The following is a 66414-nucleotide window of genomic DNA, read 5'->3' on the forward strand; positions in this document are numbered from 1 at the left end:
TAGAACTAGCGTAGACATGCTAGTGACAGATTCTAACGCTTCTCTTACCAATCAAGGTATTGTGCCCTAAACAAACTTGTCAAAGGTTAACTGAAAGAAAAATCAAAGAAGGTAATGCATGCAGGATACCGACTGAAAGCGAACCTCTTTGGGCAGTAAATAAGGTGGATTGAGTCCTGTTTTCTATGGTAGGCTGTGGGGGATTTTCACATTAGCAGAAAAGATTGCATACAAACACGTGCGTATTGGATAACATCACAAGGCTTATTGCACCAATTTGACAACTTCAGCAGCTGATGCTTCAACACCCAGTACAGAAAGGAAACCTTTATGAAGAGTTTTATTTGTCAATGAAACTACCCATTCGACGAATTCAACGTTCGGATTAACATTGTGTGTGAGTAAATGTAGGTCTTTTTTATTAGAGCAATTTTCGCATTAGGTAGGACATAATGGCTTTAAGTGAAAAATATTTCTTCCATAATGTGATCAGACAATAATGCTCAAATTTTATTTGTAACAAATATAACTTAGGCTTTTGAATGTTATATATATATATAAAGGATTACATAGTAGCTTCGCTGGCAATCTACTTATTTAGGGGTCGAAAAAACTCACAGAGTCACTTCATCTTTACTCTAACTACCATCGTGTAATTTATTAGCGATAAAAATCAAACTGAGAATAAGTCGTATGAAATACAGATCTAGAATTCGTTCACATCCCAATGCTTTTGAATGGTACATAAATCATTTTCATACATATATTTTCTCATTTCGTACACCTTTATTTGTCCATGTAGCTTAATTTTCATTTGATTATTCAACCCCCCTTTAACTTAAATGCAAGGCGGGAGTACAGTGGAAACTGGAAAAGCAGAGTCTCTTCCGGCCGCAGTCAACCTTACCACCAATGAAAAGCTTATGAAGAATCAGACGACCTTTTTCTGTCCCAATACTCATTCATTTCATTTGACCGGTTCATACCTATTGCTTTCTGGGTCAGGTCTGGTCGCCCAATATTGTCCTTTTACTTTATCAATTTTCGTGACTCCAATCTACGGTCCGATCTCGGTTTTTTAGACGGTGTTATTCTCACTCATATTTTTTTTCTATACATTTTTTTTTAATCATCCGATGAAATGTATTGAAAAAAATTAAAATAATAAAAATATATATCATATAAAAAGAGTTGTGTGAATGCATCGTTTATTTATTGACCAAGGAGATGATCAGCAAATTTCACGGTTCAAAGTGCGCCTAAATGATCAAGATATTGCTTTTATTTAATTTACAGCACAAAAAAAAAAAAAGCCACTTCGTACCTAGTGATAGAATCTGGATTCTCTTTGTGAGGATTTCAGAATTTATAAATTATGTCTGTTTATTGTACATCGTACGGTCATAAATTATTTTATTTAAAATTAAATACAAATAGTACTTGATAAAATTTAACGCACGATGTACGATAAATAAACACAATTTACAGATCCTCATGATCCTCACAAAGAGGATCAAGAGAGGTTCCTGTTGGCTAGTGGCATTCCTCTCACTTTCAAATTCGATTCTCGTCAAAAACGAATTTAAAATTATAAGGCATAATTCACTCTTCAAACTTTAGGGTAATAATATTGTTTGTTAAAACAAAAAACACCAAGAAAATAGACTAAATAGTAGAAATATAAATAAATAAATTACATGCAACATGTCCAGTGTCGCAAACTTTGGAAAATTTCATCTGAACTACTCTACCATAGTCCCAAACAAAATCTCACAGCTCATGACTGGAAGAGATTTTTCAGTGTGAGCATCACACAGAATGATATAACACGTGTCGCTATATAAATTGTGAGATATATGTGTTAAAAAGTTAATAGCTTAAAAAATAAAAAATTTCACCACTTACATAAAAACACATGATGTATCACCCATGTTCCCGTCATAAATAAAAATTTCTCCAGGACCAGATGTTAGAATCTTAAAAGCTTAAGGCTTTTTGTTCTTATTTCTGCGCTTTTTTATTCTCTTTGCTTTTGTTAGCATAAAAAATATATCTTGCTTAAGAATTTAAACCCGAAATGTGCTGAATTGGAAAGTAATGTACAAACCATTAAAACAATTAACCACTTTGCATAAAATAATAAGTAAAAATTTCCTTCTAATAAATAAACGTTGTTAATTGCATTTAGCAGATAAACTCTTTTAACTACTTAAACTAGTAATCAAGATGTAGTGAATTGAAAAATAACGTCCAAACCACTAAAACAATCAAAAGTCCCGAACATTGAGTGGGAATTTCCTTCCAACAAATGAACTCGAATAAACGCTCTTAAGTGCTTGAGCTAGTAGCGTGATGGGCGAGCAAATGCTTATGTTTTTCTTCATCTTTCACAAACTTCATTACACAAACAACACGAAAATTACACCAATTCTCCCAATACAAAAAATCAACAACAAAAAACCAGCTGGGTTTTCTCTTTTACTTGCCTAGTAACTAGCTAGCTCTAATTATCTACGAATTTTGTATATATGCTTCAATTAAATCGGAATTTATTCAATTTATGTTCAACAAACAAATGGGTTAGTAGGAGATTACTAGCTAATCAGTAATACCATTATATAATCCAATCCCACCAAGATTTAACATCTCAAACACACTATAGTACTAGTTTCATGAATTGAATTGAATTGGACTGGATTGGATTGGACTGGACTGGACTGGATTGGACTTCACCTTTTCCAAGCATAAATCTGCAGAGAAAAACCAGCAGGACCGCCGTTCAGCTCGCTCTCCTCCGTACTCGCCCACTCCATCACCGACGAGCTTCCGCCGGAAGAACCCGCAGACGACATCGATACCGACGAAGATGAGAAGCTCTTCCCCATCTTTCGCCACTCAATCCCGCTCATCCCGAAATTCCACGAATTCATATGACCCGATTGGTAATTGTTCTCTTTAATCTCCTCATCTTCTTCGAATCTGAACATGAACACCGCGTGGCCGTCGTCGCCGTCGCTCTCGAAAAGCCAGTTGTAGACGTCCCACGAGATCTGCAGCGGAGTCCCGTCGACTTCGATTCGCTCGTTCCCTCTGAATTTCCACTTCAACCGCTTTATCTGCAGGACAATTTGGCCGTCGACGCTGAAGCAAAGCCGGGTCGGGTCGGCGCTCGACCCGCAATCGATTTGGATCTCCCGCAATTTTCCGCCGAACCGGGCCTTCGTGGTGTAGATTTTCTTGGCAACGACGTGCTCTCGTTTCAAGATTGGGATTTGAGAGGTCTCTGATTTGTTGGCCCGGGTCTTGGCGTAGGCTTCGCGGGTCAAATCGCCGACGAGGAGGGTCATCTCGTTGTCGACGACGACGGCGATGTAGAACCCGGATTGGGGTTCGGGTCCGGAGCCGAACCGGGCTTTGGAGAGGTCCCAGTAGAGGAGAATGTTGGGGGAGAGCTTCTTGGAGCCGTGCCTCTTCCAGAAGAGGAATGGCTTGATGTTGAGGTGGAAAGAAGGGGAAGATAGCGACGGAGGGAGGGGGGAATCGAAGGAGTGGCGGAGGAGGTTGAGGTGGAGGGAGCGGCCGAGGAAGGAGCGGGACCAGGTGAGGGAGAAGAGGGCGAGGTCGGTGTGGTAGAGACAGGTGGTGAGGTTGGGGTGCCCGGAGCTGGGCGGCGGAGGAGGCGGCGGAGACGGTGGTGGGAGGCGGCGGTTCGTAGAGGTGGAGGGGCGGAAGCAAGAAGGAAAACCGGAGGAGGAGTTGTGGCGGGACATTTGCGTGGTGAAGTTTTAGAGCCTACTTAGATTGTAGTGTTGGATTGTGTTTTAAGGGAATCTTTGAAGGGTTTTGGTGCTTTTTTGGAGAGAGAGAGAGAGAGAGAGAGAAAGATTGAGAGACGCGGTGGAAAGGGGAGGGGTTTTTATGGTGGAATATTGGGAGGAGAGAGAGCAGAGAGAGAGAGAGAGAGAAGGGTCTCTCAGAGATTTCACAGATGAAATTGGAAGGGACAAAGGTAGGGAAAACAGAGACCGTCCGGACTTCATAGAGAAGGGATGTGATATCACACATTTTATTTTATTGTTTACACATTTTTTTAATTTTCGAACATCGGAATATGAGAAGTAAAATAAGGTGTGTGGATAGCACAACCCTACAAGAAAAATATTGGACTTTCAATGAACACGTGTAAAAAGAGTCTTCTATTTGTACTTCCTCTTTAGCATGAACAAATAAAATCACAACGTTTTAATTGAATTAAAACAAGTAGTGGATGTGGATGTGGTAAGAATTTCTATACGATTCATCCTCTGTTTAGTGCGTATTATAACGGTATTGAAAAGATTTTATTTCTGCATGCCTTCATTAATGAAAAAAAGTTTCAGACGGAAAAAACTATTGTAAATATGAATATTATTTTACTGTAACGAGCCGTTTCAAAATAATCAAAATCATTATTTTAAATGTATGCAAAATTATCAACTGAAAGTACAAAATGAGAAAAATCTACGCACATGCAAAACTGTGATCGACTCGTAAAGAAAAACCACTTGTTCCACACGCATGTTGAAGACGTACACTGCGAACTGTATATTGGACGGTTCCCAATTGGTCGACATACTCGAGTCAAAAGTACAGTAATATTTTATTTTCTTTTTCTTTTAAATATTACGTATATTTATTTTTTAATTATGGACCTGTAAATAAATCTTCTCAATACTCCTTTTTCCCATCCCAAATTTGTCAGATTTTCGCATAAATTACTTACCCATTTACTATTAGATTGTTTGCAGATGGAGTACTTTTACATCACATCATTGAAAAATTTTAGTAAATAAATCGTAAGTTTATTTAATCTACATGTTAATATTTAATTAGACTTGTAAAATTCATTTAAGTGTCATATCAGCATACATCACATAATTTTTAATGAAATTATGACAGAATGATCATGTTTATTTGCGATACCCATTTTCAATGACGATATCCACCAATTTCCAATTTCAAAAATCATTTCAATTGACCGGTCAATTTCAAAAACCATTTATGATAGAAGTCCTTTAATTTACATAGTTGGGAGGGGAACTGGGGAAGTAAAAGAGAAGGAAGAAGCAAGGCAAGGAGGAAGAAAAGGCCAAGAAAAAACCTGAAGCAACGCCCACGCTACGTGATTTGTGGTAAACCTTGAAAGTTCTTCCTATCTATTATTAAATCTCAAACATTATGATCACACATAAAAGTCAAGGCAAAGGCATTTGGAATATTTGAAGTTAGCCATTATTTTGGCCCCTTTGAAATTTGAAATCAAAATTTGGAATGGCCAAAGTCTCTCCCTAAAGCGTGTCAAGAACCAAATTTATCAACTTAGAACCCTTTTTTGTACATTACCAACAAATTTAGTGATATTGGTCTTTACTTAATTGGAGAATGTCTCAAAGTTCATCTTAAGTTAACATGATGATTCTATGTATGTATAATGAGTTCGGTAGTGAGTCACATTTGTCGCTTGTTATGAATGAATTAACGACCAAAGTAAAATGATAATTGGTCGTTGCTTAACTGAAGTAGGTATCATGTTCGACACAAAATGATATGAGAACGTGAGTTTGATACTATATTGTAGCATATTAGGGCTTGTTGTGAGTTAATTAACGACTGGTTGTGAATATATCTTCGTAAGTATCATATCCCTTATAAAAAGAACAAAGACAATTGGACAAGTTGAATTATTCCTTAATTTTTATCTTGGACTAACAAGGTAAGTTCCTTTCACAGTATATGATTCTATTACTGTAATGCAAGTTCCTATCACTCTATATTCCTCGAGCTAACCGGACAATATCATAGCTTTTATGATTTTATCCTACTTTCTCAGCCTATTTCTCATATTTAATTCATTAGATAATTAGCGGTGTTTTGGTGAGTGTGATATTTATATGTAAGAATCATGCATTATAAGTTGAATTTGTATTAGTCACTTAGTACTACAATTTAGTGGTATTCATCTTCACTTATAAGTGAGAGATCTTAGGTTCGATTGTCGTCAAAGGCGAAGTTGAACCACATTATTATGGCAACCCCATTGTAAGGTTTAGCCCACTCCCTCACCTCTTTAGTTAAATAATATTGTAACATCCCACATCGCCTAGGGGAGTGGATCCTCTATGCCTTATATGTATACTCCTATCTCTACCTAGCACGAGGCCTTTTGGGAGCTCACTAACTTCGGATTCCATCGAAACTCCGAAGTTAAACGAGTTTGGGCGAGAGCATTCCCAGGATGGGTGGCCTACTGGGAAGTTCTCATGTGAGTTCCTATAAACAAAACCATGAGGGCGTGGTCGGGACCCAAAACGGACAATATCGTGCTACGGTGGAGTCAAGCACGAGATGTTTAATTTGTATTACACTATTATCATAATGGTGTGAGTTTGATACATGAGTTTTATATATTAAATGTTGGATCCATCCATTTTTTGTTCTCTTTTTTATAATTTGTTACCTATTTTCTCTCTTTTTATTTATTTATTAGGTATTACACTCATAAGTTCAATATATTGAAGTAAAAAATAAAAATCACTTTCAGAGCATTCAAATTTTCCATCCTATTGTAGAAGGTTTTTTTTTTTTTTTTTTTAATGAACAAACGATATTATCTACACTAAAGGGATAGGAGTGGGCTTAGCCTCACAATGAGCTAACAATAATATGGTTCAAACTCATATTTGACGAAAATCGAACCAAAGACCTCTCACTTATAATCGTAGAAGTTTAATTTCTATATTATTGGAATCATACTCAGTTTTCCAATCTACTATAGAATGGAAGGCCTTACTGTTTTTTCCTTCTCACAATTAATTACTATTTCATCATGGAATACTGTCACAAATTTATTGATCTAGAGAAATTTGAGAAGGGTGGTGCTATCTGCACTCATTTTTATCTTTTATACACATCTCTTACTTTTTTTATTGAATCGTATGAATGAAAGAAAAATCAATAACAAAAAAATAATAAGAATGCGTGAAAGGTAAAAACCGCAAACGATATTAGTCAAGTAGTGGGGACATACATAGGGAGGCTGACATCAGTTAGCCAAACCTTAGTGAGTTAGAAGCCTATTTTTAATTTTTTAGATTGAAACATGGCACGTGCTATTTAATAAAGAAAACCATGATCCAAGTTGCAAAGCAAATCAGAGCAGCCACAAAATCCTGACACTTCATACCACATGCCAGATGCACACTTTAACACGATACAAAACCATCTGGTTAACGGCGCCACAATTTGCACAATCCATAGTTTGATATTCCTTTTTCCTATTTATGGAGTCCTAGAAATTAAAATGCCACACGACAAAGTTCCTAGTAATTTAAACGGTAGAGTTAAATCAAAATTAGGATGCGTTTTATGTGACTTAACCGAATTTTTCTTTTTTCTAGTGTAAAAATATCAATGTACTTCAAAAAATTAAAATTCATGGTAATTTAATATCGAATTCGTCTTTTATATAAAAAAAATTAAAATTTAAAACATCTCATTTATAATAAAATGAAGGACGTTTTTAAGGGAAGAAATAATCTTTTTTTTTTATTATTTTTAAATGGGAATTAGTTGTGGGGCCACAACACATCTAACTTTTACGATCGGAAACGTTTATTTTTCAAGTTGCACCTTTTAGATCATTCTTACAACATATTAACCAAATCGGTAGTATTTGAGATATCTAGTTGAGTTCAAAGAAATTGACGAACACTTTGTTTAATAAGAAACAATGAAGTTTCATATGATAATTAAATAACCAAATGATTTCGGATTGAATTGAAATTTTACAAGGATGATCTACGAATCGAGACTTACAAAATTGATGGTTCGGATCGTTGAAGTTCAATGTAGAGTGAGTCCCACAACTAATCCTCATTAAAAAAAAAAAATAGGAATCCCTCCTTTTAAAGGGCCTAATGAAAGGAATAAACTTGGACTAACAGGTTAAGTGACAAAGAAAGCAAGATGTTTTTTTATTTTCAAATGAAGAAATATTAGGCTAGATGAGCTCTTTGATAATAGTTACGTGCAAGAAATTTATCCTCTTCCAAAAAAATTAAGACCATTACACCCAGAAACTCGCCGCCCGTCCTTCCTCCGCCACAATTAAACGAGATGCTTTTGAAAAACTTAACAGTATCAGACAGGCGTGATCCAATTCTTTTTCTTTTGTCATCAAACAACCATGGAAATCGAAGCATTTTGTGGTTGGCAGATGTCATCCTTTATTTTGTCTCCTTGCTTGTTCTTCTGCTTTAAAATGGCCAGCTGGTACTTTAGGTACTCGACCGTTCCTTTTAATTGTACTTTATCTTTACAAATTAGACCTCAAATTAATGTGATAGCGAGGTTTTTATTTTTTATTTTTTGTGTGTGGAATTTCCAGGAAATTGAGGCATATGAAAATGTAGGGTTGTTACTTTTTTCAAAACTGTCCTACACTGCCTAAGACAAGTATTTTAGTATAAATTAAAAAAAAAAAAGAAAAGAAAAAAGAAGGGAAGATGCTTGGATAGAGCCGGTTATAGTCTCTTAGTTAAGGGTAAGACTGAAAGAACAATAAACAATTGATGAAAAGATACAAAATCGTGATACATTACTATTTATTGGATGTTTAGCGTTGTTTTGTAATATTGTGCTACGTCACGGACTCACGAAGTTTTCTTCTAGCAATATTTTATTTGAGTTGCTTATCATGAAAAGTGTCAAACTTGAGAAAATGTAGGGAAATGGCCATAAGAAATATAGGGAAATGACAGTAAATGCAAATCAAGTTCAGTTGCATTGACCATATTGAATTTGATTTGAACGCGCACTAAAATGTCCTACTACAATGTATGTTTTTTTTCTGGGGAAAAAAAAAGTGTAGCATATTTTTTTTTATAAACGATAGCGTTAGTGGTTAAATTATTAGTTGCTAAAGAGAGAGAATCGATGAATATCAAACCTACACTAAAAGGTATAATGCATAAACATGATTGATTCCTGCCAATTTAAAGTTTTCATATTTTCTTAAGAAAACTAGTCAAAATAAATGCCACCAAAGACGAAGTAGACTTGAAGGGGAAGACTCAGTACAGGGTGACTAGGGTCCAAACGAAAGTCCTAACCACTCTTTTTCTTGCAATTTCCTACGCAAAAGGGTTCACAAGAAGTCTTTATTTATTTATTATCAATTTCTATAGAACCTCACTTTCACTTGTAGATGGTTAAGTTCATGATAATTACAACGTTAACGAACAATGTTATTACTTTAAAGTCTTAACATCTAATTAAGTTAGAGATAATATCAATATTGATTAGTAGTGAGCTGATAAACCGTCTCCAAAATTTTTAACATCTGCACTAGGCTACGAAAGATCACAGGGAGTGTAGAGGTTAACCTAAACAGAGTGGAAAAAAACAGAAGGACCTCCCCCCACCCCATCACCATGTGCAAATATGCCCTTTAACTTTAAGCATACCCTACAAAACAGTCCACGCCTAATTTTGTTGTCTTTATTCTTCGTGGGTATCTGAATCTGAATCTTGGATTCAGCACGCTTACCACCCTAACGAACCCTAAATCCTTAAATTAAGAAACCCTAATCTTAAATTAAGAGTAGCTAATCCAATCCAATACACTTCAACCTCTGCTCCAAAAAAACAGAGTTAAGTTGTGCTTTCCCTTTAGATTCTGCTCCTATTTTAATTTCCAAATTTATCCATATATACAAGCCCTTTATGCAAAGGGATTTCCATTTTTTTTTCAAAAAATGGGAATTAGGTGTGGGGTTCCCTCCACATCGAACTGCAACAATCCGAACAGTCTATTTTGTAAGTCTCATTTCATAGATCATCTTTACAAAATTCAATTCAATTTGAAATCATTTACCTATTTAATTATCAAGATAAAATTTCATTGTTTCTTATATACCAAAGTATTTGTTAATTTCTTCGAATTCAATAGATGTCTTAAACATTTCCAATTTGGTTAATACTTCGCAAGGATGATCTATAAGGTACAACTTGAAAAATAAACGGTTCGGATCGTTAAAATTTGATATGGTGTGGACTCCACAACTAATTCCCATTTTTATAAAAAAAATGGGGTCCCTTCCCTTAAAGGTTTCTTATATATATTTTTATATATTAGGTTTGGGTTTTATTTTTTATGAATTTAAATTGTCAACGTTAGGTGTTTAGGTTCCACAGTGGGTGGTCCTCAAGTTGAATGAATTCATATTTGCAACAACTGAGTAGACTACTTCAAACTAAAAATGACAAAACATTTGGCGTGTTGAGAACTACTTTTGAAATGACCAAAAACGGTTTAAGATACCTTAAAATTATTTAAATAACAACAACGCTTCTAACAAGCAACAATGATTGACAATAAAATATAAAAGTACTTGCAGACTATACAACCACTCGGAAATGATAAAAGTGCTTATGGATAATAAAACCGCTTGAAGATGGTTTGTTGTAGAAATATTAAAAAATTCAACGTGCCTTTAATAAAAGTGCTTCCCACACATAAGTTCTTATACATGAAGTACCTTATAAACAAGCGTTTCAAATAGGCCTTATTTACGAGTAGGCAGTGAGTTTATGATGAAATTTCTGTAATGCATGTTATTCAGGTTATACATATGAATAAAAGTCGTTAAATTATTTAATCTAAAAAGATATAACGATTTTTGTTTAAATTTATAACTTAAATGTGTACTTTTTCATGTGCACCAGAAAAAGCCTAGAGGTTATGAACTACAAACATGAGTTTGTTGGGCCTTTTAATATATGATAGGGCTAGTTAGAAGCCCAGTGTCCAATCAAGTTAGGCCTAACCCATTTCAACCCAACCTTATATAGGCGGAAAAGAGTATTACCAAACTAACGGCCCAACAGCCCGTGACGAAAATAACTTTCTTTTAGCTCTCACATCATGTGATCTTGTATCGAACAACGGAGAGATTTTTTAGTGTGTCAAGAATACATAATGGAATATCACATGTTATTATACTATTGGAGAGACACTTGAAAACAAAACAAAACTTTTATCCAATTGTATATTGACATGTAGTGTTCCATTCTGTGTTCTGGGCACAATGAAAAATCTTTTCAAACAATAACTTGCAAGAACTTCTATAAACTTATGGAATCGCCCAATAGGTTGCTGCCACGTGCTAAACTATTGATTTGTATCCATATTCCTTATGTACATGTTAATTGTAGCCCTAAGCTCCAACCCAAAAAAAGTTTTGTAAGAGTAAATAGAAATGAAATGTGTTTAATGCATGCAGACGTGGACATAGTCACATCAATCATAATGGATGTGCTTTCTATGTACACCTAAATCTTCCTCATTATAGTTTTGATTAGTTTAAAGTACATTCACCATGTCTAAATATTCTTTTCGCTAAGCGTATATAATAAAATAAGTGAAAGGGTCCACCCCAAAACCAAAAGGGTTCTAACTAACAGTTGAGTCCTCTCTAAACTGCAGGAGATAGTTGCGCATCATACAACTCACCGATGTCACTTGCCTCTATTGGAGGCTCACTCCGGGCGGGTTCAGATCACTTAGAGCAAGTCCATGGGGGCTTTATAGCCCGACACCCAGTTAAAACCTTCCAACCCAACCTAATAGGCTGGCACCCAGCCCAATCCAGGCCATAGGCCGGCCCAGAATCGACAGACCAAAGAGCTGGGCCATCTGACGTTAGGCTTACGTCAAAGCCCACTTAAATTTTTTTTGCGCCAGGTGCGTGGGAAGCATGCGCGATTGGGCGCGCTTCGCCGACAAGAAATCAAAGGTGAGGCCCGCATACGGAGGTGCACTCACTGATCTGATGGGGAGGCCACGTGGCCCGTCCTAGGCCATTGGATTTCCAGCGGTAAATTTTTTTTGAGATTTAAAATTAATGGCTACTGAAGTGGCATAATGAGGACCATTAGATTTTCAAATCAACGATTCAGATTTTTTAGCCAAAAAATATAAAAAAATAAATAAATTGTCAGAAATTATTAATATTTTTTTATAAAGTCAGAAATTAAAAATAAAATTATTATTATTTTATTGTTTTATAATAAAAAATAATAAAATTTTAATAAAATTGACTACACTATCTTTTTAGGGATGGAGATGCATTTGGCCTATCACTGTTCATTGAGGTCTATCACTGTTCACTGAGTGGATTAAATGAATTGGGTGCTGGCGCATTTTTTAAAGGGTGGACTTGCTCTTACAATGCATGGCTTTATTACGTCAGACTTCTATCCTTCGATATAAGATACTCAATCTCCATACTATGTCAATATTTTCATACGTTCAGTTTTGTTTTTCCAGATCCTTCTTCCAATAACAAAACTGGATGACATGTTCGATCAAGCACTGTAACACTTTGACAAATTAGGTAATATATAGTTGACGAACCTCCACATGTGAAGTATCCAGATTCAGCCCTTCTTCTTAAGCAGTCTCAAAGCTGCTAGATTATGTCCGAATTAATATGTTGAAACCTTTGCCTGCCCCATCGCCTACTCAACAGATAATTACGTGAATAAACGACAAAAATAATTAATTAACAGAGATGATTAGTAGTGCTTGAGGCTGAGATTATCAAGCCATATATTTGTCTCATTGGATTAGTTTAAAGAGTAAGTGCGGTTAGCACCATGTGGATATGTCAACAACTTATTTAAACATGCACAGGTACAGTCATGTGAACATTTAATTGGATGGGGAAACAAGAAGAAATGAAGAATGATGAGACATATACCTAATGTCATATAAATGATCAAATTCAGTATGTGACGATTAGGTGCTACAACGTTTACAAAAATTATTGCGATATCATAATTGTAATATGTTTAACTTACTCTTTATAATATGAGTGGACAAGGAGTTCATATACCTTGCTAATGTGATAGAAATAGTCAAATTCAATATGTGTCGATTAGGTGTTGCCACATTTACGAAAATTATTGGGATATTAGAACTGTTATATGTTTAACTCACGCTTTATACTATGAGATGAGTGGATAACGAGTTCATATGCTAATGTGATAGAAATAATCAAATTCAATATGTGCGGATTAGGTGCTGTGACATTTTTACGAAAATTATTATGATATCAGAACTATAATTTATTTAACTCACACTTTATAATATGAGGGAAGAGTTCACAATCACTTAAAGATAACGAGTTTACATTTTATGGTTAATAGTCAATTTATATATTGTAATAGAATATACCAATTATACTACGTGATGGTGTTCTAATACAATATGAGTTATGTGCTTGAAAACAGGTTCAAAGTATTTTGGTTTCGCAGGGAGAGTAGGCCACCCACCAAACCTCTCACTTCCAGACTTTCCTCACTCCCTACTCCCTTACAACAAAGCAATTTGCCTTTTGGATATTTTTGCATGCTTTGCACTTGATCCAAGAAGCACCTAAAAGGCTAAAATAAATGATAATTCCTATTAATTAGAAAGAAAACTGAAATAATTACTTGTAAATTTTCGTGTTGGGTCACGAAAAGATTGAGCACCAAATATGATTGTCTCTTCCAAAAACTATTCCTTCATGAGATTCTATACACCACCATGATTGGATACACCATCATTTGTTTGACTGCTTTTGCTTCTGATCAAGATCTTTCCTTTGACTCTTGTAGTCCTCTCTCTCTTTCTCTCTTTCTCTCTTTCTCTCTTTCTCTCGCTCTCTCTCTCTTCTGGTGTGAGATTCAAGTGAATGCCTCTGTTCTGTTCTCCAAATGCAACTTTGATCATTGCGGTCACACAAATTCCGTACGTTGCATGTTTTTACCAAAACCCTAATCAGTTGGTTTTCTGGAAGAAAGAACAGAAGAATTACTGCTTAATTAATCCATCGTTTTCTACTTTCTACCTGGACAAATGCTATGTAACGTGCAAAAACGATGAAAAAGTTCAGAGCCAAAACCCGTCCATTTCAATATCTAATCAGGTTATCAGATCAATCTTCAGTAAAAGAAGCGGTTGTCGTCTAAATGGGAATTTTCCCAGAAAACAAAATGATTTGTTCTCGTTCAACTGGTAATTTTGTAACATGGTCAATATGGGGAGAAACTCACAACAAGATAGTCACTGTGATGGTATTTTAAGTTAATTGCGCTCTTATGCGTTTTAACTTTCTCATATGTTAGTGCATGATTGATTTAAAATATTGTCATGGTTGTATTCGATGCACGGGGAATTTGAGGAAATGGGGAAAGCAGTTTTAGTTCAGGTAGAAAATTGATCATGGTCCCCAGGAGAGGTCTCAAGTTTCAAACAATTGATGATGGTGAACTCACTAACTTTGGTCATTATTTAAGCACTTTGATCAAAAGTTAAAAACAATATAATGAGAGCAAACAACTTTAGTTTTTGATGGTTGTGGGGAGCAAAATCAATTCCCAAACAGGTGAACAATCATGAAGTTTTTACTGATAGAGATGGGACACCAAAAACTCAAAACTAGCAACACACATGCATTTTGTTGCACAAATTAAACAAAAAAGTCGGGATTAAAAAAAAAAAAAAATAATGAAAAGAGTTTAAAAGTTTTGAGTTTTAATGATAAATACAAAATAAAGAGTAAAATGAATAGTACCATGATTGATTTTTTAGTATAAAAATGTGATTTTTCGTTAAAGTAAACAGTACCAAGAGTTTTTTTGTTAAAGTTCCATTTTTTTAATCCCAGTAAATAATATATATATATATATATTTTTTTTTAACAATTGATATTATACACGCTAATAAGGAGGGGGATGAGCTTAGCCTTATAATGGACTAGCAATAATGTGGTTTAAATTCGTCTTTGGCGAAAATTGAACATAAGATATCTCACTTACAAGTGAAGAGAAATACCACTAGACCATAATACTAAGTGACAATAAGTATAATTAAGATGAACGTATTTAGCTACAAACACTCAAATTAGGGTTGGACTAGGAATAGGAAAAAAAAATGCCATTAGGGCTGGGGTTCAAAATCCTTAGGGAGAGGTTGAATTGTTTTTTGTTTATCCAAAAAAGGGTTTATTTTTTATTTTTGTATCAATGATATTTTATATTAATTAATTTATTTAAATTAGAAAAAGAGAGATTCAAACTTGAATATAAAGGAGATATCACATTGTTGTATCCAACTTTGACTATTTAGAAGTTTGGGTTTATATAAGTAACTAAGGTTAGACATAGTACGAAATCGTATGAATTTAAATAAAAATAAAATAAAACCAAGGTTACTTGTCCCCCTGCCTATGCTTAAAGTATCTTCACAATACAAACATCATAATCCGAACAATTCATTCTCACTTTCATTGTCTAAAGATCATATAGGGGAAAAATTATTCAATTTGAAGATCGTTTAGTCATTCATATGCATCAAACAAATGAAAGGTTCATTATGAGGATACTCCTTGTTATAAAAACAGTCAATTAGTTTGACACGAATAATGGCTAAACGATCTCCAAATTGAATGATTCTTCTCATAAATGATCTTTTAATGACGACAAAGAGAATGAACAATTTAGATTATAATGTTCGTAAGGTGAAAATACGTTAATCATAGGTGAGAGACAAGTAAGTTCTCCTGTGGATGGAACGCGAGCATTATTATTCTCTCTGAAATTGAAATGAAAAGGCTTGAAAAACCGAATATTCTCTTCTTCATATCATGCCTATGTCTCAACTAACCTACCTAGATAGCATTCTACAAAAGGAATTTGAAAATAACAGCGGTAAAGAATCTAGAGATAGCTATAGCAAAAGTTACTGAATTATAGTTACTTGATCTCATAAGCGTGATAGCGATCATTCTCCAATGGTTGTAATCACCTAATTTGTAAGATATCTAACTATGTCTTTAATTATTATCACATAATTTCTTATGTTTTTATGGCAACACCAAGCGTTTATATGTGATTTATAATTAAACTTTCTGTTAATAGTAAGTCACTATGTTATTTCCAAATTCATGAAACAAATGTTGGAAAAACTTTACATATTGTGCTTCCAAATTAGTCACTTCCCGGTTTATTCTCTAATGTCTAAATGGGAACGACGTACCTACACTTTTTAAATGTTATTGTGTCGTTCCGGATAAATAGTATAATGTCATGCATTTTAACTTTGCCACATAACGTTATATCATTGGTTCAAAACTCACGGTGACATCCCAGTGTGCATGAGGGAAGTCTCACTTCTTGTGAAGGGCTCCTTATATATATATATATACACCAATTTTTTGGTGGATTCAAATAGCAAGCTATGACAAAAGTGTGTCCAAAATGGGTAAATCGCCAACAAAAATGCTGCTCATAAGTTGTTTTTGCAAGGGTTCATAAGTCAGAAGTTAAAAAATGATATAAACCCAGAAAGCCGTTTTAGTCCCATCAGTTATCAGAAGATTGAAAATTTTCATAAGGGTCGAAATTTTTATGGTTTTAAACACACTATTTTAATTCTTTTTGACTTGTAAATTTTAACATAAAGAAGCCACAAAACCATGTGTTGTCGGAAGTGCCTAATTTCAAGCATTACTTTTCACCTGCTCAATGTGATCCTTTTTGGATGAGATTACAGTCCCGTGAGCGCACTAGCACAGCATTGAGCAATTTTATTATTTATTTTCTTCGAAAGATATAATGTGCAGAAGCAGTGATGAAATTAGAATTTTAGGTTATGATTTTAACTAAAAAAAAACTTTATTAGACTATTTCGTTGAGCATTTGGTATTAATATGTCGACACTTGCCAATATTTACTGAAGACTTATGTCAATATATGTCAACAATTACTATGATATGTAGAGACTTGTCATTAATGGTTACAATAAACTGTAAAGTAATGTTGAAAACTGCCAAAACTTGTCAACTAAAGCATTTCATCGAGCATTTGAAAAGCAAAGTAGAGTTACACACAAGAAGAGAGGAAAGAAAGACAGAGATGATAAAATCTACATACAAATGTACATAGCATTTTTGAAGTTGTTGGGGCCATATGGACAACCAATTACCTCAACCGATGACCCCATACTGACTCTACAACTGTGTAGAAGAAATAATAGTCTAGTTAAATACAAACGCATGATTTTACTCATCCCGTGGCACGAGGTTTTTACTTTTTATGCGGACATTGAGAGTGATATTTGTATGTACAGGGAATTCTAATTAGTTGAATTTACTGCATACACTTTTTTATGATCTTCGAATTTTCCATGTACTTTCAAGTAAAAGGAGTGGCTGATTAAAAACATCAATTCTGTAACTTTCAGAAGAAACCCAAATCACTTGCGCTTATTGCGGAGAAGATGAACTGGAAACAATTAAAAACGATGAATAATTAAGCATAAAATTAATAATAATAATAATAATAATAATAATATCATACATAATAATAATGTACACATAGCATCATCAAAGTGTTACTTGGTAGTCCTAATGGGGTTCTAAGCTAATAATGCAGCTGAGGACTACAATTTCTAGCAAAGTTTGAGAAAATTGGGTTAAATCTGCTGAATGAGTTTGCATTGGCAGAGAAATAAATATAGGGCTCTAAATCAAGGCTCTCGATCGGGTCGAAGTTTTTGAAATGATTCTAATCAGTAACGTGCATGAATTGATTAACGAGATTTTCACGGTTCCTTCTAATAATCCAGCGAGACCACTGCCAGGCGAACCGGCGGGCGGAGTAGAGAAGCACACTTTAGGTAGCTTGTGGTGGCACAACAGAGCATAATTCAATGGAACCGTAATGCAGCAACTCCTCAATCATCTGCTCAATGTGATCATCTTCAAGTGGCTTGAACTGCTGGCTGCTGCTCTCTACTTTTACTTCCCTCACAACCCAATTTTCCTCTGCTACTGGTTGATGAATTTCCGGTTTGATATCCGGCATTTTCGCACCCGATGACGCTAAAGTTTGCGGCTTTTTTGGCTCTTGCAGTGAAGTTTTGGTCATCTGGAGTGAAGCCATGTAGCATCTGTGCAGTTTTGCTGTCAAAGTTGCCGAGAGAAGTTTCGAGGCCGAGGACTGAGACGCATTCGGGTTATAAGGGAAGTTTGTTCTTGCTCTAGGCCCGCACATTAGCCTCGCCGCTTCGTCGTAAGCTCTCGCCGCGTCCTCCGCCGTTTCGAACGTTCCCAGCCAAATTCTAGTCTTCCTGCAGAAGAAAAGAAAGAGAAACGCTTCGTTTAGTTTCCAAGTAACAATGCCGAAACGCGACTGTAAAAAACTGCGATGTTTTGAAGGGTGGACTTACAATAAAGGGTGGCGGATTTCGGAAACCCAAGAGCCCCAGTGCCTTTGTCGGACGCCTCGATATCGCTGTTGCGGTCTCGCCATTGCTGTGCGAAAGAAACGTTTCTTTTAGAAAGTGTGTGTGAAAATGCATCAGAGAAGAAATGGTAAGTGAAGTTTGAGGGGAGAGATTGGTTTTTGTAGTTGGGGTTTGTCAGACAGATATAAGGACAGTTTGGACTTTGGAGGCTCTCTATCCAAGGACTTGGGTCCCACGAGAATTGGGAGTCTAGGGTTTTTTTTTTTTAACTTGGTATTTCAAAAATCTTATTTTAGTGGTAATAACAGTTTTATTCTTTTATTCTTTGTATATTATTAGTTAACAGTTGGCTTTAAACTTTTGCTGCAAACTGGGATGATTTTTTGAATAAATATTTGAGGGGAAATTTTCAAACTGGACCCAATTCAGTTCACATGGCTTTGATATTATTTTTTGGTCTCAGAAATACTGTAATATTGTAAATTGGATTAGATTATACTTCTGTTGCTCTTTTGGACCTTCTATTCCTAAGAAAATCCAAGGTCATAGTCCCCACAGATTCTTCATGTGAGTTTGGTGTAAGCAGACAAAGAAATTCATACACACACACATATATATTTTGACATATATGCAAATAATTACAGTCTAACTCCTTTTTTTTATGGTTGTGAACTTTAAAATATTAATTATTGTAAGATTATTTTTTCTAAGGAATCTTGGAGTTTGAGTTTCATGTATGTTTTGATAATAAAAAATGTTATTCTTATTGTTTATTTGTAACATCTTTCTAATAAAGAAAGAACCTACATGTAATGGTGGACTCTAACTCTATTGGAGAAATGATACGAATGATGGTACAAATAAATAGTAAGTGTATCACTATTATTTGACCGAAGTTTTGTAAACTCTATGACGTGGTTGTTGATAATTTAATTATTACTTAACTGTTGATTAACATACCTATTTCATATTGATGAAACATCACATGATTTACAAAATTCGTCTAAAGATCTGGTCTACAAAGCATTATTCTTTTTTTTATTTTTAAACAGATGATAGTATCAACACTAAAAAAATGAGAAAGTGGACTAAGTCTCACAACTTTTCGACAATATAAAGTTGCAAAAACTTGGAACTGATTACTTATGTGCAATGATCAAAACTGATAGGCTTTGCATGCTCTGTTTTTGGAGGGTAAACAGTAAAAATATTGGTACCACAATATGATTGGGTCAAATCTTCGCATGTGACACCCAGATTAAGGATTCATGAACCAAAATAATTATCCTGTAGCTGATTTTAGAATACGAGAATCTAACGCAGCACACCCGACTAGTTTGCTTTGATAGCATGTTCGAGTGTGAAAATCCAACCAAAAATCAATTGATATCAAACGTGTAGCAATCTCAATTTGCGCAACGATATATTTCGTCGCAAATTCAAAGATCGATTTGCCGTAAGGGAGAGCCAACTTGATTTTTTGTCGTGTGATTTGTACCCTCCTGAATCCTCGTTGAATTTTTTTTAGAGCTTACGGTGATGACGCTTGCAAAACAGGGGAGATTGTTGGAATCATCTACAAAATATGGTGTGCTACTTCATAAGTGGTATTGGGATACATATGTCATATATATATATATATGGAACAGTTCCATGACACAATTTATTTTTATAATTTTTAACACAAGTTGTGGTCAAGCCCATTTTGTAATTATTTTAACGATCCGAATCGTTTATTTTTTAGATATTTCTTTCAAGATTATGTCTATCAAAATCACTAAAATATGAAGTCATATGACAGTTGAATTAAAGGTTTAATGTTTCTTTTAAAATTATATTCGTTAATTTTCTTCATTACAAATGAATATCTTATGATTTTGGATTTGTCTAATATTTTACAAGGATGATCTCCAATGATGTTCTAAAAGATAAACTATTCATATAGTTAAAATACATTACAAAGTAAACTCACAAAAACTTGCATCACAAGTTGTGGTGTTTTCGGAGCAGGCAAACCTAATGTGTTGGTGTTTTTTTGGATTGCTCTAAAACCTGGATTCTCCATGCTCGGATGCAGGGGAAAGCTTGTGGCTTGTGACATAAGCTGCTATAACTGCTTTTTAGAGACTTCTTGCAGGTTTTCTGCAAAAATATCATAGGATTAATTTGTGTAAGGTATTAATTTAACTTGATTTTTATGAGGAGTATTATTTTCCATGCTTATCTCTCTCTCTCTCTCTCTCTCTCTCTCTCTCTCTCTCTCTCTCTCAAGTTGCTGCAGCTATTTGTGACTTTTGGTTTCCTTTTTTGGAGGCATCAGGAGTGAGCATGCCTATTGGAAACCACTTTCCACTTTACTTGCAGTTTCAGGTTTCAATTTTGTGGCATCCCAATTAGTGTTTGTCAAGACCTCTGGCATTTCCACGCGGATGGTGGAAGCGATATCGTACGCAGTAATGCTAGATACATCATATTTTTTGGATATTACCTGGTGTTACCGTTAGGCAAATTTTAATAGCCGTGATTTACTATCAATTGTCCTTCTTAAAAAAAAAAAAAAAAAAAAACCCTAAATTTGTAATCCATAAAATTTAGGTTTTAACTCAAAAGAAATTTTTCTCTTCCAAAATTTTAGGGTTAAATTTTAGTCTAGAATTATTAAAAAATAAATTTAGGCTAAATGTTTTTTTCGATATCTTTTTCAACAAGTAAAATTTATGAATATTATCTTAATTTATTTTTATGAACATTTTAGTATGAAAATATTTAGATTTCGATAAATAATAAAAAAACATTAAAAATACTTCAATTTTGAGTGATTCTTTCAATAATTTTTTAAAATTGTTTTAGACGTTGAAGTTTGGATTGTTAGATCTTTTTTTATCCTTGGATATGAATATATTCGATCTTACCAGCTGGATTTAATGTATTTATAAATTATATTTAAAATAAAAGTTTGAATCTAAATCATTGGATTAACCAACGGCCCAATCTTTACAGCCGTCATATTACAAAATAGTCGTTGGGATGATATAAGGTGGCAGACAAAACTGTCAACATCATTGATGCCAGCCGTTAACCTGACTTATTTTTTGGGCTAAATCTGCCCAAATTTTAGCCCAATTGTTGGAGGAGATTTCAAGGGTTTAAAACCTAAAATTTAAGTTTTAATTCAACCATTAGAATTGGTCTTAGACATTCAAATCGTGTTAATCGGTTTAGTCTCATGGTAAAACTTACTTTAGTAGTATAATTAGCTTTATCCACAATAACAATATGGATTAACCAATAGAGGAGTGTCAAAAACATCGAATCTTGTCTGCTATGTGAATTCAACGAACATGATTGAACAGAGCAAGACTTTACGTGCCTACGAGACTGATTCCAATAGCATTTCGGTCACAAAAATCGACACCATGTACACAAGTAAACACAAAAGCATAAAGATCATATGATTTGTTTGATTTCGTTCGCCGATATATAGGCTTTTAAAGATTTTTCACCGTAACGAATTTCCTCGATCGGATTTCGAAAAGAAGAAAGAAGACAAGACATGTGAAAAGAGCAAGAAAAAGAAGGGGAAGAAGTGACAGGAGCAAAGACAAAAGAACAAACAGCATGTTAGCATAAATCTTTGTCACAAATCATCCTGGTTTACAGCTAAACCTTTGGCTTGATTATTTTTTTTTTAATTAACGCGGGAAAGAGGCGGGACCCAGGTAATAAGCGCGTGATGTGGGGCCCGCGATGGTATAACACGAAAATGGGTGATGGGTGACGAAGGAAAAACTGGAAACCTTCCCTCCACGGTTTTTGTGGCCCATGACACGGTCCAGTCCATACATGTCAAATTTGTCAATTTGTCAGTTTTGGACCAACCCTCTCCGAGTCACATGCAAACATAAGTTTTTTAATTAATTTTTTTTAACAAACGATAGCGTTCAATCCGGTGAACATTATTATAAAGGTTGAGAAAATGTTAATACATTGAATTTAATCAAGGAAAATCATAATCCTCCTTCCAGACAAGACAAAAGATTGATACGTATATGAATAAGTTATTACATGGTTTTATGTATATATGTCAGAGTGTGATTATTAAGTTCGTAACCAAAGATAGATCGAGTGTTTATTGAAAGGTTACTTACTTCGAATGAGGTAAGCGGTTGGATCAAGGTGAAATTGAATGTGTATAAGATCATCTACTAACTTAATTAATCTAATTACTGATTTTCGTATTTCACAACGAATTGTAGTGTGGGAGACACATGTTTTTGGTTTCGTATATATTAGTAACCTAAACACAAGGTCGACATTTCACATTCTTACATGACCACTAATGTATGATGTGGGGTACGTATGGTTGTTAGGCTGACATATGTGGATCAACATACTCTACTATCATGAAAGAAAATTGAAGTTTCATATTAAAATCAATTGGCTAATGACAATCGAAATGGTAATCCATTCTTTACATGCACAAACAAGTGCTTAATTTTTCAATGTGAGACAACACTCTATATCCGTGACACCAATTTTTTAACACAACTTTTGACACAGGTATTTGTGGGGCCCACTCAATCATGTATATCAACATCCAAACTGTCTATCTTTTTAGGTCTTCCCTCAATGATTATGTCTACACAAAATCAACCAAATCTGAAACTATATGACCGTTGGATTAAGAATAAATGTTTTAATGGTTTTGGATTTGTCTAATTTTTTTAATCATGTTCGTACATTTTCTCTCCTAAAAATAAATGTTTTAATGGTTTTGGATTTGTCGAATTTTTTGCAACGATGATCTATGAATGATGCTCTAGAAGATAGAACGAATGGCTACCTGAACTAGACTCGGCAGTGGAAGAACTCGCTCCAATGTAGCATTCGAGGGAAGGGGGCACCCTTTAAGAAGGAGCTTCCGAGGATTCATTACTCGTTGCATTTGGATTGTTAAAATACATTACCAAGTGGATCTCTAAAAAACATATGTCAAAAGTTGTGTAAAAAATGTGGTGTCACAGAACCGCCTTCTATATTATTAGTTAATTCGTGTATGAATCCCAAACATCAAATATGTCATGTGGTTTGGTAGTTGGTAACCAGCTTTGCATCCCCACATATACTTGAAACATTACTAGTTTCTTTTGTTTTGTTTTGTTTTGTGGTTTGGTTTGGATACAAATAACATGCATCAAGTCTTCGACGCGGTTTTTGTGATTGTGATAGGTATAAATGTGTGTCGTCCAGCTCCAGATTTTGCCCGCATCCCATGGGATTTTTGCCCCACTGTCTTCTTGCTTCATTTCAAACTTTGAACGACAACCTCATCACAACGTTACTCATTGGCATGCAACATTGCAACGAAAATGACATATATGCCTGTGTCCCTGTTTGCAGCATCAAAAACTGAGCTTTCTAACCAATCTAGCACCGTGTTGTTGATTGGATTATTACCGGAGATTCAAACCCAAGATACCGGGTGAGGAGATTCAAGTATAAGATCTCAATGGAAGGGTCTCCGTTTGAGGCTCTGAACACGATCCAGGCAATGTTGCAAGCCTACAAAAATTAGTCAAGCTCAAGCACATGCTGTTGGCGTGCAGTGTGGGTTGCGTAGAAGGAGAGTTGAGGCTCGGCTACCATGCATGCATATGGTTCAATTCTGTAGAAACTTTCGATCAATAGAATAGGAAGGTTATTCAACCGTCAAATATCAGTCCCTTTCGAAGCCATGTGCCGCACAAATTATGCAAAATTAACATTCCTAAAATGAACTACCCTTTCATTTAAACCCTTATTACAAAAACTGAAATTTGGGTGGGTCCAATAAGTTTTTCAGAGTGATCATCACGAAATATTATATATATAATTGTTTTTTTTTTTGTCAATATATACTCTAAATGTATGACATATTAACCATGTTATAACTTTTGAATTAATAACATTTTTAAAAGGTGACTAGTTGGTGGCTTTGCCATGGTAGTCTACTCTTCCGAGGCCACCATTGTGTGGTTCATTAGTACCAGAAATCAAACCTACTACGTACCGTGTGACATACAAGTCTGAAATTCGTTACCAATCTAAAACTGTCTTTGAGTTTAGCCATGTTGTACTCCATGTGAGTGTGACCGTTTCTTTGGGTTTGGTTGTTACAAAGTTTAGGCTTGATAGTTATAGGCCTCCATGTTAGAATTATGCAGATTCAAGTTTGGGCTTATTTGCTTCACAGACCGCGCTTTGAAATTGCAGATTTAGCCCGACAGGAATACAATTTGGCCCAAAACAAAACTCACGTTAAAATGCAACGTAAGTGCATTTGGAAGGTCAAACAATCTTTTAAGTACATTTGGAAGGTCAAATAATCATTTCTCTTTTTTCGGTAAATAATTATTGAGGAGCTAAATAGGCAAAATCTCTCGGTTTTTAATACTTTCAAATGTCAGCACAGATTACCACCATCAAAACAATTTTACCATTTTGAACCGAAAAAATGGAGATTAATTGTTTGAATACATTTATCATTTTTTTGTCAATCTGATTGGAAGTGCAAAGAGGAGGAAGAGAGATGCTTCAGTACAAGTCTCCACGTTCATGGTCTTGTCCTCATGGTTAGTTTCCGTCTCTTTTATCTGATAAAAAAATAAAAAATGATTTTCACAGGCTCTGGTTAAAGCTCTTATTTGATTCTCGGTCACTTTATTCAATTTAAAAGTAAAAAATAAACAAAAGTGTGCACGAGTCGATGATCAAACTTTTCTTGATTTACTTTTACCGGGATTTCGAGAGAAGTAAAATAGTTGAATAAGCAAACAAGCGGTAAGCACATTTCTCTCCAGTTCTCAACTGTAGTGATTTTTTGAATTTTTTTTAATATTGACAAATCTCTAAAGATTATCTGTTCAGCAAAATTTGGAGTTCGTTTCGCAAATAATTTTTTATATTATATTTTATTATTATTATTATTTTTTTTTTTGCTGTAAATACATATACATGCAGATGCAGTAACTAGTTTTAATCTCCTGGTTGATTTTCTTTACTTTTTTTATTTGATATAATGATCTTTTCTCGTTTGAAATTATCGTAACTGCGTAATGCCAGTTCAAGTGGCAGTACTGAACCTAACACAATGCAACTTAACCAAGAACAAGAAGCCATTCCCGCGATGTTGTTCCGGATCAACGATATTATCTGTTCCCACAAATGCAAATCCAATTTGTGATCAGAAGATCACTGTCGCGAGCAGAAACCGTGGTAAAAGATTCAAGAAATGGTATTGCCTACCTATTTCTTTTCAACATGGCTACGCATCAGCAAAACCAGAGAGTGGTGATGAATTTCTGACTCGCTTTCAAGCTGGCCTTTGTAAACAATGGGATGCTTTTCGTCGATTTAGTCGTCCTCACACTGTAATTGGCACTGTGAGTTCCACATATATGTACATTTTCCTTTCAGTTATCAATATAATCACACTCGGATATCGAACAATCGCAAGCTTCACGAATTCATCTTGTTGGTTTGTTTTCAGGTTATAGGAATATCGTCGGTCTCTCTTCTTCCATTAGAAAATGTTACTGACCTGTCCACTGCATTTTTTGTAGGACTGTTGAAGGTAAAATTTCAATATATATATATATGTGTGTGTGTGTGCGTGTGTGTGTTACATTTTTTCCTCAAATGATCATATCTTTCTGCAGGCATTGGTGCCCTCAATACTAATGAACATTTATGTGGTGGGATTGAATCAATTGTACGATGTCGAAATAGACAAGGTATATCGTTCATTCATATAATAATGGAGTTTCTAACATGGTGAAAATCTTAGTATATAGTGTTGATTTTGTATTCTTTTGCTTGGTGCTCAGGTTAACAAACCCGAGCTCCCGCTTGCTTCGGGTGAATTCTCCATGGGAACTGGGATCACAATTGTTTCCACAGTTCTGCTGATGGTAGTTGACTGGCAGATAAATCAACCATGTCTTACTCCTTGTTGTCATGTTTACCTAGCATATACACGCTTTTCCAATTTTTCCTTACCATCTAATAATTGTTTTCTGTTAACTTTCAAGAGTTTTGCAATGGGATTTATGTTCAAGTCTCCGCCGCTGTTTTCTGCGCTTGTGATTAGCTTTCTGCTCGGAACTGCTTATTCCGTTGAGGTGAGTTACTTATGCTTGCTCATATAATCTCTTACTGGCTTCTGAAGAATAAATTAAAATTAATGTGACCATCAAACCAATCAACATCTGAATTTCTATGTCTCTCTGTCTTGAGTAGCTTCCCTTGCTTAGGTGGAAGAGGCATGCATTTCTTGCAGCTACTTGCATCCTAATCGTGAGGGCTATTGTTGTCCAGCTTGCTTTCTACGTGCACATCCAGGTATACATTCATAAAATGGTGACTCAATCCGAATGAAACAGGTTACGTGTGCTTGTTAATTTGTCATCCATCAGCGTTGAAGAAGTTAATTGTTTGTATTTACAGAAATTTGTCCTCGGTAGACCAGTTATGCTTACAAGATCACTGGCGTTTGCGGTGTTTTTCATGTGCATCTTCTCCTCCGTCATTGCTCTATTCAAGGTTAGACCTGCTGCAACTTAACTAATTACTGTAACAGATTTAATCATGTATAACGAAAACAGCAACGCGGTTAATCATAGCTCAAGTGATTAAGAGCATTCAAACCTTACAACCGATATACTATCTTCGACTGGAACAATCATATGTAGTTACGAATTTACATTTTGCTTGGCATATTTTTAAAGGATATACCAGATGTGGATGGTGATAGAGATTTTGGCATTCAATCATTCAGTGTTAGCCTTGGGCAAGAGAAGGTTACTGAATTTCGTCATTGTGTTTATTTTATTTTATTTTTTTTCTACGACATATTGTGCAATTCTCAGTTGAAACAATGAAGTCAAAACCTGAAGTATATATATCCTTCTTCTGCAGGTATATTGGGTATGCGTAAATATGCTGTTAATGGCATACGGAGCTGCCTTGGCCATAGGAGCTTCTTCCTCATTCCTGCCATGCAAGCTTTTCACTGTATGTCTGCATGTCTACCTTACGATATATAACTTACATGGCACCGGCTCAACGTCACGTCCTGTGTCATGCACGTTACTCTCCTATCCTACCTATTTTTATTTACTGTTTTACTGATATGGCTTGGCTTGCAGATAATAGGGCACGGTGCACTCGCGTCCCTTCTGTGGATTCGAGCTCGGTCCGTCGACATAGCCAATAAAGCGTCACTCACTTCGTTTTACATGTTCATCTGGAAGGTTGAGTGATTTCTTGATCTCGTTTTTTCGTAATCTAAATACAAGGTTTTGTTAGTTTAACGCTAAACTTAATATTGTTGTCGAATGCAGCTGTTTTATGCCGAGTACTTCCTCATTCCCTTCGTACGCTGAGTGGTGAAGACTTTTGGTAGCGGCCATGCTCCTCTGCTGCTTCTTTTTCCTTTTAGCAAAGAGAAATTTACTCATAACAATTGATTTGGAATACTGCTACAACGACGTTTACTAGATTCTCTAGTTGTATTCCGACTCCCATTTCCATGCATTTGAATCTTGTTAGTTTTTGTTGTGTTTGGCTTGATCCTCAATTAAATGCGCAAATGCTACAAAATGCATGTGTGAATTAGGTCAATTATTGATTTTTTTCTTTGCATTTGAATCTCTTTAATAAATTCGAGTATTCTTAATATGGTATCGTCAAATGTAAAATAAGGGCTTGTTTGAAATTTCTTTTAAAATGATTGAAAACATTTTTAAAGAAAGTGCTTTTGAAACTAATCATTTGTAAATATGTAACTAAACCCAAAAAAAAACACTCGAGGTGTTTACTACAAGAAGCACAAAACTGATGCTTCAAAAAGTATTTCAAGTGCTTTTGAAATCCAAAAATCATTTCACCAAAAACACATTCAATCATTTTAAAAGCACTTATAAATGAGCTTTAAGATTGTGACGAAGAACGTTTTACAACCGAGTTGATCCAATTAAACCCATACAAACCTTGCGGAATATTGGGCTTGAATTCCCTTGTAATCTGGGCCTTGAAACCAACATTCACCGAGACGATGGTTTGGTTTGGGCCACAAATTATAGAATTCCATTTTTACCCTTCCCTTATATTAAAACTGAAACAGCGCCGGTTTTCGTCAGTCTTCGCGCTGTTAGGGTTTTCGCTGTTTTGCTCTCTGCTGTAAACTTCGCGGCGGATCTCCAAGCTCGCAAAAATGGTGACTTCTTCTCTCTATCTCCTCTCTCGCTCTCTAACTGCCATTAATGGAAAATGATTGAGTTTCTGATGGGTTTTTTTTTTGGTAAATATGCGCAGCCGTCGCACAAGAGCTTCATGATCAAGAAGAAGCTGGCGAAGAAGATGAGGCAGAACAGGCCCATCCCTCACTGGATCCGTATGAGGACCGACAACACCATCAGGTCCATAAATACTTCTCCATTTACTCCAATTTTCGTTTAATTATTTCTTAATTTTCTCTTAATTTTGATTTGGTTCTTGATCGGTTCCCAGATGCTTATAATTTTTCGGTTTTTTCCGTGTTGTGGATCAGGTACAATGCGAAACGCAGGCACTGGCGCCGCACCAAGCTCGGATTCTGAGGTGCTTTGCTCCCAAATTTTCAATGGCAATTTAGCATATTTTGTGCTTTTGATTTAGGGGTTTTAGTTTTTGGTTCTGACCTTGTTGAGAATCCATGGAGTTGTAAGAACTCATAAGAGTCTTTAAATCTCAGAAGTGCTTTTATCTTCCCCTCTTTAAATTTCAGAAGTGCTTTTAGCTTCCCCTTGAATTCTTGATTAAAGCTATCTGCTGGAGAATCGTGTTTTCCTTTTCCTTGTGTTCTATGAACTTAGTACATACAACAATTGCTTGATTGGTAATTTGGTAATTAGGGTTGGATCGGAGTGGATATATATTAATTTCAAGGTAGGCTGTTGAATTGATTTTTCATTTGGGGTGTAAACTTATACCTTTTAATTTCCGGAAATTCGGATTTTTTAATTATAATTGATAAATATTATTTATCATTTTTATAACTTATAAATCTTAGAAAGAATAAATTTTCTTCACGATTAATCGCATTTTAATATTCTCCAAAAGAAAATCATTCGCCTCTCGCTTTAACATACCTTGAATTCATGTTGCCCACAAGTATCCGATCCTAAATATCGAAATTTCGTAGTTAAATTTATTCATTTTCTTTCCAATGCTTTTAGAAAGTCGGGTGCAAAATCATATCCTGCATTTAATTTCAAAAACACTTGAATTGTTTTTTCAAGATTCATTATCATTTTGTTAAGGATTAGTTTTAGAAATATTTTTATTAAAATCGCTTTTAGTTATTTTAAAAATATTTTGAGGGGCGCGGAAGTGGAAATGATTATGCATTTGATGGTGGTCAGAATTATAACCAAGGGGTTTGTAGTTTAAAGTGAGTAAGAGAAGGGACGTTGAAAGATCAATTTGTAATGGTGAAGTCTTTCATTAGAATAACCATATTAGAAGTAGGAGATTGATGCTGAACAATACAATGAGCTTTGAGCTCGCTATTTATAGATAGTGAACTTAACTTATGATCTACAAACGTAAAACACTACGGTATTTCAGTTTCCTTCTGGTCATTATTGTATGATTTTTACGCTCCGTAAATTAAGTTCATTGTGCTATGTAAAATTCTGTCCCCTAGCATATAAACCTCCCTTGGGCATTTTCTTGTGTGCTTTGGAGTGTGATGTTTGTGACATCCCACATTATCCAGGGAAGTGATCCTTAAATGTATATTCTTATCCCTACTTAGCACGAGGCCTTTTGAGAGTTCAGTGGCTTCGGGTTTCATGGGAACTCCGAAGTTAAGCGAGTAGCGCGCGAGAGCACTCCCAGGATGGGTGACCCATTGGGAAGTTCTCGTGTGAGTTCCCAAAAACAAAACTATGAGGGCGTGGTTGGGGCCCAAAGTGGACAATATCGTGTTACGGCGGTGGAGCGGGCCCGGGAAGTGATTCGTCCCGGTCCGGGATGTGACATATTTAATTGTAAGAGAAATTGTAGCAATTGTCTCTTAAATTGTAGTAATTGTCTCTTAATTTTAACCCAATTAGAGTAATAAAATTTTAGCCAAAAATTTGTGATTATTGGTCCATTAAGTTATCAAAACGTGCATGTATAGTCCTTTTCGTCAACTCCATTACAACTTTCGTCAAAATGAGTTACATGCTGTACACATGAGGTCGAGTTAAGGAACAAATATGGAAAACCAAATGAGAAAATTGTAGTAACGGTCTCTCAATCTTAATTCAATTAGAGAAATGATCCTTTAATTTTAATTTAATTGAAGCATGATCTCACAATTATATCTAATTGTAATAATAATTCTTCCAACATGATCCATTTTGATTGAAATCCGATAGAGTTACAAAAAAAATCTATAACTCTACGTCTTCACGAGTTAAAAAACTAACGATGACGATAACAATTTTGAAGTGACGTTGTGAAGTTCCGTTCTTACCCACAACGACAACGATTCCAAATCTATAACGACAAAAAAAAATCTCACTCTGATGCTCGCAAAACCAAAACCCACTTATCCCAGCCAATAGAAGCAAACCAACGAAAGATCACCTCGCTCAAACGGCTGAGTCCTCCTCTTCGTGTTCATCGCCCTCCTCCTCTCTCTCTCTCGGTGAGTTCTCCTAATCACTCGCATTTTAATCCGCCTGAATCTGGTTAATCACATCTTAATCGTCATCTCTTTAGCTCTTGATTTGCTCCTGGATCACGTAATTAATCAATTTTTTTGGCTCATCGTTTTTTCTGGTGTTTGTTATCTTATCTCGATTGCCGAATTCAGATGGCTTCAGCGATGCTGTCCTTAGCTTCGGTCTCGCCGTCGGCTTCTCTGTCCACTCAAGAGACTCCCAAGGTACTACCGCACTTTTGATCGTTTCGTAATTAATTCCGATTTTCGTCTTCTTCTTTGATCTTACTGTTTGGTTGCCGAGAAAATGTTGAGTTTCCCTGAAAACTGAGATGGTGTGTGATTTTGTTCTCGGAATCTCGGAAATCGAAATTGAAATCGAAGTACTGAACGTGTTTGGTGTGTATTTTGAACAGGGGAAGTTGAAGCTTGGGAGCACTTCTTGGAGCTTGAACAAGGAAAGAAACTGTCTGTTTGCGAAGACAGAGGTATGTGCTGTGAGCTGCTATGGCTATTTCGTGGGCATTTATTGACTTTTTGCTTTGACATTGATGCTAATGCGGTGTTGTTTTGGTTTCTGTAGTCTTTTGGTAGGGTATCTATGGTAGCTGCCGTGAATGTCTCTAAATTCGAGGGTGTAACGATGGCCCCGCCTGATCCAATTCTCGGAGTTTCTGAAGCATTCAAGGCTAGCACAAACGAGTCAAAGCTCAACCTTGGAGTTGGGGCATATCGAACGGAAGATCTTCAGCCATACGTGCTTGATGTTGTTAAGAAGGTCAGATCGCTATCCTCCACAAAATACGAAAATCTTTTGCTAATGAGTTATGAGATTCCACTTGATACTCCTAGGAATCGAAAGCTAATTATTGTATTTGTTTTTGTTCTTGCTGTTCAATCTGAGATTCCAATTCAAAGCGACACGATTTGCTTTTGTAGGCAGAGAATCTTATGATTGAGAGGGGGGAAAACAAAGAGGTAAGCATACTCAACAATGTAACTGATCTGAATTTTTTCTTCGTAAAATTAAGATTTACTAACTTCAATATATTTACAATCATGTAGTACCTCCCAATAGAAGGTTTGGCAGCATTCAACAAAGTGACTGCAGAGTTATTATTTGGAGCAGACAACCCAGTAATAAAGCAACAGAGAGTAAGCAAGAAATCGGAGCTCATAAAATAAATCATGCAGTACATCTCTTTGATCTTATCTTGGTCTATTAATTGTTTATTTTTCATTTTTTGAAGCTAGCAACTGTCCAAGGTCTATCAGGAACTGGTTCTCTTCGCCTTGCTGGGGCTTTTATCGAACGATATTTTCCAGGGGCAAAAGTTTTGATATCATCTCCAACCTGGGGTCTGTATTGTCACTTCTGTATTATTATAAGACTGTCTCAAGATTACTAATTTGTCATATCTAAGTCTAACATAATTGTGTTGCAGGTAATCACAAAAACATTTTTAATGACTCTAGAGTTCCATGGTCAGAGTACCGATACTATGATCCAAAAACAGTTGGTTTGGATTTCGAGGGGATGATAGCAGACATAAAGGTAAGATAGCTTTGTGCAGGAATTGTATAACCATGTACATATACGTTGTAGTTTTGTATTTTTGGAATCAGTATGCTCATTGATGCTAGGCTCTGGATCTTGAGCAGACATGTTTTTCAATAACTACAATTGCGATGTGTTTATATCTTCTCTATCTCTGTCTGCTGTTCTGGAGTAACCACTAATTTGTATACCGTTCTATCTTATAGGCAGCACCTGAAGGATCTTTTGTGTTGCTTCATGGCTGTGCTCACAACCCTACCGGCATAGATCCAACTCCTGAACAGTGGGAAAAAATTGCTGATGTCATTCAAGAAAAAAACCATATCCCCTTTTTTGACGTTGCATACCAGGTATTTACAGAAATGGAAATGATAATATAGAATCTTTAGAATCAAAGTTTTGATGTTATATTTCGTATTAGTAAATATATTTTCATTCGTTTATTCATAAATGAACTTATGTTGATATGGTATCGTGCTGTAGGGATTTGCTAGTGGAAGCTTGGATACTGATGCAGCATCTGTCAGATTGTTTGCTGCACGTGGTCTAGAGCTTCTGGTTGCTCAGTCATACAGTAAAAACCTTGGTCTCTATGCAGAAAGAATTGGAGCAATCAATGTTGTCTGCGCATCATCTGATGCAGCAACAAGGTATAATAACCATCAATATGCATAAACGTCACTCATAATGCATAATTTTCCAAGTAACAAAGTTGCTTAATCTTATTTGAGGTTTTAATTTAATGGCTTGGGTATAATCTAAGTTCCTGTAATTGGTTACAGTACTGTGGTTATTTGAGTCTATGATCGTAATCACTTCTGCTAAGAATACTTTGACATATCCATTGTGACTCGTACCTGAATTTTTGGGATGTGCTAGTGATTAAAGCTTTTATGTTCAGGGTAAAGAGCCAATTGAAGAGGATCGCTCGACCTATGTACTCAAATCCTCCAATCCACGGTGCTAGAATTGTGGCCAATGTAGTTGGAGATCCAGCACTCTTCAACGAGTGGAAAGCAGAGATGGAGATGATGGCTGGAAGGATAAAGGGCGTAAGACAAAAACTATACGATAGCCTGACCGCAACAGATAACAGTGGAAAGGATTGGTCATTTATACTTAAGCAGATCGGCATGTTTTCATTCACCGGCTTAAACAAGGCTCAGGTAAATCCTCATTCTTTAAGTCCTGTGATTGGATCTATATTTCAGCTCCTAGATTTAAACTGATCTCCTTCCGTTTTGTCTGGTCAGACCGAAAACATGACAAACAAGTGGCATGTATACATGACAAAGGATGGGAGGATTTCCCTGGCAGGTTTATCTTTGGCGAAATGTGAATACCTCTCGGATGCCATCATTGATTCGTACCACAATGTTAGTTGAAGCAACTTTGATTAGCTGACATACAAGTACGAACGAGGCGTAGAAAATTTTGGTGAGCCTGATAATTAAACAGTTATTACCATACTTGACTGAGATCTTGTAAAATAAGCATCTGCAGAATCGGGGCCATCTCTGGGTCATACATCGAACACATAACAGAGATTGTAATACTTATGTCCGTACGAAGTTCAGATCGTTGGAAACATTTTATTTGAACAAAATATTCATGGTCCTGACTCCATTTTTATTGAATACATGTATCAAATCACACAAAAACAGAAAAATTAAAGCACTGCTTCTTCCCCGGCCCGAGGCCTAGCTCGTCTCTGGCATCGACTATAGCTGCCAGTGTGGCCATGGCACGGCGAAGAACTTCATCAACCCCTGTTTGCAGTGAGACCTTTTGGCTCCCTGACCGCAAGCAAAGTAGTGTGGCCGCCACTGGTTCAGCACAAACTTGAACCCCTGGCCGCCTCCCTGCGTAGCTTTTGCCACCAGCTTTGCCCTACGGAAATCACATGTTATGTAGCTCCACAGGTCCGGCAGCAAGTACACGTCATGAGCGCCGGCGTTGCTTGGTGGACTGTACTTGAAAACTGCACATCAAAAAAATGGGAAATATAAGATACACATTGTGAATAGTTGGAATTTCCTCTAACGCGAGATAATTGCGGGATGTAAGTAACTGGTTGATCGGCACAATACATCGGGTTGACTTACCCAGCGTGTCCTTGATGTAAAATGGGCCATTTTTGAGAGTCCAGTCAGTGTAGTTGAAGCCGAAACGCCAACCTTGAGAGCCTCCTACAACGACAGTTTTGGCTTGGCAAACAGCCAACAAAGAGACAGCTACGACAATCAAAACAAGCCCTTGCGAAGAGAAACGGAAACCCATCTTCAAATTCTTGAAGAGGGAGATTAGAGAAATGTTATTAAGGTGGAATTAGTGACTAATGAGATTGAGGTGATGGAGGGTTTGAGCAGATTGGTGGGTTTATATAGTACATTTTGGTCACATGTTATGAAGCAAATCGGCTGGAAATCGCCTTCTTTTCTCACTAGAGTTGGGTATAAAGTGGCAAAAAAGGTGTAGAGATTTTGAGGGAGTTCTAAATTAACATTTTTGTTGATATAAAATGTAAGATTTGTCAACTATTTTACGATGGCTTTTGGTTTTCTCCTCATGCCAATGTCGTTTTTCAACCATTTAGAATTAGGATGGGAAAGCTAAGAGAGGGGAAGCCTGGAAGGTGTCAAAATGTTGACGAGTGGGATTGTGGTTAGAATTTTGGCGAAACTCCACTTAGAGGGAGAAAAACATGTTTATGGGTATGATTAGGGAGGGATGGCCTCTAGAAACAACTAAACGTGGGTTGGTGCGTGGCGGACCACCATTAACCTAGAGAATTCAATGGAAAAGTAACTTGCAAAAAAATTGTAATTCAGTTAGTTAAGGACACTCTATTTATTACCGTTTGTTTCTAACAAAAAAATAAATAAAATAAAAAGTAATCTTTGTTGTAAAAGTTGTGGGGTGAATGCCCACATGCTTTCGGCAAAAGGTGAGAAGAATGATGTATTTGTTGTTGTGTGATGTTTTCAAAAGTGACAATCATTTCATCTTTGTAAGTTTTAACGGGAGTGGCTTTATTTAAAGCTCAGTTTCGCAATCCTCGTTTTCGTTGGCCAATACGTTTAAAGGAAAACTAACAAAAAGGGTTTGAAAACTTTTAGTTTTAACGATAAGGACGAAATAAAGGGTAAAGTGAATAGTACCATAATTAACTTTTTAGTGTAAAAACGTGGTTTTTCGTTAAAATAAACAGTACCGCGGACTTTTCATTAAAACCCCCCTACGTTTAATCCCCTCCAATGCGATGCAAGAACCCGCCAAGATAAGAATGTGAAGTCGAAAACAATCTTGAGTCCGGAAGAGCAGGGGGAGGCGGAGCACCGAGCATTTGCCTCGGCATTGGCAAGTGCGAAAGAGGCTACGGTGGTTGAGTTTTATTCACCCAAATGCAGGCTGTGCAATTCTTTGCTTGATTCTGTTGTGGAGGGTGAGAGTAGAAACTCGGAGTGGCTGAACATTGTCATGGCAGATGCAGAGAACGCGAAATGGCTTCCCGAGGTACCCTTCATCCTCAGCGTTTTGCTCCATATACATGTTATATGCTTGAATTTTTCGACTTTGTAATATGAAAACACACTGGTTTTTGTTACTTTGAAGCTTGTAGTGTCAAGGAAATGCTATGAAAATTACATAACCGATTAGGGTTTGAAACCGCGCTTGAATACACGTTGAAGCTAATAGATTGTCTGACAGTTTTTCCGTCGCTGCAGGAAATGCAAATGCAGCGCCTCCTTTACGTCATCAGATATGTGCCTTGCTTTGTTATAGTGGACAAGAAGGGGAGGGCACCGGCAAAGACGGGGATTCCGAGCAGTCGACTGCACGTAATAGCAGGCCTCTCTCATCTTCTCAACATGAAGCTTCCTCACAAACCTAATAGCTAGAGTTCAGAGCACAAATGCTGTTCCATGTTTTTGTGATTATTTTGTTTTTTCTCATGCAACTAAGTGTCTGTATAGGCAGAAAGCTGATTAGATTCTGGATGCTTTGATTGCTCATGGTCAAGCTAATGCACCTTCTTAGTGTAAAAACTAAAAACTTGTGTTTTCCACAAAATTTTATGCAATTGTCAAGATTTCGTGTAATCTTTTGCATTCTCAATAATGTTTTAAAAGACGAAGGCTTAAGCAAGACGTTTCATAATAGCCTTGTTTAGGCAGAAGCCTTGAGGTAACAACATGCTCTTAAGAAATGTCTTATTTTAAGTCTTTTGAGATTTGTAAGATAATATTAAAAACAAAAAGTTTAACAGAAAAGAATATGCTAAGGTAATAACTGTTAGCAAAAGTGACTCAGTTTAAAGTGACAAAACTCGCAACAAAGTTGCAGATTTCGACTAATTTTTTTCAGATTTCAGCAACTTTAAAAAAAAATAGAAGCCCAATTGAACTCCTCATGCCCGCCTTGACTGCGTTTTGGCAAGTTTAAACCTACTCTTGCTAGGCAAAGGCATATTCATGGTCGCCCCGCCTTGAAGGCCGCCTAGGCGCATCTTAAGGTGGGTTTATAAAATACTGATTCACATGAAGGAAAATGTTACAAGTCCTTAAAATAAATATATAAAAACAGTCGGGAAAATTCCACCAAAAAAATAAAAAAAAAGTACAAATTTTGTTGAAATTTGCAAAATCAATAGTTTTGTGAAAAATGCTAATGTTGAGATTTCTTTAAAATGTGTTTGCCTGAATTTTAAGAAAATATATGATATATGTATAAATTCGTGAAAACCAATTAGAAAAGGGAGCTATAAGATATGGAGTTATATGAACATAAATTTGGTCTTGACATTTTACAATCACCCGTCGAGCAGTTGTTGTAAAACATTCCTGGCCTCGGTGAGAGGACTTGTGTAGTGAACTTCTCTGGCCCATACATGTTGCAAGGAATGCACAGACGCCTCCGTTTCCAAAACGTTGGCCGTCTTCAACCGCTCGATTGCATTCGAATCCATCATCCTCCCCACAATCGTCTGCAAAGTCGAAGTAGAAGTATCGTAAGCAGTTGATAATTGAGCAATTTAGTGAAGAGTTACTGCGTGACCAGTTCCCAACTCACCCAAATTTTGCTGAAGCAAGCGTGAAAGATTATGAACTTTAAGAGGTTTTCGTCGTAGCTGCTGAGGGCGTTTTCTGAACTCACAGAGACAGTGAGATCTTGATAGGAAGACTCAAACATTGATCCGAAGTTCTTCACTGTAATTCGGTCATGGTTATTTAAAATTCTATCAAGATGGTAGATGGTGGCACTAGATGCATTGTTGTTTTTTCTCATCCACTTGAAGGTCCAGCCACTGGCATCGAAAGCCGACACTGGGAATTCTTCATACAGCCTTAGCAAGGTTGCTGCTCTTTCGGAATTAGCCCAGCAACAACATAGGGATGAGCCGTCGTCTACACGTAACAATAGAGAAGCCGAATCATAAACTAGAAAAAGGAAACAAGATACGCCCAAAAGAAGTACAAGGATAGCAAATCGAAATCTTGTTCATCCATTCATGTAGGACGGAGTGTTAAACTTTAAAATGCCGAAAATGCTGTATATGATCATCTTTCTGAAGAAATAAACAGATTACCCAAAACAAAACCAGCAAGCGGGATGTTGACAAGATATGGCCTGAAGTGATCTGTAGGCTGATCATTGACATTTCTAATTTTCCTCTCCAAAACCACGATGTGGATAGCAACAACCTGTTCGATGGCCAATGTTGATACACAAGAATAAGCTTCATCCGTCCAGGAACTCGATTGTGAAAAGCAGAAAAGGAGATACAAGATTCAATCGTAAAGAGAAACAAGACAATATAAGACTTACCCTGCAATGAAACTGCATTGGCTTGGAATCCAAGCACCGTGCGAACTCTGAAATCAAACCGGAAGAAACAATGTCTAGAGGCCCATCATTCTGAACGTATGAAGCAGGACTGGAGCGCTTGTCACTGCACGATTCATTGACTACCCTTTCTGAATTTTTGTTAAAGCATACTGCCCTTATGGAATTGATTACAATAAATGATGCAGATGTCAACATCCATCTATTTTGCCCCCTGGAAATCAAAGAATAGACATCAAGCCGTCAAACTAATATATAGCAGTGCAACATTAAATAAGTGAACTGATAATTAATTATGTTTGAAAAGACTAATTAGATTGCATACCGCAATTCAAGAACCCGGTGAAACGTTGCATCCACACCAGGTCCGAACCCGACAGGAAAGGAATGTTTACTCCAAGAACCAGATAGCCTTACCTATTTGATTAAAATGATGAAATGAGATAGGCACACTATTTTATCTTATTTTAATAAGAAGTTAACAACTAGGAGAAGAGAATTACAATCTGATGGTCCACCAAAACATGAATACAGCTGCTTGTAGCTCTCTGAAATAATCTCAGCTGCAGAGGATCACCAATGTTCTGATAGTTCAAAAATGAATCGACCGAATTCTCTTCAACACTATGAACAGCAAGCACTTGCCCACACAAAGATGATAGATTTCCCTGAGGAAATAGGCAGTTCAAATCAAGTGACAGCAGAGGCAGAGTCATTAAAATCTCTTCAGGTGTCACGACTGGTTTGATCAGGCCCTCTTCCAATTCGGTCAGGATTACCTCTCCAAAACCGATTTCATTTTCAGGGAGACAGAGAGATATATCTGGAACATTTCCAGGGGACATCTGAAGAAGTACTTCATCACGGTCTGCAGCCACCTCATCATTTATCAGTGAATTATCTAATGGAAGATTTTTTGATGAACTATTTTGACAGTTCTCATCAGGAGTAAATGAAAGGCTCCACAGATGGGTCTTGGATGGGATACGAATATAATCACTGCTGGAAAAGCTAGAATCCCTGAGATTACAAAAGGAATCTTCTCCATCATGCTTTGCAATATAATAACAACCAATCTGCAACAACTGAAATGTAAGAAAATAAAAATTAGTACAAGTTATTTTACGAAATTATTTACTCAAGCATCTACTAGCCAGGAAAAGGAGAAATCTGGCGTACCTGATACTTATAAAAACTTTCAGATGTAAACTCCAGCAATACCTTCTGTCCACTTTGTCTGGAAAAGCCACCATTACTTGATTTGGCACTTGTGCAATGCAAGATAACTGAACCTAGACTCTGACTGTTAACTCCACTAATCCTAGCTGAACAAGATATCTCACGAGAACTCAAGTCACAATATCTCTGTTTCTCACTAGATTCCATGTAAATAGAACAAGAACTCAGTTCTCTGGTTGGCTCACTGGAAGTGCCTATTATACTGGAAGTTGAACCCCTGCTTGATGAGTGATCAACCTTCCGTCTCTTGGGAGAAGGTTCCATGGAATTCTTCGGATCATCTCCTACAACCTCAGTTGGATATGAAATTTGATCACTTCCAGAAAAAAATAATTTCCAAGGCAAGATTATGGCCTCCACAAACATACTTGAAGGGTTCGCTATCACCAAATCACCTGAAAACTGTTAAAATTCATATAAATCGATAACTAATAAGTAGAGTGAAAACAGAAAGCATTTCCACGTCTACTATTAAGGTCCCACTCTTCCATTTTGGGGTTTGTGAAAACACACATGGAGCTCCTAGACGCAGCTTTAAAAACATTACAGAAATTATTTAAAAAGCCAAATTTGGAATATACCTTCTGTAGAACCGGAAATTTGTGGGTAACCAAAAGCAGGTCAAACGTTTCACTTTCAAGTCTCTTCACATCTTCTCCAAGTCCAGTACAAGGATAAAAGGGAAGATTTCTGCACATAGAATTCCTCAGGCGAAAGTAAACATAAACTGTTAAGTTCATCTTTCTTGTCAATGGTATCAGATGAAAGATGTTTCTGCATGAAAATAAATCACCGTCAAGCAATCCTGTACAATCCTCAGACCGGGGCATTCCTTCAATAACAAGACTGTAGTCAACTACCTGGAAAGCCAAACAGAACTAAGTGAGTCCAGATACAAAAAGGTAGATTGGACATGTGCCGATTAATAGCTATCTCATTCCAGAAAGGTGGTTATTTCTAATGGAGAATGAGTGGTAACACTATTGTCAATCACGACCTTGTATATCCTACTGGCATCCTGAGTTGATGGAAGGTCTGGTACAAGAACATCAATGCTCCCAGTTGCATCAACCAACTGCAGTCTTCCAGAAGATGGAGAAGTCTGTATAATGGAATATGAAATGTAGAATAAATCAACTGCAATAAATAATAATTTGTTGAATTACACATACATTATAGTATTACACAATGATAGAGATGGTAAAACAACGAAAGTTGTGCAAATTTGGACTATAAAATTGCTTCTTTTATTTATGAGATTCAACTCTTTAATGCTAACACCTGAATATTGAGTGTCAATATGGTAAATCATATTCTGTCACAATGACCTACACCTTTCAATTACTTCACCAGCATTTTGTACTCAGATATTATCATGTACTGTTGTTGTGTAAAACAGTTTAGATAACTGGCATAGGTATCAGCAGTATTACTAAAGACATTAGGAAATACAAAACCAACCACGAACCTTCAAACTTCCAATCAAAGTTACACCTAGATCTTCACTTGAAAAAATCTTTCTAACTGACTGAACATGAGATGTCCCTTCACAGAATTGAAGGCTATATTTCTTGTTATCGTGCAAATTTCCACAGTTACTTTCCAACTGCACTGCAGTCATCCATAAGGCCTCACAACGGCATATGAAAATACATAAGGGCACTACCTGAACTTAAGAAAAGAATATGACAGTTACTTTTCAGTACTAACCTAACACCAAAAAACCATAAGAAATTGAAAAATCTATATTAGATTGAATGTGCCAATATAAAACAGAGCAAGTCGATGCAAAAGTGGATTGCCTAAATGATTCTGGCCATGGACATACCAAATTCAGGTTGCCAATGTATGGTTCACAACTGCAGACACATGAATCATGGTTGCAAAGTTCTGTGAATACTCCATGCTGCAAAAAGAAACTATTTAAGATCTTGACAGAAACTTTAAAAAGACTAAGTTTGTTTCTACCAAAGTAAAACCAATTTACCCGAGTTTTATGCATCGAAGAAGGAAAATGTGAACTAGCATACGTCTGAACCAACCCTTCCTTCTGGCAGCACCTTCCAACCATCCAACTCACCTTTTAGATATAACATAACAACTACTATGGAAAAAAAAAAAAAAGAATTCCAGTTCAGAAGTAAATTACATATTTTGTTCCCAAAATCTCCTTTTCAGATAAGATACCAGCAAACTTTTTCCGGAAACATGTGGCAACAAGCAATACCCTGAAACCCAACCATCTTACTTAGTAAACCAAACAGGAAAGTAATATACTCTAAACATTGAACACCAAACCACTAAATTTCCCATCCAAACACACAATATAGAAATCACCGAAACCAATACCATAATCTGGCAGAAAATGCTAAGGACTCAACGAACTTCTCCAACGAACTCTGTGAATGTAAAAGTACATGACACCTGCAGCTCACAATTAGATAACTTTGTGAACATGGATTCTGGGAATCTCAAGTACAATTCAAAAGACATGGCTTTACCCAGTTTCCAGTGGAGAGAAAGATTCCACAGTAACACTAGTCTTAAAGCAAGCACCAAGTATAAGCATTCTTGTCCAAGAAAATCTGGGATTCACAAAATGGGTATTTCTCACAGTAACCTATGGAGAAGCCAAGAATTAAAAGAAAATAAATAGACAAATAGTATAGATCAAAATATTTCAAGTCCGGGAAAGGAACAAAATTTATAGGACTTACGAGAGCACCCGCCCTTAGACTATGTGGTGGAGTAAGCAGTTGATCAGTTAATAAAAGCCACACCTCATTGTCCAGCTCGACAACCATCCCGTGCATATACACCCCTTTGACTAGCCCTCTATACGTGCCACACTCACCTTTTCCTTTTGTATCAGCTGTACATTTCGGCAACCAGTTTTTGGACAATCTAAGCAGATGCAATGCAGAAGTTTCCGTGGTTACATACATTAGTTTAGACTCTTTCTTTCCTATAAAAACCATCTTCTTTTTCAAGCCCGACAAAGCAACAACGTTTCCTACAAGTTTCGTAAATACAGGGTGCCAACATGAAGCAGAACCGGAACAATATACAAACATTGGTTTGGTAAAAGAATGTGTATCTTTCCCTCGAACTGAATCCTTCAGGGCCAGAACTGATTCCTTTGAACTACAAAATTCACACTCACAGACCATAAATTGGTGTAAAAAGCCTCGGAAATTCGAGGAATGGCTCGAATCCAAAGCCTTATTGGTGTTCGAATTGTTCTCACCGGCTGTACATGGAACAGTGGACAAAGGGCTGACCGAATCCAATGTGCCGAATATACCATGCCGAGCTCTGGATCCATCTCCGCGGCCAGTCGAAGAGCCTATAGCCAGAGGAACATACATGAAATTCGAACTGCAGGGACGTAGTCCGCCATTGGAATCTTGAAAGCTCCATCTGATAATCTCCAAGAACCCGCCGCTGCGTTTCAAGGGAATGAAATTCCAAGCGAGAACATTGATTTTCTTCCCGATAATCCGAGCGTCAAAATCGAGAATATCGCAGCAGATGGAAGCGGCGGAGCCGTCGGAGAATTGGAAGCAAGTGTTGTAGGAGCACGGAGAATCGGATGCGGTGGTGGTAGTGGGGAGGGCTAGGGTTCCGACGATGACGGCGAAGTGGTCGAGAGGAGTGAGAAACTTAGGGCGAGGGTTGGGATTGGGGCTAGGGTTTGAGTGGGTGGGAACGGAGCGCGTGGGGAGCTTTGACTTTTGGTTCGAGTTGGGAGAGATGGAGGACGTGGCGGTAAGGGGACGGCCGCGCGCGAGTAGCTCTGCGACTGTGAGAATTCTCACATTTTCCATTGACGAGGAGTGAGAGAACGGTAGAGCTCTTTTGGAGGAGAGTGAGTGAGAGAGGCAGTGGGGGGCGCGCGGGAGCGGGAACGGGAACGAAGGTGTTTGTAAACCCCATCAACGACTTGTCGTTTCACTTTGGAAACACGCGTCACGTTTACAATGCTGGGGATTTTTATCGCAGAAAATCCACTCAAATGCAAATGCAAACATTTAAAACCATGAATCCTTGATTTTTGTTATACTTTATATATTTTTGATCTTTTAGTCTTTAATTTATGTGTTATCTTTTAGAAGAAATTTTTTTTTATGTTGTTTAGTTATCCCCAAAACCGAGCCGACCTTACTTAACGAGAACATTGACGTTATGAGATTCATACTGCCGACGCAGACTCCAGTCCACGTAGTGAGATAAAGTTCTATTGTGGTTGCTGTTATTGTTTAGTTCTACCATTAGTCAATAAATTAATTTGAATATTACAAACATAAATATGTACTTTTGAAAAATACTTAATTTTCTTGACAACAAAAGAAAAATACTTTAATTTTCTGTAAATTTCTCAATTATCCGGTAAGATACATGTTTTCTTAGAGATGATAAAGTTGCATGCATGAGTTCTAGACAGAGCTCCGCTCAGCGCCGTCCTCCGGGGCGGCTTCTCCGTTATTCTATGCCTGTGGCGGGCGGCTCTTTCCCGTGGCAACGTCTTTCTTTTTCTTTGTCTCCCTTTCTTCCCGTCTGTCCTAATTAACTAATTAAACCACCTAATTACGAACAAGGAAAAGTTTTAAGTTTCCTATTTCAAATGGGAACGGGATTCCTAATTGCCTCTGGATTTTTCTTGTTACCTCTAATCCTCTCCTACTAATTATGGGATAAATACTCATATATATACACACGAGTCTCTATAAACCGATCGATCTGCATACAAACTTCTACTTCTAACAGCCATCACCCTCTCTTTTCCGATTCACAGCCATGAGTTCCGTCAACGAAATCCGAGACAACGCCAACCAAATTCTCCGTCAGGCAGGTGAGATCCAGAACGCTAACATGTTCGGACCTCCCAAGTAGAAAACAAACTCCAGCGAGCACTCCTCCGTCAAGTTGGATGAACTAATCGAGAGTGTTAGAGATATTTACGAACGGATGGTACAACGCCGTCCTGAAGAAGCAGGGAACTGGATTCGGTATGCCAACTTCGAGATGAAGAATGGCGACGTTGCGAGGGCGAGGAATGTGTTTGAGAGGGCGGTGAAGAAGGTACCCCTAGCCGACGACGAGGAGGAGGATGACGGGGCTGGGCAGTTGTTTGAAGCTTTCGCTGAATTCGAACAGTGGTGCAAAGATGCCGAAGATGCACTGTGATAAAATAGGGTAGATAAACAGGAGTGTTCGGCCTTTTTTTGTTTTTAATTTTCTTAATCTCCAGATTTCCAATTCCTTATAGCAAATTAAATTTGTTTTAATATGTGATATTTTACTTCAAAAAAATAAATAAACCAAAATCCTTAACTGTAATCAGTCTGTTCTGCATAGAAAAGCCTTTCCCCGTCTCGAAGCGACATTTTCGGAGCTCGCGGTTTCCAGTATCCGACATGTAAAAGTAATCTGCTCGGGATAGTCCTTCAGGAAGTGCTTTGCGAGGATTCAATAACTTCCTAATAAAAGCACTTCTACCAAAAATGCTTCTGAGCAGAAGTGCTTTTTAAAAAAGCATTTTCAAACCGTCCATAAATCGTGCATTGAGTGTAAAACCAAAACTTAAAACCATCTCCGAAGGAGATGTCAAATATTAAATGGATGCCGTATGATGTAATCAAATTTAAAGGTAGGAGCAAGTTTCTATCGATATGTCAATTCTACGTGGATTGATATATGAGTTTTCATATATTAAATTTGACATATGAGAAAATGTGAAGTCAAATAATTTTTAATTATTTTATTATGCATATCCCATTAATGCATCAATTATAGATCTTGAAATTTCTTTTAATTGATTTATTTTTAAAATGGATCATACAAATATCATTTATAACAAAAAAAAAAACATATTGATTGGAAAAAGAGAAAATTTGACATTGTCACGTCACTCATCAAATTAACATTTGACATTTATTTTTTGACATCTCCAAAGAAGATGTCAAATCCTAAGTGGAATGGCATATAATCAAATTTGAAGGTAGGAGCAAGTTCCAACGAATATGTCAATCCTATGTGGATTGACATATGAGGTTTCATATGTCAAATTTGACATATGAGAAAATGTTATGTCATATTTTTAATTATTTTATTGTGTGGATTTCATTAATGTACCAATTATAGATCTTAAAAATTTATTTTAATTGATTTATTTTTAAAATAGGTCCTATAAATATTATTTATAATAAAAAAAACATATCAATTGGAAAAAGAGAAAATCTAACATTGTCACGTCAGTCGTCAAATTAACATTTGACATTTATCTTCTGACATCTTAATTGGAGATGTTCTAAGAAATTTAACAACAAGAGGCAAGATTACCAATTCAAGTTCACTGGCCCTCAAGGAGGAAGTCGGCGTTGCAAAATGTATGCCATAAGAGAAGTCGCTGTAAAGTCGATTGATTAGACCTTGAGAAACTTCAACATTCCCTACGTCTACCGAAAAATCAAAGAACAAAATTGATTGCGTGAAAAACTACGACGGTGATAAAGTTAGGAACGGAAAGGAAAAGGGAATCGAATACCATAGCAAAGAGGCTTCCCCATCGAAGAATTTGGGGCTTCCGGTGGCGAATTTAGGGTTCAGGCTGCTAGGAGTGGCCGTTAGATGGCTAGTTGGAGCTATTGTTGTAACAGAAGCATCATTCCCGTTAGAGCAACTCCAGCGTTGCAAAGGCCCCCTAAGGCAACTTACTATTGAATCCATCCAGTGAACAGTAACTGCCTTTAATAAATAGTAATTGTCTTTTGCATCTCCACCCCTAAACTGAATAGCCATGGCAATAGGCAATAAAATATTAGTATTTTTATTTTATAAAATAATACAAAATAATTTTATTTGTAATTTCGGATAAGATTTTTAATCGTTCTCGTTGCGCCACGTGTCATTAGTTGAAAAGATAATTTTTGGGGATAGATTTTGATAAGATTTTTATCCAATGTTGTCGTGCCACGTGTTGTTACCTTTTCATAATCGTTAAGGATAGATTTCCGATAAGATTTTTAACCAATCACGTTGCGCCACGTGTCACAATCTGTTTACAATCTTTGAGGATAGATTTCAATCAGATTTTTAACGAATGATGGCATGCCAAGTGACATTATCTACAACATAATCATTTCTTATTCCTCCATATAACCCACCATCAATCCTAAGAAATCACACACCAAAATCAAAATCTCTACCATTATTCATAGTTTATGCTTCATTCTTACAATGTCTTCTTCAAGGATGTTGTGGGAAATCGATTAACAAGAGAAATAATTGTTTAAGCAAGGGGATGTTTAAGCAAGGGGAAGAAAGGTTCAATCTTTAGGTGGGCGAAAATGAAATGGAAGAGGATGAGGATAAGGAACGTAAAATGAGAGATGATGAAGCAAGAAGCCCAAGAGCCTCACATTCCTATCAAGTCATGATGTGGATTAGATCTCCAAGGCTAGCCATTCCGCAAGCATTGATAGAAGCAGGCAAAGACGAAGTACATATATCTTGGACGATTATTTTGTCTGTAACAGTGCATTCCCTAATACGTACTTTAGACGTCGTTTTAGAATAGAACGACATTTGTTCAACAAAATCATGATTGCTGTTTGCAACCATGATTCTTACTTTGTGCAAAAATCATTGCTGCCTTGCGGATGCTTGCATATAGAGCATCTGCAAACCTAGTGGATGAGATAACGAGGATGAGGAAATCAACCATTCTTGAGTCCCTGATGAGGTTTTGCTCCGTAATCGAATCTATCTACACCACAGAGTACCTTCGGAGACCTACTGAGATGGACTTGCAAAGGCTTCTAAAGAAGGGCGAGATGTGAGGTTTTCCTGGGATGATTGGAAGCATCAACTGTATGCACTGGACCTGGAAAAACTGTCTAAGTGCATGACAAGGAGCTTATGGGGATAGAAAATGAGGAAAAAGTATCATTTTGGAGACGGTGGCATTATTTGATACATGGATTTGGCACACTTTTTTTGGTGTTTTGGGAGCTCAAAATGACCTTAATGTCCTTACCCAATCCCCAGTGTTCAACGATGTCCTGCATGGAAAAGCACCAAGAGTCACGTACTGGGTCAACGGATATAAGTACCATGGGCCATACTACCTAGCAAACGGCATTTACCCAAGGTGGTCATCGTTTGTCAAAACAATGCCACGTCCATGAAGTGCAAAGGAAAAACACTTTGCAAGCTGTCAAAAGGGGTGTAGGACGAATGTTGAGCGTTGTTTTGCTATCCTCCAAGCTCGTTGGGCAATTGTTAGGGGTGCTGCCAGAATGTTTGATTTAGAGTCACTTCGATCCATTATGATGACATACATCATTCTTCACAATATGATTGTCGAAGATGAGTACGATTATGATGTCGTTGATGAATATGAGCCAGACACGATGAACAATTCCATAATACAAATATATTGTGCTCATGACGCCACCGAAAAACCCGTGCAACACGAACCATTACAAAGGGATGAACATTACAATGAAAGGCTCATTCAACGATATACTGCACTTCAGGACCCATATATGCACAATGCCCGACAATTGACTTGATAGAGCACCAGTGGGAATTGAAACAAGCTTAAGAAACTTAAGTTCATTTAGTGTGTTTGTTTTATTTGGTGTGTTTATTTAATTTTATTTGGTGTGTTTTTTAAGTTCATTTAGTGAGTTTTTTTTTAATATTTATTTAGTGTGTTTGTAATTTTATTTGGTGTGTTTATGTCCTTTGAATAAAGATTCTCTTAGTTTAAATAAATTACCAAATTAAATAAATATAAAGTACTAAATTTAATAAATTAGAAACAACATAAGGTACTTTTTTCAATAAATAAGAAATTACAACCCAAAGTGATTGGAAAATTATGGGCTTCGATTAAAAACAAATTCCCTAGTCCCTCATGAATGGAAAATCATAACCTAACCAATTTGTGGTGCTAGGATCATATCCTCTTGTGGTGCTAGGACCATTTCCTATTGCTCTCGCTTCTCTTGCACGCCTACTTCGCACCACGTTCGCTTTCTCCGAATTCCAAAAATATTTAGAATTTGGAGACATCGCCTCTATAGGCTGCTTCATAATGTCACAATCTTGTTGAACCCTTCTTTCTTCTTTAAGCTCTTCCTTTTCTTGCCTAAGTAGCTCTCTTTCTCTCTCATTAGCTTGAAATAATCTCTCAACAGTTGCAGTTTTTGCCTCCTCTCTAGCCTTATCAGCCTCAAATTTTGTTGTTTCCCGCGCCAAAGTCAACTCACCTTGGCAAGCAAGTTCTTCCATATATTTTGCATAATCATTCTTGGAAGCACTCCCTTTTCTCTTTGAAGCCTTCTTACCTTGAGGCCTAATTGGATAACGGGTCGACCCCAACGCTTGTTCAAGGGGCGTTTCCGGCATTTACTCTATGTCGGTTTCATGAACGCGCGAGGCATGATTGGGCGTAGAGTGTAGAGGGGTGTTGTTCATGACAACTTATGGATCGACAAGCACAACTCTGAATTTAGGACAATCTTTGACAATATTCCAACATTCCCATAGGGTGAGTGATTTGTTTTTGTTTTTGGTTTTGGCATTATACCAAGCTTGTGCTTGAAGTGTCTACATAATGCGGGAGAAGAAATAATTACAATCAAAGTAGCTAATGTAAATTTGGGTATAGTACAAACAAATAAATAATATATTGTTACCTGATCCGCTAAATTTTCCCCACTTCGAAGATTACTACTAGCTTGTGCCCAAGACATCTCTCCAAAGACTAAACGATTAGCTGAGTATTCTCCAACGATTGGACATCAATTCTTTGGTTCTTTTCCCACCAATTTTCTCAAGATAATTGGTATGAATGAGACTCGAAATTTCTCGCAGCTGCATCTCATTACCTGTAATTGGATCATGAGTAACTTCAACCCAGTTAGAACACAACGTAACATCTTCAGTAAGCGTCTAATTCGTACCTGCATCATTAGTCATTTTGTTGGAAACCAATTGGATTGAAACTATGAGAGAATGATTGGAATGTGATTGAAAGTATTTGAGAAAATATAAAATTGTGGTGTAAGGTAGAAGATAATGAGAAGTTATTTACAGAAAAATAAAATCAACTTTTTTTTTTATTTAAAATTTTTTTTCGGAATTTTTTATTAACATAATTAATTTCTGCCGTTGGATTAAAAAAAAAAAAATTTGAAATCCAACCTGCACAACGATAACATTTTAGAAATTTTTAATGTGAATTTTTTTTTTAAAATTTATAAAGGCGAATAACGTGGACCATTGATCTTGAATCCAACGGCTGAAGGTTCGAATAACGTGCCACGTTATGGAAGGTTTGAAATTTTTTTTTTACCATTGGAAATCCAACGGTCCAGATAAGGTATCCGTTGAAATCCAACGGACGACATCGCGCCACGTGCCCCACAACGGTAACATTTCAGAACTTTACGTTATGGGCCCCAGCGCCTGAAAAGTTGTCGTGGATGCGCCCCCACGCGCACGTTTTATGCACGCACCTGATGCAAAATTAATTAAATCGTGGCTTATCACCCTGACGTCAGCGTGGCATTACCTGGCCCTCAGGCTTTTGAGGCCACCAATTCGAGCCGGGCCTCTCACTTGAGCCCCCTTGCCCAATCGCCCGCATGGGTTGGAGAAGATAGCTAGGGCTATTGGGTCATCAAAGTTGCCGGTCCATCGGGCTTCAGCTTCTGCTGGAGTTGCTTTTATCCGATGAGAATGTGAGATTAAACCGATTAAATTCGAAAAGAAAAAAAAAATCCAATTATTTTAAAAGGAAATCGCGCAATACTTTACCCGTTAACACGTGTACCCACTTTTTAAAAATAATAATAAAATAAAAAAAAGATGAAAAAAAAAGGGAAGATTCATGGATATTTATATTTTTTTAAATGGTCAATTTGACTAAACCCACCTATAAGCCTTGTTTCACATTTGTCTTTGAACTTTTACTTTGCTTTGCGAGCCATTTAGAACATCTTCAACCCAAACTTTGATTGCATGGTGGGGGCTCTAACGTTACGTTTTGACAGCAAATGTTTGTCTAGCCGATTTTTCAAAGTTGATGTGGAATTGATATCAAGCTGCCAGCGTCAAATGCTTTCTTTTGATTTTTTAAACAATTTCCACCACTTTCAAAGCAACTTATTCATTCTTTACTAAACAATACTTAGCTATTTAAAAATAAGTAAGAATTCATACTCAAAATTTTTCAAAATTGTTCGTTGTCAATATATAAAATTTCATGTTTATAATCAAAACCGTTCATATTATAAATTACCCTATAAATATCGCTTTTGTCAAAAATTAATTAAAACTAAGGTCGTCTCATCAAATTGTTTAAAAACAGATGAACAGTATTGGTAAAAGCATTACGAACCGTCTATATATTTGCTACAATAGATTGACTAAACGACCTTAGTTTTAATTTATTTTTTGCAGGGAAGATCTTTACAGTGTGATTCATTATATGAACGGTTCTTATTATAAGTACAAAACTCTATGATTAAAACATTAAGAGTTTTGAGTAGGAGTTCCTATTTAGCTTTGATTAAGTAATGTTCTTTTTCATTAGTTTGACTATGTTTCACCAAAAAAATAATATTTTATATTTATGTATGGGTCCCACTTAAACAAAAAACTCAAAAATCTTCTTTGGAAAATGAAAACTCAAAAGATGTTATTTAAATATTTTTCACCACTTTCAATTTGACTAAACCAGAAAAAGATCCTCACTGGATTCTTTTTCTAGAGATCTGGAGGATCTTGTAATCGTATCCGTTTTTCGTACATTGTGTACTATTTATATTTAATTTTAAATTTTAAATGATTTTGGACTGCACGATGTACGATAAACTAACACGATCATGGAATCCTCTGAATCCTCAGGAAAAGGAAGGGATCCGACTAAACCCACCTATAAGCCTTGTATCACTTTTGTCTTTGAACTTTTACTTTATTTTGCAAGCTACTTAGAACATCTCCAACCGAGGCTTTGATTTTACAATAGATGCTCCAACATTATGTTTTGACAGCAGATGTTTCTCTAACCGATTTGTTAAGGTTGATGGGAATTTGATATCAAGCTGCTACCGTCAAATGCTTTGTTTTGATTTTTCAAATAGTTTCCACCACTTTGAAAGCAACTTCTTTATTTTTCATTGGTTTGACTGAGTCCCACCAAAAAGTAATGTTTTATATAATATGCATGGGAAAGGAATTTCCGGATCCCTTCCACCAAATTTATCAAATCAAAGAATTCAAACTCTTGAAATTTGATCTAACAGCTAAAAAAAAGAGCATATTAAAAAATTATAATAACTTTAGCCGTTGAATTAAATTTTAAACATTCAGATTTATTTATTAGATGAATTTGATAGAAGAAATCCGAAAAGAATCCCTTTTCATATGTATGCGTCCCACTTGGACCAAAAAAATCAAGAATCTTTATTGGCAAATGAAAACTTAAAAAGTATGTTATTTAAATATTTTCACCACTTTCAGAACAACTTATTTATTTTTCATTGGCCTAAGTTTCACCGAAAAGTAAATATAACATATTTTATTTATACCTATTGGTCCCACTCAAATAAAATAAAAAATTTAAAAACTAACATCTTCATTGGGGAACGAAAACTCAGCCACCAAATACAAATTAGATAATATCTTTTGACATTTTACACAAACATTTTGCACAAACGTGGGAAACAAAGTTTCAAAGTTCCTATTTGGAGAATCCACAGAAATTGGTATTTACAAATTAACGATGACCAGCTCCCGTCACCTGTTCTAAGTGAGTGAGTATACAGTCTCTATCTGGATTCCCTACTAATAATCTTAACTCCGCGGAAAAATCGATCCTCTCCCCGACTATGAACCTGCCGTGTTAGCTCCAAGTCCTCAACTCGACACCAGCTTCCACATCCCGCTCAGTTGATTCACCGGTGAAGCTTATGCAACTTCATCGGAGGCACACCAAGCAATGGCAAATCTCCGCTGGAGCTGCGCATTGGCATTCCTGAAGAAAAGGGCTTCTTCCAAATGGAACGTGAGATAAAATTTGGTTCCATTTCATCCGATTTCAGAGGTTTTGGGACTTCCGCTCCATGGTTCCTTTAAACGCTTATGGCTGGAGACTTTGAACAAGGGATGCAATTCGGGACAAGGATGAAGAATGATGCAAAGCCACCTCTCAATTAGAAGTGTGTGGAGAGATCGATATATGCAATTTATCCTGCAATGGTGCACATGCAACATGCCAAGATATCTACTTAGTGGTCATATATAAAAAACTCTCAGGCTCTAGTTTCCATTGAAATTTAGTTTTCCAAACTTCATTGACCTATGGATGTTGAATTGAAAACTTACTATTAGGTTTACGATTGAAAAGGTCTGACGGGTGAATTTCTTACAAACGGATGCTCAAGTAGGTCACTAGCTGATAGTCTCTCCATAGGGTTCCTACGGAAGCACCATTGGAGGAAGTCCTTTCCCTCTGCAGACAATGCTTCTGGTATATCCGGGATGGTGTTTAGAACCTTGAACATAGCCTGAGGCTGGCAGAAGGAAGACAACATGATGTTAAAAACTTATAAAGCAATAAAGCTATTCTCGAACCGCATGTTGTCGGATTTTTACTGTGCACATGAAACTACGGGTAGTTGACAATATTCTGAAAAAATCCAAAGCTATGATGAATAAAACATAACAAGTTTCAAAATGAACTTACTCCTGTAAAGTCACTCCACGGAGGTTTTCCATTGAACATCTCAATGACGGTACAGCCCAAGCTCCATATATCGACAGCCAAAGCAAGATCAGGATCAGCATTGTTCTGCATTGCAGCCCTTATGACCTGCACGAAACAAACCAAGCAAATATAATCGATATACAGTGTTTACAGGCCATCTACGATTTTGTGTATAATGATGATGTGCTTACCTCAGGAGCCATCCAGTATGGACTGCCCTTCAAAGAAAGATTGTACGACTGCCCATTGAGCTGAATACAAAAAGTAAGTTAAATATGAAACCCCAAAAGTACTGCAGGGAGTGCTCAGAGTCATGAATTGGATTGTTCAAAAATTGATTTGTCAAGCTTATGTCAGGAGCCAAAGCAAACTGAAGGTGTTTACAATTTATTACTCACAAGTTTTGCCATCCCAAAATCGGCAAGTTTAACAACGCCTGATGCATCAACAAGCAAATTTGCACCCTTTATATCCCTAGAACAAACATCCAAACATCGTCAATAAAGCAAAGTAAGCTCCGAAGGAATACAACATGATCAGCAAATAACCTTTCTTTAGAATAATCATTGGAACATCATTAATAAGGCAAAGAAAGCTCGGAAGGAATGCAACAGTGATTCTCCAAATGTTTTGCCCGGCTGGAAAAATATTAAGAATCTCTAAAGTATATCCAAATATTCTCTTTGAAGAAAAACATTTTTCCTAAGGTTCTTCTTGTCTCATCATTTGTTGAGCCAAGGCAATTTGTGAAGTAACAAGCTCCTTTTAACAGATAAGTGAGGTCACAATATGTTATATAAATCTGCTACCAAGCATTATTATCACCTGTGAACTGTCTTCATGCTGTGCAAAAAAGCCAACCCAGAGAGGATATGGCGAGTAAAATTGCGAACTACAGATTCTGTCATAACTCCAATATGGTCTTGGACATATTTATTAATTGATCCAGGATGAACATATTCCAAATATATGTAGAAGTGATCATCAGTCTGCATATGCATAAACAATACTTCCCAATTTAGCAAAACTTGCAAAGATTAGATTTTAATAAACTTTCACATGTAAGAAAGATACTCACCATCTCACTACCATAATACTGCACAATATTTGGATGCTTTAGAGTGCGGAGGACTTTGATTTCCTGCAACAGGTAGCTAGTAAGAACAGAATGGGAAACATTAAAAGCTACCCCAGAATGTCCAGTAGCATAGTTGAGCACAACTGATATGTAATTTGATCATACGCAAAGAGAGGTACTATGAAGGGTTTTGACCTTCTATCCTACAGAAAATATCGACCAACTCATTCCTTCCTATGATCGACACATGCAGACACAGTGCAAGTACATGCAAAACTTTCCCTAAATCCGCAGATTTGGTTGGTCCAGAGAAATCTAAAGGTAGACAACAATAAGCTACAACTGCTCTATGAATTGAAACTGGTAAAGGACTCCAGAAAAGGACCTGCTCCAATTGCCTTATACATTCAGCAGCTTTAGGATCATCAGGAATGACATCAACTTCCTTCATTGCACATAAGGCCCCGGTTTCACTGTCATATAATCAGAAAATCTTAAAAGAGCTAAATTCAAAAGAACAAAACAAAATAATGATCATTGCAGAATAAAGTCAAGAGAAAGTAGCACAAAGCTTCCGGGGACTAGCATACCGGTTGGTTGCGAGATAAACACTACCAAAGGTGCCGCGCCCAATAAGTTTTCCCTTCTGCCATTGACCCTTCATTGATGATGTGGATAGAGCTTCTGCATTGTACGGCATGACAGACTGCTGTGGTGGAGGCGGCCGAGGCAAAGGGTGGGCACTGACTTGGCTAATACTTTCAGCCCTCTCTAAAGAATGCAAAGGAAATGCATTTCCATTTGAAATTTTCTGGTTGAAGCGTGGACTTCGAGATGTAGGAGAATGGCTGGGGCTATGAGCAGGTCTATTTGGTGATAATCTTGGAGGAAAGGCCTCCTGATTTTGTTCGTGGGGAGCCCCAAAAGAAGTAAAAAAATCCGCCGTGGGATTTGATCTCCTGGGACTAACTGCAGGACTTGAAAAGGGACTTGTTGGAGCACTCCTGCTGGTGTTGCAAGCTTCATATTCGTGCGGCGTTCCCCTATGGCAGTTGCTTGAACAATTAACGGGTGAAGTGGGGGCAACAAGTATAGGATAACTATCGACCGTTTTCGATCTTTGGGGGCTAAAAGGATGGCTTGATACACCATTCACCAGAGCTTTCCTAGAAAGAATATTCAGACCAAAGTTGTTAAAGAAACCACCACCACTGTTAGCATCTTGGGAGAGTGCCCCTCGACGATTGTTCGAATAGGCACTCGCTGGTGCTGCTGATCCTCCCGAGGTTGTGGCAACTTGACTCGAATAAGAACTCGGCGCTGCAGATCCTGAGGTTGTGTGACTTTTGATCTTTCTGATAGTTCAAACAGTAAAAAACCACCCCAGTGCAGCATTTTAACAAACACATAGTAAGCACTTATCAAATACCCACAAACAAAAAAACTGATGAATTCTAAAGGCTTCTCTTTTACCTGCAGCCAAAGTACCCATCTTTAGCAAATTCGGGTTTCCGGGTCACGTGCGATTCAGGGAGCGGCAAGGGCTGCGGAGCAGCAGGCGCAGAAGACCAGTGGTTTGACTTGGACCCGCAACCCGGCGATCTTGACTTCTGGGTCGAATATTCCGGAGAAGTAGGCGAGGAGTAAGATTTTTCAGGGAGGGTAGAACCCAGGTCCTGGCTATTGAGGTGGCGGAGCTTCCTCTGCCGGGTGAGCCGCCGCGGGCTCTGGTCGCTGCTGCCCCCACCACTGTCCTGTTTCGGAGCAGGAGCAGAGGAAGTAGCAGAAGAAGAAGAAGAAGAACCAGGGGAGGAGGAGGTTGTAGTTCTGCAGGGTTTGTGAAGAGGAAACGAAGAAGAAGGCATTTGGGCTTTCGAGAAAAGCACTTGTAGCAGAAGCTTAAGCTAAAAGCCGTCGTCTTGAAGTATCAGAATCTCAGATATTTTTTTTTTTACATATGTGGAAGAGGAAGATGCTGCGTCGTTTCTCGATCGCTTTGATCTGAATTTCCTTGAGAATTAAAATTCAAACATGTTGAATTTTATAAAAAAAAAGTACTTGGAAAAAACAATAATCCTTCCAGTTTAAGACATAATCATGTGATTAGGAGATGACTAACTGGGAGACCCTTGAGTTTCGAGGTTGTCGACGGTGGTGTTGGAGGGTTTGGGGAGTCCGATAAGAAGAAGAAGAAGAAGAAGACGACGACCCAACGAAAGATGTGGGTGTGTTCACAATGTCAAGGCACGCGACGACCTTCTAGTTCTTCCATTTTTATTCACTTTAATTTAATTTAATTTAATTTAGATTAATTAATACTTGAAAGTACTGACGTGTGCAAAGATTTTTTTAATGTGATCGACACACGAGGTAATACATTATGTATTATTATATAAATGATAAGATATGTATATTAAAAAGTTAATAACTTGAAAACTAAAATTTTCTATTACTTATATAAAAACACGTAGTGTACCTTCACAATTAAAAATTTGTCCTTCTTTTGAAGGTAAATGTTTTTAAATTTTAAGGAATAAAGATGGTGACGAAAGCTAAGATACGCCGTATGCGTACTGCAAGGCATAGTTGAGTTGAGTTCGAGGAGCTGACTCAGTCACTCAGCTGAGCTGAGGGGAGGAGGATGAGGACTTTGTCAATGGAAATGTGAAAAACGATTTGGATTTGATCTTTTTGCGGTCCGGTTGATACCGTGTTAGGCTGTTTTACTGTGTTCTTTGACGTTTTATATCTTTTGGGGAGAGAGGGAGACTTACTAGGAGAAATATTATGATATATGTATGTTGTTACAGCGATGTTATTTGATAATAAATATCTGTAAGTTTTTGTCCACTTGTTCTTATTTTATTGATATGGAACGTCATGCGACGACTTATTCATATTATGTACGTTGTTCTTGGTATAAAGAGATTTGATCTGTAGTTTGTCGTGTTCTTATTCGAGTGAAAGAGTTTGAGTCTCGTTGTAATAAATTAGAGTAATTTAAAATGTTGTTTGGTCAAAAGAAAAGTCTTAGGCATTTTGGACCATATAAACCATGTGTATTTACTCAAAATCAATACTAATCTCTCAATGAAAGAAAAGCGTATTAACGTGTCTTAAAATTAGCTTTTTGTCAAATTCTTAACGTTTATTAATAATGTGTGTTTTTGGATAACCATTTGCACTACAACTGGTCGAATCAACCGTTTTGTATGTCTCACATCACAATATGTAATTTCCATTATGTAATCCTCACATCACAATATGGAATTTTTAATACCTCCCATACTAAAATTTTGGTTGATTGTGTGGGTAGTTCATGCTTATTAATTTTCTCATATTTTTTTTCCCCATAATAAAATGAACAATTATAAAGAAGAGCCCTATAAAACAAGCAGCAACAACGACAAAGCATTTTTCCAATAAATGGAGTCTGCTGTATGAATCATAAAACGTCATTACTCTTGATTTTGTGCCACATCTTCCGTTAGATCCAAGTATTCTAAGTCTTTTCTTTGAGTTTCTTCCAAAGTCTTCCTAGGTTCTCTACCCCTTTGGCCCTGAACCTCTGTCCCGTAATCACATCTTCTAACCGGAGCGTCAGTAAGCCTTCGTTTTATATGTTCAAACCATCGTAACTGATTTTTTTTCATCTTTCCTTCAATTTCGGCTACTCCTACTTTACCTCGAATATTCTCATTCATAATCTTATATTTTCTCATGTGCCCACATATCCTTCCATAAAACAAGCAAAACTACAAAAATTTCAAAACCAAGCAGACCGCACCTAAACGGAAGTAATTTGCCGGAAAGACGAGTTATTTCATTCTCTCATATTCTTGACTTTACCTTTTACACATTTTTTTTTTTTTTTTCACGAAGCAATTTGTATAAAAAGTCTAATGTCTTGCTTGTAAAACGCGTAATTAATGTTCAAGTGTTGGAATACCAGAACCTCATCGTCGTCAACCCGACAACGCAACACCCACTCACCCAGGCAACTGAGGCATCCGACGCAACCGAGGCAACTCAACGTTGCATGACTTTATACGTACGTTGATTCCCATCCCATGCCAAATTTTGGGTTTGAATAGCCGCCTCCTCCTCCTCCTTCTCGATCACTTTCTGTCTCTCTTAAATCATAGTATTCTTGGGCAGCTGGTCGTCGTCCGGCTGTGCTGTCGGGTCGGCATGCATTAAGGCTTGTCATCCCATGCCACAAACCTTAATTTCTAAGCTTACCTTTGCGTTTAACAAACTCTAACCTAAAGGCCTCAATGCTACTTAGTACTACAGTCTAGTGATATTCCTCTTCACTTATAAGTGAGAGGTTTTAGGTTTAATTCTCACCAAATATGAGTTTGAATCATATTATTGCTAATTCATTGGGAGATAAGCCCACCTCTTCCCGTTTAGTATAAATAATATCGTTTGTTAAAAAAAAAAAAAAAAAAACCTAAAGACCTCAACAGTTGACATTCACATTTTCTCATAAACTTTTACTGATTCTTTTTTTACTGTCTTTTTCTTTCATATTTCATTAGACTGTAAAGTCAATTTTTTTTTTTTAATTTTCTTGTACATGTATTGGTTTTTTTCGTAATTTCATCTATTTAAAAATTCAAATAAAGACAGTTGAATTCACGTTGAATAAGTAGCTAAAACAACAAGAAGATAATCCATATATATAAATGGAGATGGTTAGTAAGTTCATCATTGTTCAAAGTATATTTCAATGAAAAAAACTATAAACATAAAATAAATACAATTAAAGCAATCAAAAAGTCAATTGCTACACGCTTATGCTTGTAGCAAGATGTTGGTTTTTTTCTTTTTAAAATAAAAGGATAGAGAACATAATTATTTGGAATATAACATACATAAAGACAAGTTATAAATAGGCAAAAGTTAAAGAGATAACCTTTGTTAGAGACATGAACGAAATGGGTGCAAAATATCATACTGTTTAGTATCGTAACTATAATACAAAAGAATAGTAGATAAAAAGAGAAAGTAAGGGATACTGATATTATTACTTTTAGTTGTTTTCTTTTCCAGGATGTTGTGATATCACACGGAGTGCTTTTTAAATAAAGCCACTTCCACAAAAACTTACAAAGGTGAAATGAGTGTACTTTGAAAACTTCATACAACAACATGATCACTATTGTAAAATCTTCTCACCTTTTGCCAAAAGCATGTGGGCATTCACCCACAACTTTTACAACACTCCCCCTTGGATGCCTATAATATCAACATCAGTTGCCTCGTTAAAGCCTTGCTCAAAAAAACCCACTGGGAAAAAACTATAGCGAAGGATAAAGAGTACAACTTTACCTGGATTGTTGATATAATGTTAAGCATGCTTGTGTTGCCTTGTTAAAACCTTGATAGGAAAAACCCAGTGGGAAAAATCCTAGTTGAAGGAAAAAAAGTACAACAGACATGTATCATGAAGGCTCCCCCTGATTCTGCATTCTTCAAATTTAACTAATTGGTAAGCCAACGTAATCCGATACCTTGCACTAACTTCTGAAACGTGCATTTAAGTAGACATTTGGTGAACAGGTTTGCCAGATTTTCATTAGAATAGATTTGTCTGACTTCAATAACTTTAGCCTTCTGAATCTCATATGCATTGAAAAACTTTGAAGATATGTGTTTAGTCTTATCGCCATTGATGAAATTTTCCTTCATTTGGACAACACATACGGCATTATCTTCATGAATGACAGTTGGAGTGTCTTTCTTTGAAGGTAGACCACATGAATTCCAGATATGATGAATCATTGATCTTAACCAAGAACATTCACGACTTGCTTCATGTAAAGCAAGTATTTCTAAGTGATTGAAAGAGGTAGCAATTAATGTTTGCTTTGTTGAGCGCCATGAGATTGATGTATCTCCATTAGTGAACACATATCTAGTTTGTGAGCGGGCTTTATGCGGATCATAGAGAAAACCAACATTTGCATATCCAACAAAAATCTGGTCATTTGTGGATTTCTCTGAGTATAAGAGACTCATGTCTGTTGTCACACGAAGGTTTTGTAAAATATCTTTGACTTCCTTCCAATGACGAATTGTTGGAGCATAACTATACCTTCCTAACAAGTTGACTAAAAAAGCTATATCCGGTTTAATACATTGTGCTAAATATAATAAAGCATCTATTGCACTCAGATATGATACTTCTGGACCAATGACCATTTCATTATCTCATTTTGGACGAAATGGATCTTTCTTAATGTCCAAAGAACGAATGATTATTGGCATACTAAGTGAATAAGCTTTGTCCATGCCAAATCGTTTCAGGATTTTTTCAATGTAAGCTAATTGATGGACCAAAATTCCATTAGCACAATGCTCGATCTGTAAGTCGAGACAATATTTTATTTTTCCAAGATCTTTCATTTCAAATTCGCTTTTCAGATATTCAGCAGTTTTATTGAGCTCTTCAGCGGTTCCAACTAAGTTCATATCATCGATATATACTGACACTATAGCAAATCTAGAATTTGATTACTTAATGAACACACAAGGGCAAATGACATTGTTGATATATCATTCTTTGATCAAATATTCATTGAGACAATTATACCACATTCATCCAGATTGTTTCAGGCCATATAATGATCGTTTTAATTTGATTGAGAGCATACCTCGTGGTTTGTTAGTCATTTCAAGCAACTTAATTCATTCTGGGACCTTCATATATATGTTAATATTTAATTCTCCATATAGATACGTGGTGATAACATCCATAAGTCGCATATCAAGTTTTTCTGAAATCACCAAACTTATTAAGTAATGGAACGTAATTGGGTCCATTACAGGAGAGTATGTGTCCTCATGATCAATTCCAGGTCATTGTGAAAAACCTTATGCAACGTGTCTTGCTTTATAACCTGCAATCTCCTTTTTCTCATTGTGTTTTCTTGTGAATACCTATTTGTAACCTATGAGATTTACACCAGGCGAAGTTTGGACTACCGGTCCAAAAACACTTTGCCTTTGTAAGAAATTTAATTCTGCTTGGATTGCATCTTTCCACTTAGGTCAATCTTTTCTCTGTTTGCATTCATCAACAAAGCGAGTCTCAATATCATCGCTTAATATGATTTCAATGGCTACTATGAATGCGAACATGTCGTTGAAGATTATTTCATTTCGATCTCGCAATTCATTAGTACATGCATAATTTATAGAGATTTCTTTGCCTTCATGTACTTTTGTCTCTTTAGGAACATGTGGCTCATCAAGGACATTTTCCTTTTCTGAAAGTACAGAATCATGAATTGTGGATTTGTCATTCATTTTCTCTTTCTGAATGATTTCATTTGGATTCAGTTGTACCCTCATCTTTCTTTTTCGAGGGGCTAAATCTTTTGAACTTGGCGGTCTACCATGCTTCAAGTGTGCACCAAATGAATCATTTGCTGCCACTTTATTTTGTCTAACGAGGACATCAATTCTTACAACCACATTTGTAGTTGGTATATGTGATTTTGTCACTTTCGTAGTATCATTAAATGTATTTAGCATTTGATTAGCAATACTTTGAAGATGAACGATCATTTTCACTTCTTTTCACATTGAGTGTTTCGTGGATTAAAATAAGATAAGGTGGGTACAACCCATGTCAGCTATTGCCGTTCTTCTGGAACGGTCTTTTCTCCCCCTAATGATGGGAATATTGTCTCATCAAAGTGACAATCCGTAAAACAAGCTGTAAACATATCATTTGTCAAGGGTTCCAAATATCTAATGATATATGGTGAATCAAAACCTACATAAATTTCTAGTCTACGCTGATGTCTCATTTTAGTGCGTTGTGGCGGTGCAATAGGCACATAAACAACACAACAAAAAAACTCATAAATGTGAAATGTTTGGCCGATGCTCAAACACGAGTTGTACTGAGGAGTATTGATAGTTGGTTATAGGTCTCAATCGAACCAATGATGCAGCATGTAAGATGATATATCCCTATGCAGAGACTGACAATTTTGTTTTCATGAGGTGAGCTATTAATTGAAGTCACTTGATAAATGATTCTGCTACCATTTTGAGTATGTACATGAGGAACAGGATGTTCAACGTCAATGTCTAGTGTCATGCAATAATCATCAAAGGTTTGAGACGTAAATTCACCAGCATTATCAAGTCAGATTAACTTGATAGGATAATTTGGGAACTGTGCTCGCAACTTAGTTATCTGAGCAAAAAGTCTCGCAAAAACTACATTTCGAGTAGATAAGAAGTAAAAATGTGACCATCGGGTATCTGCATCAACCAAAATCATAAACTATCGAAATGGTCCACAAGGTGGTTGAATAGGTCCACAAATATCCCCTTGAATTCTTAGCAAAAATGATAGGGATTCAACATCAATCTTTAGTTGTGATTGTCTAATTACCAACTTTCCTTGAGAACAATCATTTCAAGGGTTATCATTTGATATAGTAATGTGTCTGTTCAACAATAGATGTCCATTAAAGTTGGTAATGATTCTATGCATCATGGTGGATCCTGGATGACCGAGATGGTCATGCCAAAACATGTAAATTTTTGAATCAATGAACTTCTGGTTCATGACAGTATGTACTTCAATTGTCTTTATGTATGTATAATACAATCAACTCGATAAACCACGCAATTTCTCCAAAGTACGCTTTTGGGTATCATTGGAGGTAATGCATAGATATTCCACATTTTCTACACTTTTCATTTTAATGTGGTATCCATTTAAACGTGTGTCCTTAAAACTCAATAAATTTTAAGTAGATTGAGTAGCGTACATCATATTTTGTATGGACAATATTGTTCTATTTGGTAACATGATTTGAGTTTTTCCTGAGCCTTCAATTACATTTGATTGTCCTAATATTGTTGTTGCCTTTACTTTTGTAAGCATCAAGCTTGAGAAATATTTTCGATCTCAAAGTATTGTATGTGTGGTTGTGCTGTCTGCAAGACAAATATCTCCGTCATTGCTCTTATTTTGAGAATAACCATAGTTTTTTTTCATGCTCTCTAAGTAAAGGAATCACAGTTAAAAACAATTTATTCATAATAAAAGGAAATTGAAATGCCATTTTTATTGAATTGAAATGCGAGCTTTAAACTATAAGTTCAGAATAATAAGTGTACATCAAACAGGAATGATTCAATTGGACCAATACGCTTCATTCCCTTTTTCCACAATAAAGTCTGAGATCTAGGTGTGTTGTGTTTAATTACCTTGATAAATCAAACACTAGATCAGGTATATCCATCGCTTTAGCATGGTTGAGGAAATTGGTTTTGACACCATTCTCCTTGAGGGAGGCTTGATACAGGTCCATCAGATGTTTTGGTGTACGACAGGTACGCACCCAGTGCCCGTTGCCACCACACCTATGACATGCTCATTCAGGGTTTCTAGGAGTGTTGTTCGTATGAGCTTTATCTTTATGACGATTTACATTTTTGAAGCTCAAGCCTGAATTATGCCTTGGAACCTGGTTGTAAAACCGAACACCATGATTCTTGCATTTCCCGTTCCACTAGCCTCGTTTGTGGTCACGTCTTCATTTGTAATTATTGCCATGAAATGACGTGGTGTTCACTTTGAGAGAATCATCATTTACTTTTGGGAATGGTGACAATCTAGTAGGTCGAGATTGATGATTTTTCATCAGAAGCTTATTGTTTTGTTCAGCCATAGGGAACACCAATATCAGTTGGTTGTACTCAATAAAGCCTCGCTCTCTATACTGCTGTTGCAGTAGCATGTTGGAGGCATGAAAGATGCTGAAAGTCTTTTCCAGCATATCTTCCTTAGTGATGGTCTCCCCATAAAGCTTCATCTGGGAGCTAATTCTGAACATTGTGGAATTGTACTTAGCAACCGACTTGAAATCCTGGATCCTTAGGTGCAGCCACTCATAAAGAGGTCTTGGAAGAATCACCATTTTCCGGTGATTGTATCTATTTCTCAATGCATTCCAGATGGCTAATGGATCTTCAACAGTTAGGTACTCACTCTTCAGTCATTCATTAAGGTGGCGACGAATAAACATCATGGGCACTCGCCCGATCTTGAGATGATGCACTGTTTTTTTCCTTGATGGTTTCTTCAAGATTCCTTGCCTCTAGATGGATTTTGGTATCCACTACCCAGGTCAGGTAATTCTTCCCAGTAATGTCCAGGGCAACAAAACCAAGTTTTGCTAAGTTCGCCATTTTCTTTTCTGAAAGAAAAATGAGATGTGTAAGAATTTGCAATAATATGTATTCTGGAGGAATGTAGTGTTAGAATTTCTAGTTCTTACAAATTTTTTATTTTGATCTTCAGACCAAAATGATAAGCACTTGAAACTTCAGGCTCAAGATTTACATGCTTAATGAGGATGAAGATTGTATCGCACCACTCTTATTGAAACAAAATAGCATAGGATAGGCGATTATACCGTATCACTCAAGCAACAGAAAAATTTTAATATGCAAAGCATGATGGGCAATTATATCGCAATTTAACAAACTCGTGCTGATAACGTGTTATAAATAGGCAAAAGTTAGAGAGATAACCTTTGATAGGGACGTGAGCGAAGTGGGTGCAAAATATCACACTGTTTAGTTTCTTAATTATAACACAAAAAGATTACATGTAAAAAGAGGAAGTAAGGGATACTGAAATTATTGTTTTCAGTTCTTTTCTTTTGTAGTGTATTGTGATCACACGCGGAGTGCTCTTTAAATAGAGCCACTTCCGTAAAAACTTACAAAAGTGAAATGAGTGTTCTTTGAAAACTTCCCACAACAACAACATGATCACTATTCTAAAGTCTTCTCATCTTTTGTCAAAAGTATGTGAGCAGTCACCCATAACTTTTACAACACAAAAAATATTTTAAACCTTATTCAATCTCAACAGTCTTTTCTGAAGGAATATTTGTGAAAAACAAGTTCATTTGAGCAACATCAACAACATGCAATTAACAATTAAAAGGCGGAATCATGTTTATATGCACTCAAAAACAAAACTTAACCCATGAACTTCAAAGCCTAGTAGATAGGTGAACCAAGACTCAACTCAAAACAAAGTGAGTTGAGAAATCAATACCTTTGTAGATTCCTCTTTGCATAAGCAAAGGCTAATCACCCAAAGATAGGGCCTTCATTCCTTGCATCTTAGATCCATAGATTTGGATGGATGAAAATGTTTCTCCAAGTTCCCAAAATTGAGAACCTCTAAGTCTCCACACCAAGGTAAGATTGGAGAAGAAATGAGTGACCTTGAGGAAGTAAGATTGCTAGATGTTTTCCTCAAGAGTGGCCGGCCATTTTAGAGAGAAAGGAGAGTTTGTTCTCATCTTTTTTCCTTAGAAAAACCCTAAGGATGAAATGGCTATAAAGATGTCTTTATACCACCTCACAATGGAGTGGCAAACTTGCAATTAAGCCAAGTTCACTACCCTCCTCTAAATGGCCGAATTTAAGGGGATTTATTGGGCTATTTGGGCCTTTGTGAATCATTATTCATTAAGTTGTCATACAACTTAAGTCAATGGACTTGACGTTCGAAGCCCATTGGGCCTTAAGGTCCAAAACTATCCCGAGGTCTTTAACGAACTTATTTGTTTGATTAATTAACATATTAATTAATCCTAGCCATAAATAATTAAACCATTTAATTATTATTACTCATCTCCGTTGAATCTTCAATCTCTACCTTACACGGTGTACGATCCATTAGGTTCCTTTTAGCGAGGCAGTGGGCGATTCAAACTCTTTCAAATCGATTGTGAATTGAAACTTACTTTCAATTCTCCCGTTAGTGATAATACACTTTTAGGGC

General features: G+C 36.6%; 9 protein-coding genes across 10 annotated transcripts; 4 read left to right on the forward strand and 5 right to left on the reverse strand.

The window, feature by feature from the left end:
* Window positions 1-2179: 2179 nt before the first annotated feature.
* On the reverse strand, window positions 2180-3903 carry LOC137718253 (uncharacterized). The gene has a single exon (XM_068457770.1). The coding sequence runs from the start codon at window positions 3768-3770 to the stop codon at window positions 2730-2732; it is 1041 nt and encodes a 346-aa protein (XP_068313871.1). The 5' UTR covers window positions 3771-3903; the 3' UTR covers window positions 2180-2729.
* A 13519-nt stretch (window positions 3904-17422) lies between these two features.
* On the reverse strand, window positions 17423-18483 carry LOC137718555 (ethylene-responsive transcription factor ERF003-like). The gene is made up of 2 exons (XM_068458108.1): window positions 18317-18483; window positions 17423-18217 (listed from the first exon to the last, which is right to left on the reverse strand). Exons 1-2 carry the CDS (start codon window positions 18397-18399, stop codon window positions 17761-17763), a joined length of 540 nt encoding a protein of 179 aa, XP_068314209.1. The 5' UTR covers window positions 18400-18483; the 3' UTR covers window positions 17423-17760.
* Window positions 18484-25428: 6945 nt separating this feature from the next.
* LOC137718117 (homogentisate geranylgeranyltransferase, chloroplastic-like) lies at window positions 25429-27756 on the forward strand. The gene is made up of 11 exons (XM_068457622.1): window positions 25429-25755; window positions 25863-25946; window positions 26032-26106; window positions 26200-26283; window positions 26404-26493; window positions 26612-26713; window positions 26819-26914; window positions 27100-27171; window positions 27290-27385; window positions 27520-27624; window positions 27715-27756. Exons 1-11 carry the CDS (start codon window positions 25429-25431, stop codon window positions 27754-27756), a joined length of 1173 nt encoding a protein of 390 aa, XP_068313723.1.
* A 753-nt stretch (window positions 27757-28509) lies between these two features.
* On the forward strand, window positions 28510-29120 carry LOC137718300 (large ribosomal subunit protein eL39z/eL39x). Its single transcript, XM_068457818.1, has 3 exons — window positions 28510-28589; window positions 28688-28791; window positions 28923-29120. Exons 1-3 carry the CDS (start codon window positions 28587-28589, stop codon window positions 28969-28971), a joined length of 156 nt encoding a protein of 51 aa, XP_068313919.1. The 5' UTR covers window positions 28510-28586; the 3' UTR covers window positions 28972-29120.
* Window positions 29121-30923: 1803 nt separating this feature from the next.
* On the forward strand, window positions 30924-34243 carry LOC137717455 (aspartate aminotransferase, chloroplastic). Of its 2 annotated transcripts, none has more exons than XM_068456836.1 (12): window positions 30924-31052; window positions 31221-31292; window positions 31484-31555; window positions 31651-31845; window positions 32007-32045; window positions 32133-32222; window positions 32318-32426; window positions 32513-32622; window positions 32832-32975; window positions 33109-33275; window positions 33527-33791; window positions 33879-34243. In XM_068456836.1, the coding sequence occupies exons 2-12, from the start codon at window positions 31221-31223 to the stop codon at window positions 34008-34010; spliced, it is 1395 nt and encodes a 464-aa protein (XP_068312937.1). In that variant the 5' UTR covers window positions 30924-31052; the 3' UTR covers window positions 34011-34243. The 2 variants fall into 2 exon arrangements, with proteins under 2 accessions (XP_068312937.1, XP_068312938.1); XM_068456837.1 differs by having other exon boundaries at window positions 30968-31049; window positions 31220-31292.
* Window positions 34244-34346: 103 nt separating this feature from the next.
* Window positions 34347-35107, reverse strand: LOC137717456 (uncharacterized). The gene is made up of 2 exons (XM_068456838.1): window positions 34731-35107; window positions 34347-34606 (listed from the first exon to the last, which is right to left on the reverse strand). The coding sequence occupies exons 1-2, from the start codon at window positions 34903-34905 to the stop codon at window positions 34347-34349; spliced, it is 435 nt and encodes a 144-aa protein (XP_068312939.1). The 5' UTR covers window positions 34906-35107.
* Window positions 35108-35548: 441 nt separating this feature from the next.
* LOC137718118 (uncharacterized) lies at window positions 35549-36599 on the forward strand. The gene is made up of 3 exons (XM_068457624.1): window positions 35549-35572; window positions 35950-36141; window positions 36369-36599. The coding sequence occupies exons 1-3, from the start codon at window positions 35549-35551 to the stop codon at window positions 36525-36527; spliced, it is 375 nt and encodes a 124-aa protein (XP_068313725.1). The 3' UTR covers window positions 36528-36599.
* Window positions 36600-37291: 692 nt separating this feature from the next.
* LOC137718629 (CST complex subunit CTC1) lies at window positions 37292-43538 on the reverse strand. Its single transcript, XM_068458178.1, has 16 exons — window positions 42429-43538; window positions 42213-42331; window positions 42061-42135; window positions 41861-41939; window positions 41699-41761; window positions 41540-41617; window positions 41180-41377; window positions 40709-40813; window positions 40293-40571; window positions 39652-40113; window positions 38976-39557; window positions 38798-38889; window positions 38455-38686; window positions 38216-38330; window positions 37699-38033; window positions 37292-37612 (listed from the first exon to the last, which is right to left on the reverse strand). The coding sequence occupies exons 1-16, from the start codon at window positions 43536-43538 to the stop codon at window positions 37439-37441; spliced, it is 4098 nt and encodes a 1365-aa protein (XP_068314279.1). The 3' UTR covers window positions 37292-37438.
* An 8847-nt stretch (window positions 43539-52385) lies between these two features.
* Window positions 52386-56802, reverse strand: LOC137717668 (mitogen-activated protein kinase kinase kinase 5-like). The gene is made up of 10 exons (XM_068457105.1): window positions 56046-56802; window positions 55163-55927; window positions 54958-55045; window positions 54573-54635; window positions 54320-54483; window positions 53893-53968; window positions 53686-53745; window positions 53474-53599; window positions 53113-53300; window positions 52386-52978 (listed from the first exon to the last, which is right to left on the reverse strand). The coding sequence occupies exons 1-9, from the start codon at window positions 56435-56437 to the stop codon at window positions 53121-53123; spliced, it is 1914 nt and encodes a 637-aa protein (XP_068313206.1). The 5' UTR covers window positions 56438-56802; the 3' UTR covers window positions 52386-52978; window positions 53113-53120.
* Window positions 56803-66414: the final 9612 nt, after the last annotated feature.

Source organism: Pyrus communis, chromosome 15 (genome assembly GCF_963583255.1).
Source record: "Pyrus communis chromosome 15, drPyrComm1.1, whole genome shotgun sequence".
In the NCBI taxonomy this organism is placed as follows: Eukaryota; Viridiplantae; Streptophyta; class Magnoliopsida; order Rosales; family Rosaceae; genus Pyrus; species Pyrus communis.

What these genes read in the sequence shown, in the direction of transcription:
- LOC137718300 (XM_068457818.1), top strand. An exon ending in AGGACCGACAACACCATCAG is followed by an intron (nt 28,792 to 28,922) that starts GTCCATAAATAC and finishes GTTGTGGATCAG; the next exon opens with GTACAATGCGAAACGCAGGC.
- LOC137718117 (XM_068457622.1), top strand. Translation starts at nt 25,429, where the DNA reads ATGCCAGTTCAAGTGGCAGTACTGAACCTAACACAATGCAACTTAACC. An exon ending in TTTTTGTAGGACTGTTGAAG is followed by an intron (nt 25,947 to 26,031) that starts GTAAAATTTCAA and finishes ATCTTTCTGCAG; the next exon opens with GCATTGGTGCCCTCAATACT. An exon ending in TTTACATGTTCATCTGGAAG is followed by an intron (nt 27,625 to 27,714) that starts GTTGAGTGATTT and finishes TGTCGAATGCAG; the next exon opens with CTGTTTTATGCCGAGTACTT.
- LOC137718118 (XM_068457624.1), top strand. Translation starts at nt 35,549, where the DNA reads ATGCCCACATGCTTTCGGCAAAAG. An exon ending in CCACATGCTTTCGGCAAAAG is followed by an intron (nt 35,573 to 35,949) that starts GTGAGAAGAATG and finishes CCGGAAGAGCAG; the next exon opens with GGGGAGGCGGAGCACCGAGC. An exon ending in ACGCGAAATGGCTTCCCGAG is followed by an intron (nt 36,142 to 36,368) that starts GTACCCTTCATC and finishes ATGCAAATGCAG; the next exon opens with CGCCTCCTTTACGTCATCAG.
- LOC137718629 (XM_068458178.1), bottom strand. Translation starts at nt 43,538, where the DNA reads ATGGAAAATGTGAGAATTCTCACAGTCGCAGAGCTACTCGCGCGCGGC. An exon ending in CTTTGATTGGAAGTTTGAAG is followed by an intron (nt 40,814 to 41,179) that starts GTTCGTGGTTGG and finishes TCCATTATACAG; the next exon opens with ACTTCTCCATCTTCTGGAAG. An exon ending in CTTGCTTCAGCAAAATTTGG is followed by an intron (nt 37,613 to 37,698) that starts GTGAGTTGGGAA and finishes TCGACTTTGCAG; the next exon opens with ACGATTGTGGGGAGGATGAT.
- LOC137717456 (XM_068456838.1), bottom strand. Translation starts at nt 34,905, where the DNA reads ATGGGTTTCCGTTTCTCTTCGCAAGGGCTTGTTTTGATTGTCGTAGCT. An exon ending in TTACATCAAGGACACGCTGG is followed by an intron (nt 34,607 to 34,730) that starts GTAAGTCAACCC and finishes TTTGATGTGCAG; the next exon opens with TTTTCAAGTACAGTCCACCA.
- LOC137717668 (XM_068457105.1), bottom strand. Translation starts at nt 56,437, where the DNA reads ATGCCTTCTTCTTCGTTTCCTCTTCACAAACCCTGCAGAACTACAACC. An exon ending in GTTTATCTCGCAACCAACCG is followed by an intron (nt 55,046 to 55,162) that starts GTATGCTAGTCC and finishes ATTATATGACAG; the next exon opens with TGAAACCGGGGCCTTATGTG. An exon ending in ATTTTGGGATGGCAAAACTT is followed by an intron (nt 53,746 to 53,892) that starts GTGAGTAATAAA and finishes TTTTGTATTCAG; the next exon opens with CTCAATGGGCAGTCGTACAA.
- LOC137718555 (XM_068458108.1), bottom strand. Translation starts at nt 18,399, where the DNA reads ATGGCGAGACCGCAACAGCGATATCGAGGCGTCCGACAAAGGCACTGG. An exon ending in GAAATCCGCCACCCTTTATT is followed by an intron (nt 18,218 to 18,316) that starts GTAAGTCCACCC and finishes TTTCTTCTGCAG; the next exon opens with GAAGACTAGAATTTGGCTGG.
- LOC137718253 (XM_068457770.1), bottom strand. Translation starts at nt 3,770, where the DNA reads ATGTCCCGCCACAACTCCTCCTCCGGTTTTCCTTCTTGCTTCCGCCCC.
- LOC137717455 (XM_068456836.1), top strand. Translation starts at nt 31,221, where the DNA reads ATGGCTTCAGCGATGCTGTCCTTAGCTTCGGTCTCGCCGTCGGCTTCT. An exon ending in AGAGGGGGGAAAACAAAGAG is followed by an intron (nt 32,046 to 32,132) that starts GTAAGCATACTC and finishes ACAATCATGTAG; the next exon opens with TACCTCCCAATAGAAGGTTT. An exon ending in CAGTAATAAAGCAACAGAGA is followed by an intron (nt 32,223 to 32,317) that starts GTAAGCAAGAAA and finishes CATTTTTTGAAG; the next exon opens with CTAGCAACTGTCCAAGGTCT.